General features: G+C 38.4%; 3 protein-coding genes and 1 long non-coding RNA gene across 9 annotated transcripts in view; all 4 read right to left on the reverse strand.

Moving 5' to 3' along the window:
- The window catches only part of cacng1b (calcium channel, voltage-dependent, gamma subunit 1b), a 27183-nt gene extending 17494 nt beyond the window's left edge, over positions 1 to 9689 (reverse strand). Inside the window, exons 1-2 of one of the 2 annotated variants that reach the window (XM_065263167.2) lie at positions 9297 to 9689; positions 715 to 789 (exon numbers count right to left, since the gene is read on the reverse strand). In XM_065263167.2, coding sequence (XP_065119239.1) covers positions 715 to 789; positions 9297 to 9537 — 316 coding nt within the window. In that variant the 5' untranslated portion in view covers positions 9538 to 9689. The remainder of the gene's footprint in view (positions 1 to 714; positions 790 to 9296) is intronic. The other variant, XM_065263168.2, reaches the window with a different exon arrangement.
- A 9754-nt stretch (positions 9690 to 19443) lies between these two features.
- LOC135744978 (uncharacterized) lies at positions 19444 to 21778 on the reverse strand. 4 transcript variants are annotated; one of them, XR_010530908.2, is made up of 6 exons: positions 21496 to 21777; positions 21108 to 21192; positions 20969 to 21015; positions 20768 to 20818; positions 20358 to 20425; positions 19444 to 20237 (listed from the first exon to the last, which is right to left on the reverse strand). It is a non-coding gene; the product is annotated as an uncharacterized lncRNA (long non-coding RNA). The 4 variants fall into 4 exon arrangements; XR_010530910.2 differs by having other exon boundaries at positions 20358 to 20818; positions 21108 to 21173; positions 21496 to 21778; XR_010530907.2 differs by having other exon boundaries at positions 20358 to 20818; positions 21496 to 21778.
- Positions 21779 to 31261: 9483 nt separating this feature from the next.
- cacng4b (calcium channel, voltage-dependent, gamma subunit 4b) lies at positions 31262 to 49517 on the reverse strand. The gene is made up of 4 exons (XM_065263314.2): positions 49015 to 49517; positions 37099 to 37182; positions 36873 to 37013; positions 31262 to 36756 (listed from the first exon to the last, which is right to left on the reverse strand). The coding sequence occupies exons 1-4, from the start codon at positions 49235 to 49237 to the stop codon at positions 36236 to 36238; spliced, it is 969 nt and encodes a 322-aa protein (XP_065119386.1). The 5' UTR covers positions 49238 to 49517; the 3' UTR covers positions 31262 to 36235.
- Positions 49518 to 66543: 17026 nt separating this feature from the next.
- Positions 66544 to 69371, reverse strand: aimp2 (aminoacyl tRNA synthetase complex interacting multifunctional protein 2). 2 transcript variants are annotated; one of them, XM_065291045.2, is made up of 4 exons: positions 69215 to 69371; positions 68507 to 68713; positions 67974 to 68208; positions 66544 to 67428 (listed from the first exon to the last, which is right to left on the reverse strand). In XM_065291045.2, exons 1-4 carry the CDS (start codon positions 69227 to 69229, stop codon positions 67040 to 67042), a joined length of 846 nt encoding a protein of 281 aa, XP_065147117.2. In that variant the 5' UTR covers positions 69230 to 69371; the 3' UTR covers positions 66544 to 67039. The 2 variants fall into 2 exon arrangements, with proteins under 2 accessions (XP_065147117.2, XP_065147109.2); XM_065291037.2 differs by having other exon boundaries at positions 69107 to 69371.
- Positions 69372 to 72089: the final 2718 nt, after the last annotated feature.

Here is a 72089-nt window from a genome sequence, read left to right on the forward strand (position 1 = left end):
TGTGTTGCTAAGAGGTTGCAAAGATGTTCCGTGAGGATGCTAAGGCATTCTGAGGGTTTTAAGTGTTGCTATGAGGTTACGAGGGTCTTTTGTAGGGTTGCAAAGGCATTTTGAGTGTTTTAAATGTGTTGCTGTGTGGTTGCCAGGGTGTTTTGTGAGGTTGCTAATGTATTCTGAGTGTTTTAAGTGTTGCTATGAGGTTGCCATTGTGTTCTGTTAGATTGCTAAGGTGTTCTGAGTGTTTAAATGTGTTGCCATGAGGTTGCAAGAATCTACGGTGAGGTTGCTAAGGCATTCTGAGTGTTTTAAGTGATTCTGTGGGGTTGCTAGGAAATTGCCAGGATGTTCTAGTTGTTTATGTATCGGCTCAGGTCTCTATGGTCTCTATGATTAATATTGCTTGTAAGTCTAAGATTGTTGTACATGTTTATTACCCATATGACAAAAATTGTAGGCCTTGTAAAGAAATTATATAATCTTTGCTTAATAAGCCACACATGGATGATTAATACAAGGGTAAAGTGTTTTTCATATGTATGGCTGCCTACAAGTTTTAAAGTCTAAATAATTTTTCACATGTGTAACTACAGGAGCATCTTACTCTTCCATACAGATCTAGAATCAGATTTTCAACCCACTTTCTTTCATCTCTGCTTGGTCTAAAGTGCGAACCTTTGCACCCCCTGCCCATGATTTCAAGGGAGTAAACCTTACCTTTCTGAGTCTTTACTTCAAAAACTTCGGCCTCCTCCCCTGATGTGAAGTGTTTGAAGTAGGAGCAGTTCTTGACTGCAAAAAGAGATGAGAACAGTGATTGTAGCTGAGAGTTGCAGGTGCTGCCGTAGTCTGTCCTAACCACGCAGCCGAACTATCAATGAGCATGCTTGACATTTCCTCCAGAGACCATAGCCGGCCACTCGAAAACAAGCCATGCATTTGTCTGTGTCCATGCGATGGATCATGAATTCTAAATTACGCGCCGAGGGCGTGAGCGTGCAATTGCATTTCGCATTTATTAACAACAAGATCTTATGATATGTAACTGTGCAAAGTCTGTATTCGTGTTTTTTGGACTGTGAGACAAATTAACCTGTAAAAGTAACAACACCATTTCTCTTCTGCTAACTTTGACAAAATTATGCTTGGTGTACTGCATGACAACATCCACCCTCTGCTCGCGGTAATAAAAGCTTTTCGTCCAAGTGATTGTCGGGTTACAGATGTACAACATCACAAAACTTCCGCCCATCTGAGACCTTTGTCCTGTATCTCCCAGAGTGACTGTAAAACTTATGTAAGGGTTCAGATTGTAGACACCTCTTCTTTTGATGAAACTCATAAAGCAACCACCTCGTCCTCTGTACCAGAAGAAACATAGGAACTGTTTGGCTCGCTGGACCCAGAATCTCATTGGGTTGGGGGTTGGGGCAGACCTATGTATGGGTTACCTAGCAACAGTCCAGCTTTATTTGTAAAAGGCACACTGACAGCGGCTAGAGATTGGGATGCATACGAGCTCTGCTGCTTCAGATCGTGATTTACTCAGCTTATTTGAATATTTGGCCCTTAACGCAAGCAGTTTTGGATACGTTTATCTGATGATCTGCCTTGTAATACACATGTTGGGGCGTAGTCAGTTGTTTGGACAAAAATAACTCGATGTTAACATCCTCAACTCAATGAAAGACTTGATTTAATTGTGATTCAATGGCCTTTTTGGTAGTAGAGTGTGCTATGACGGAGGCGTCACGCCTTCTTGTTATTGTTTCGTGTCCACTTCATATGTTTTTGCTTTCTGACAGGGCAAATACAAGGACGGACTGATCATGAATCAGTCAAATCTGTCATGTTCCCCTCCGGCACTTATCGGATGTAAGAGACGTCGTGGGTTTTGCTCTGCATGTAGGCAGACCTGTTTATCATCACGACACAAGCTTATTTCAGAGAGGAGGTCAATTGCTTGGTTGCAGTATCATCGTAACTGTCATTGTTTCGCACACCTCGAATTAAACCCCTTAATTTCGCAGCCAACATCAGCAGAGTCGCATTTGGGGAGAAGTGTCCAAACTCTGTGTAGTAGCTGTGTTGTTTTTGTACTGTAAATACAGAGCGGTGGCTTAAGACTGATCCACATGCACAGTGACTGTCCAGTTCTGGGTCAATGTGAGAGGAGGACAAGTGTGCTCATATCTGGGTCACATGCGGGAAGCGTCTTCCTCCGGGGCCTACAGTTTGGCTGACAATGTGAGATAAAACCACTACAATACAAGGCTATTTAAGAAATATTGCACCCAAAAATGAATAGTCTGTCACAATTTCCTTACTCTTTCCTGATGTTGTTTCACTTTCTTTGAAAATGTCCACAATGGTTTTCTACAATGAACCAAAGCAAATGGTCACCAGGGATTGGCAAGCTTTAAAAAGGATGAAAAATGAATGTTGTTCATATGATTTATGTGACAAAATATAAAGTATTTTTAGCTTTATGTATAGGACAGACTTTGATTTATGATTTGTCAGACAATAAAAGACCAGCTACAACCTGGTTGGCTGATTTTAGCCAGTCTCCCATCTTTTTAGATTGGTTTTGAACACTTTTTAGCTGGAAGACCACCTGATCCACCAGCTTGACCAGGCTGGAAGCTTGGCCATCTTGAATAAACTGGTTGGCTGGTCTAAGCTGGTTTAACCTCTTAAGACCTATTGTGTCCACATACGTGGACATCACATTTTTGGTTGTTTGCACCATAATGCTTAATTTTGTGTAACTGTGACCTGTTGTACACAAACATGAACAATTACACTACTTCATGTTCAAAGAAAAATATTTGGTTATTATATTTATTGGTTCTTCCTAACCCCAAATAGCTGGAAGAAATCTAAAATGCAAGCCAAACCAAAGCTCGGGTCTTAGGAGGTTAAGATGGTTAAGGTCCTCCAAGCCTATAAGCTCCTCAATTAGGCTGGTTTTAGCTGGTCTTTTCATTAGGGATTGCATTCAATCTATACATTTTTAATCAGTATCCCCTGGTTTCCCAGACAAGGCTTAAGACTAGTCTTAGACTAAAACACTGTCTCAACAGAAAATAATTCGCACCGACATCTGAAAATATGCCAGTGCCATTGATTTGTCTCAAGATACACACCACTAACGTCTTTTTCTAAGGCATGTTTATAAAAGATTCCTAAACATTTTAATTTAACCAAGGCCTAGTCCTGACTTTAGCTAAGCTTGTGTTATCTGGGATTGAATCCATGCCTTAACACTACTAATGCCAAAAAAAACGGTCCCTAGCTGAACACCTATGCACCTAAAGAGTTCATACTGGTACCTTAAAAGTACATATTGGTACCAAATGTATGCATATCTGTACCTAAATGGTACATATTAGGGCCTTTTTAAAGGGTACTTACCCAACATATGGGACTATTTTATCTGACAGTGTACCAGTTCAGCTACAGCAGTGTTTCCCTATCCTGGTCCTCGAGTACCCTCTACCAGAATGCTTTAGATGTCTTCTTATTTAATACACCTGACTTAACTCATCAGCTTGTTAGGAAGACATGTTAACCATTCTAGTAGGAGGTGGATGAGTTGAGTCAGGTGTTTTAAATAAGCAGACATCTAAAACTTTCTTGGAGGACCAGGATTGGGAAGCACTGAGCTACAGGAACACGAATCGGTGTAGGTTGGACTTTGTGGTCTATCGTAAGTCTAGATTTCTACCATAGATTTCTTGTTCCCATTTTGAATCTGTGCATGTGTGAATGAGATCTACAGCAAAAGGAGAAGGTTATTCCCATTCCAATAAGATGATAGTAAATGATTCTTTTCACAATTACATCCTACAGTACTGTATCAGAAACACTCTGTGCTTCCATTTTCAAGTACTCCCGGGCCAAAATGGCGATTTTAACATAATAAACTCCACTGGGATGATCTAGAGTCATTTTAACAGACTTAAGTGTTGAATGAGTGTGAAATGCTAGATTCCCTTGAAGACCTTAAAGAGTCTCGCCAACACTCAAAGCTTATCCTCTCTGAGAAGCAAGTCTGGGAATGAAGCCAAGCATCATCACGCTGAAACAGGACTGCTCAAGTACTAATGTTCTGGCTCATGGCTTTATTTCTGCAGTTCAAGGAGTTTTCCAAATCTAGCCACTCCCCAGGCCATGGGCTTTGCTAGACTACTGTGAACTGGGCCGCGCTTGGTGTCATGGGATGTCCCATTGAACGGTTGTGCGTGTTAAGCGCCATAAACATTTGTTAAACTCAGAGCTTATGTTTTGCGATAATAAGCCTACAGGAAAAATGAATGGGCTTTATGCCAAGGAAACATTGTCCTGCTATCTTTTGGGTTGGCCAACAAAAATACATCATCCCTGCAGCACTCTATTTTGCCTTGTTTTAGCCGTCTGGAGCTGTGTTTGGACGGCTATTAGCAGAGATGGGGACTCGAGTTTGAGACTCGGACTCGAGTGCGACTTAAGTCGCACACACAGTGACTTCAGACTCGACTTGAGACTCGACCCTCAAAGACTTCAGACTCGACTCGTGAACAATGTTTATTTTTAGAAAACGTCTGATGAGCTCGCTGTCACACCCCTCCCTCCGTTACCTACAACCTGCCCACGACGTAACACGTGACGTATCTGCTCCGCGCGCGGCCGCGAACATACATGTCGACTGCACCGGCTGCTGCTGTGCCATTCATCTGAAGCTTTGGGTAGTGCTGTGACGGATCCGCGGTTCGGCTCGCATGCGATTCGCGGATTAATATGCAATTTAAATAGGGTAAGTTTATCATTAACGTGTTTCTAAGGCTTGCAATTGTTTAAATTGTTAAACAATTTAACCGCAAAAAGGCGCTCAAGTGAGCAGATTTCTGTATGCACATGCGTTTAAATGTGTCCGGTCCAGCTCCAGTCAGGTCCAGAGTTGCGCTACTTTGTGTCATACTGTAGTGTAGTCCATTAACATACATTTGCTGAATAGAGCAATGAAAAACAACGTAACGTTTTTATGTGAAGCGACTGCTGCATCTTCTTCCTGAAGCGCTGTTTGGAATTCGCCCACCGCCTGTACTTGAGCACGCGTTTAAGTGCCCTCAGTAGTGCACATACAGAGAGAAGTGTTTCAAAAGTTAAGCCAACATAAAATCTTTCTTTTCTTGACAGGGCACATTCACACAAAAATATCTCACAGTATTCTTTTTCTAATAAAAACACTTTTGTTTAACAGTCTGGGCTTATTTGTTCTTAAAGAGACAGTAACCTCAATTAACCTACTTAAGTTTGTGTCATTTATGTTAATCAAACAACCCAAGACAAACAGAAAATCCCTTCTATTGCTCAAAAATAATAATAATAATATTTAATTTGTACAATAAAGACAGTGTTATTATCCATTTAATTTAATTTCTGTACCTAATGCTAATTTTAGACCTTACTTAATGTGCAACTTGGTTCTTTTTTATAAATGTTTATAATTTCTTTATTTGTTATTAGAGTTTTACTTGTTACAACGAGACTTGAGACTTGACTTGGACTCGAGCCCAGAGACTTCAGACTTGACTTGGATTCAAGCTCAAAGATTTCAGACTTGACTCTGACTCGAGCTCAGAGACTTGTGAGCATCTCTGGCTATTAGACGTCTTTAAAAAACAATAGTTTTAAATACAAAGTCATGTGTTGCCAAACATGGGAGACGATGAGTACTAATTCATTAATTTTAATGAATAGACAGAGGAACATGGAATTCAGGTATGGCAAACATAAAACACGAACCGACAATGAATACAGAAAATGAATGTGTATATAAAGAGTGCAGGTTATAGTCCCTAGGGAAAATTAACCATGTTTTGGTGGTAAAAGTGTAGTAACCATGTTTTTTGGTGTATTGACTACTATTACCAAAATTAAGTAACAAAACTACAGTAAGTATGTTTTTTTGTTTGTTTTAATTGTAGTTAAACCATGGATCATTTTCGTAAGGGGTGATCAGGTGCAGGAAGTAATCAAGATGGTCGACAGAGTGCAAGGTTTACTCCGGTAAATGAGGGCGGATGAATACCCTAAATACTTGACTCTTCACCTTATACTTTTATTCTGTTTTTAAAGGGACACTCCACTTTTTTTTAAATATGCTCTTTTTCCAGCTCCCCTGGAGTTAAACATTTGATTTTTACTGTTTTGTAATCCATTCAGCCGATCTCCGGGTCTGGCGGTACAACTTTTAGCATAGTTTAGCATAATCCATTGAATCTGATTAGACCATTAGCATCACGCTAAAAAAAATAACCAAAGAGTTTCTATATATTTCCTATTTAAAACTGAACTCTTCTGTAGTTACATTGTGTACTAAGACTGACAAATATTAAAAGTTTCAATTTTCTAGGCCGATATGGCTAGGACTACACTCTCATTCTGGCATAACAATGGACTTTGCTACCGTAACATGGCTGCAGCAGCTGCAATGATTTACGCACTGCCCGAAAATAGTCCCCTGCTATTAAAAGTTACCAAGGGGACTATTTTCGAGCACTGCGTAATATCACTGCTCCTATCCCTGCTGAAAAAACAGCATCAAACCAGCATGGACCAGCATGGGAATTATGCTGGTTTATGCTGGTTTGATGCTGGTTTAGCTGGTGGTCACCAGCATACCAGCACCAAAACACAACATACACTCAAAAAAATAAAAAGTTGGATTTACTTAAAAAAACTTCGTCAAGTGGGTTCCACATAGCTTTGTTAAGTAATGTCAACAAATAAAATGTTAGTTGTATTTACTAAAAAAGTTTGTGTAAAATTGACAATTTAAATGTTACATGGACTAAAGAAATCCTAGTAAAGTCACTATTATGAAACATTTAATTGATGAAAAAAAATAATGATTTAATAACTCCATAACAACGAATCAATCAATCAGAGTGCAGCGGCTCAATACAACCTTTATTTAATTACAGTTTATCAAACATATCACAAACTTATTTGAAATGCAATGTAACATTTCAAACCGTTTGTTGGTTTGTTTTGTTCTAAAATATATCAGAACAAGTTAATTAACTAATACTTGGCCACTTATTACTCAGGTACCTATCTAATCGTGCTACACTTTTGCAAGAGGGTACAACAATTCTGCCAGAACAACAATTTACCCATAATACACTGCAGCATCATCAGCCAATGAGATGCAAGTCTGTATTGGTTTTATTAATCTGTTACTTTTACGCAACAATGTTTTATTGGCTGAACAAATAATTTTGAAGTAAAGCTGACAAGACACAGTCTTTTGTTGAAATTACTAAGTTAAATTAATCATATGCCGTTACTTGTGTTTGTTAAGTAAAGTGAACAAGAAATTATTTAGTAAAACTGACTCCAACCAAGTTCATTTTTTTGAGTGTATGCTGGTCTTGCTGGTATGCTGTTTTTTTCAGCAGGGATGTATATGGGGTGGGGGGGCACTTCAAATGTAGTCACCATAGGGAACTACATTGTGTTAAAGGAACACGCCCACATTTTGGGAATCTAGCTTATTTTAGCTTTAGCCATTCATTTCCAGTCTTTGTGCTAAGCTAAGCTAGCGTGGGCTGCGTCAGACAGTTACAGCACGCACGGAGATGAGAAAGGTATGTATGGAATTATCTAACTCTGGGGGATACGGTGTTCCTTTAATCCGGGCCTGCCCACATGGACAGGAAATGGTTGTTGGATCTCAGTAATGTTGTTATATGACATTTAGCCAAAAATGAAATTGAAGTTAACTCTGAGAGAAAAGTGTAATGTAAAAATGCTGAAGGATTTTGATTTCTTGCAATGAAGTGTCTCACACAATACTTTACAGAAGTCCTCAGTGTTCCAACATGAAACTAAAACACCTTTCCGGAAAATTCTCACTCGTGCAAACTGTGCTTGACATGTTGTGTAATATAGGTTAGTCCATGAACATATCTAGGCCTGGCAGCTATATATGTTGGCAGCAAGTCTAGATATTAAAAATGAAAGAAGCAGTTTAACCAAAAAATGAAAAATGTGTTGTCATTGATTTACTCAACCTTATAGGTCATCTAAACCAATATGAATTTATTCTTCTGTGTAGCATATAATATAGGAGAAAAATTGTGATTTTCTCTTTTATTCATACAATCCATTACGAAAATTCACTATGTTTATTTTGGCAAATTGATTGCCATAGGTTTTTGTCGCAAAACCGGTCATTTTGTAGCCAAGGCTTAACTAGTAACCAACTTTTTTGTGAGGGATAAACGTAAATGGGACAGAGACTGTCAGTTAATACCATTGGAAATATCTTATTTAGTCATATTGGTTTGAAACTAAATTTTAATATCTGAGTCTTCGTACAATTTGTTTTATAAACGTTTGTTATTTAAATACAAAGTGAATGTGGCATCTTAAAACATCAGCAACATCTGAGTGTGTTTCACATAAAATGTTAAAATAATGCAAGCCTCCTATTAGATTTCACATTCAGAGTTATTGTTTAAATTTGGAAAGGGAGGTGAAGTGAGTCAGGTGAATGATCTCTTCTTTTAACCCTACGGTACTGCTCTTACAGAACCTTACATCACACAGGTGACAGCCTGAATCCAATTGTGCATTGACTCCATTTGTCTCAGATTTGTTTCTAAGCCTTCGATGCATCCATCCATCAGTCCCATTAAGTCATCTGATCCCTATAATCTCCCAGTGGTCGTTGAATGTGGACAAATATCTTTCCAGAACAAATGTAATGGTTTACTTATCAATCAATGAATTCAAGAAGTCTTCATCAAGCCGGACTAATGTACTGTTTCCTTATCTATTCTTGACCTCATGAGCAGGGCTACGGACATGAAATCAGGCTGACCCGTCCCGAGAGTAACATAAAGAACAGTCCAGTTATTTGCTATCTAGTTCATCCGCCTTTCATTAAAACGCAGCCTAATAAATCATTTTAACTTATCTATTAAACAGCAATTCAACACCTGTTATATTCTTTGTCAGTCTGGCCATTGACTTCCATTAGCAATACATAGTTTAATAAAATTATAATAGCCCCTAAACAACATTCAAAGAGCAGATTCTCACCCAAACCATGAGATTAATCTTCAGATGAGGACCAGCATGACTTCTCATTGATTCAAGTACTGCAGTAAAGAGTATGACTTCTACACCTTTCCAATTTCCATTGACTTAACTTAAGACAAATGGAGAGCTCTTCCAAAAACGTAATGTCCCTGAGGCTACCATCAGAGTGGTCACAAAAAACAACCCGAATTGATCTTCCTTACCTCCTGGCAGACTGATAGGACCACAGCCCTTGCCCTCAGGGTCTTCCTCCACAATAAAGATGCTCTTTTTACAAAGCCTCCAGAGCCCAAAGTGGGCCGCTTCACAGGTTGTGTTCAGACGCTCCACCCTGGGACTCAGCACCGCCCAGTGGTCCGTCACCACGGCCGCCAACATGGACGAGATGCCCACCAGAATAACCAGGAAGGTGATCTTCACCTTGGTCTTCTTGTCCTCCAGCATGGTGGCCGTTGAAGATAAGCGAGTTTACGCCCTCGAACTTACAGTTTTTGCTTGGTTTACTTCTCAGACACTAAGGGAAATGTAAATGTCATGGAGAAACACACTATCTCCTCTCTCCAGCTCGCTGTCCACAAACCTCTGCTTCTGCTTGGGAAAAGAGGCCAGATAATAGTGCCCTAGATTTCTCTCTCTCTCTCCCTCCCTGAAAGACATTATTCACTATGATGGGCCGTGCCTTTAGAAGAATATACTGTTTTCGTGATGTAAAAAGAGTAAAGTGTATTATACTCCAAAGACTACTTTGACCCATACAATGTATTGTTGGTTGTTGCTGAAAATATACCTGTGGTTCTTTTAACTGGTTTTACATCAAACAGGCACCATAAGGGCATTTTCCAAAACATTTGATGATTCAAATGATTGTAAATGGTGAAAGAAACATTTTCTTAGATTTAATAAATAAACTTTTATTAATCTTTTTTATAATTTATTTGGGGTGTTGTGTTATTTCAGATCAATTTTCTTAAGAAATTGGAGGAAAGTTGTAAGTTAAACAAGAGTAAATTTAATTTCAAACTTAAGCAAGTTCAATTAACTTAATTTTAAGTTGATTTATCTTTAAAAAAAAATGTAATATTATTGATCTGTCCAACATCTCCATTTAGTTAACCAAGCTACTTTTAGTGTTATAAATGGTACAGGGGTCTCCAACCTTTTTGTGAGCAGGGGCTACCACAATGGATAAAACAATCTGGAGGGCTCCTTTTTGATATATAGTCTACAGTGGCGGCTCGTGACTGCTCATCCGAGGGGCGAAAATTCAAAATATATGTTCGGAGTGTCGTGTGTTGCTTGTGTTTTCAAAATATGTGTTTGTTGCGTCATGTGAACCATGTGCATCACGTGTTTTGTCAAAATAAGTGCCTGCTGCACACGTGTCAAAACCATTTATGATAAAAGAGACGCTCAAGTTCACGTTCAGGATTATGGGTAGCCTATTCCCAACATGTACAGTAATGATAATTTTATGTTAATTTCACTTGAATGTTTTAGTTTATAACATTTAAATGCTGAAAAGTTGAATGAACTAAGATATTGTTAGTATATGCGCAAAACACAAAATATGAAGTGATTTTTACTTTATTGTTTAAGTAAAGACAATATCTGCACTGTTAAAATTGTCTGTAGAAATTTCTGCAGCTGTTTGCCAGTAACTTACTGGAGATGTAAATGTTTGTTATTTACTGGCAACAGTTTGTTCAAAGTTAAATAAACATTAAACATTAACAAGTCTTTGTTTTTACAGATTAAAACAATAAAATAACAGCCTCATGCAAAGTGTTCTGGGAACCAAAATCTGAAGGAAAAAAATGTAAAAGGTTGATGAAGATTTCTGGTTCCCAGAATGCTTTTCATGAGGCTGTTATTTTAAAGTTTTATTCTGTAAAGACAAAGGGTGCTTCTCAATTCTTATTTGTGCATCCTCGTTTCGTGAGGACAGAGGAGACGAAGTATTAAATGAAATGATATCCTGTCTACTTACTCTCCTTATAATGTTTATTATCTGTTATCAAATAATCAATGCATTAAAAACCCCAAATATTTAATCAAATAAAGATAAATGCATACTTGAGTTATAGTTCATATCCTTACTACATTAAAATAAAGTCATTCTTAAAAGTGCTGTAAAATTAATATATGTCTATACCACTGATCACTTATATAGATCGGTGGTTTCTACATAAATATTAAATATAAATCTACATTTACAATAATTGAATGATTAATAGCTAGTTTTATATGTGTTTAATGAAGTGATGATGTGAAAGGGGAGGAGATTTATACGTGCTTTAGATTTAGTTGATAAAACACTTCCGCATAGGAAACACTTGTGTATCCTCGCTCATGACTCCTCAGAGAGCCTCCTAGCTCCTCGTTCCTCGCGGTGCAATGAAAGCACTGAGATGTCCTACATGATGGCAAAGCTCGATCAGCTTCCGGTTCGTAGGATGTAGGAGCGAGGAGACGAGGAAGCATATAACTTTGAACAAACCAGTAAATAACATCAATTTACAGTAAATTACTGGCAAACATCTGCACCACTACAGCAACCTTTTTTTTTTACAGTGTGGGTTAACAGTGTTGGATTCTGTATATTGGCCAACCCAGATAAATACTTATGTCAGCAAATGTCTTGACAAAATATAAAACAAAATACACTTGAGTATGATTTTAGTTCTCTTGTGATTTGATTTTGATGACTTTGATTCATTTATCCTGTGCCTTGCTTTTATTCGAAGCAGTTTAATTATTTCCTGTTGCTGGTGCCGACTTGATGCAAGATGCTCATGGGAAATTTTCTTTTATTAGCTGATGATCTGTACTTTCCTCCAGTCAGTGACTACACCTTGATGTCAAAATATCATCGTTTCAGTTTTAGATGTGAATGATCTCTTCTCTGTTAGCTGTCATTTACAAATCCTATTACAGATTATTCATTCTCTCAAGTTTCTAAATAACATTAACATATAAATGATGTTGTGTTCATTTATTATAAACTCTAACTAGGGCCAGATTGAATTTCCATAATACATGAACCACTTGCCTATGCAGCCCCTTATAAAACAAGTACAGTGGTGGTGGTAAGACAGTAAACCATGGTATTTTAATAATATAATAGTGATTTTTTTAATGGTATTTAAATTATGCGTTATGTTACTTTAAAGAATATCATGGAAGTGCACATCAAAATAACATTTTACATTTCACACTAATAGCTATCCGATTTAAAAAGGCCAAGTGTAAATGTCACAGGTAGGGGTGGACCCAGGTGTAAATAAGGCCACGCCCCTTTCTCCACCTCGAGGAGATTCCCAAAGCCACCCCAATGACCAGACACACAAGGTGAGCATAAAATTAAAATATACTTTATTAAATTACTTAAAAATATTAAATAGGGAAGGGGAAAGGGGAACTTAAAATAACGGCCCCTCTAGGCTCTCTTCACAGCTCGGCTTCTCAGGGTTCACGCTGGCTCTTTCTCTCTCTCTCTCCACATGATGACTGCTGGGACACAAAGGCACAATGAATCGGTTTTCCAATGGTTCTCTCACCTCTGCGCTGACTACAGCTTTGGGTAGGTATGGCTCTCTGCACAGTTCAGTATCTCAGTGCTCACGCTGGCTCTCTCTCTCTCCACAGAGGATTCTGCGCTGACTACAGCTTAGGGTAGGTATGGCTCTCTCTTCACAGTCCGATATCTCAGCGTTCACGCTGGCTCTTTCTCTCTCTCTCCACAGATGACTGCTGGGACATAAAGGCACAATGAATCGGTCTCCAATGGTTCTCTCACCTCTGCGCTGACTACAGCTTTGGGTAGGTATGGCTCTCTTCACAGTTCGGTATCTCAGTGCTCACGCTGGCTCTTTCTCTCTCTCTCCACAGATGGCTCTGCGCTGACTACAGCTTTGGGTAGGTATGGCTCTCTGCACAGTTCAGTATCTCAGTGCTCACGCTGGCTCTCTCTCTCTCTCTCTCTCTCCAGATGACTGCTGGCTACCGCTTCGAGGTAGGTATGGCTCTCTGCACAGCTCTCACAACACACTCCTCTTCCCTGTTGATTTGGCAGTTTTAACAGGTCATATATTACTTTAACAGGGTGGCGGACTTACGGTAACTGGCTGCGCGATGCGTCAGCTAGACAGTGCTTTCCTATGTACTGCCGGGGGCCAAAACCCTCTCGGCGAGCTCGTTGGTCCACAGAGGGGCGAGGGCGTCACGCCGGCACCCCGGGTCGAGCGCTGCCCTTTCCTCGAGACCCGTTGGTCAATCGAAAGCTGGACCGGGGCGCCCTTTCGTCGAGACCTCGGGCCGGCGGATCTCCTTCGCCTCTAACTCTGTGATGATAAAAGGACACAGGTAAGGTAGCAATATTATAGATAATACTCACACACCGTCAATAGCACAGTTCTTCACCGCCACTCCTAAACTCAAGTCCGCCGAGCGTTTGGCTGGGAAAATACTTCGAGACGCCACTCTGAGATTTTCAAACTGAAACACACTCACAGCATATTCATGTACAGGTTTTTACTCTAGAACCGTTCTTCCTCTTCGTCGTCTCAAGAACGAGTGACTGGAGGCGGGAGTACGTCAGACAAGACACAGCAATCTCACTGCAATACACAGCATTACACAGCACCACTTCAAGTGAAAATTTCTACATCCAAGACTCACCCACCACGCTAGTGCACACAATAGACGCCCGTCTTCCTTCACCTCACTCTGGACGAAGAATATGGAGATGTTAACTTGGCCTAGTGTTTGTTTTTGTCACTGGAGCTGTTTCAGCACAAAGACCCTTTGGCTCACCCACCGCGCTGGTTCAGGGGTAGGGCCACCCACTCTCTTTCGAAAACACTCAAAGAGATACACAGGTCAAATATATGTACAACACATCCATAAAAAGACTCCGTTACTCACAGCTGCTGTACTTTCTTCGTCCCACGCTCTCCAAGATTTATCTCACACTGCTAGGACTCTAGATGCATAGACAAAGTGGTTTTCAGCCACCACCACCACTTTTCCACAATCGTATACTCACAATGATGCGTCTTTCCTTCCTTCGTTTCTTTCATCCAAGGTCCGTATTCGCTTAATTCTTCTACCTATAAGGTCTTCGGTATCTTCATCAATGTAAGGCTATAATCCAAACGAGAGAGAGAGAGCAGTTACAACAATCCAAAACAGCGTACCCGGCGAGCCCAACTCGGCGCTACGATACACACCACCAACAGGAATAATAAGCACACTAACTGTGGTTTAAACTGCCCTCAAATACTCTCCTGAGTGTTGCCATCGTCCAATCACCCGGCGCTCCTCTTAATGACACTCAGCTGTATGTAATTCGGCTGATTACAGCGTTCGCGGCGCTACCGGATGTCCGGTGTTTCCTCTTACCGGTCCGGGCGGAAACATCCGGGCGGAACCAAACTTTCCCAATTTTTGGTTCCGCCTAAAAGATCGTCACCTTGTGACATCCTCCCCCGCCAATCCGTTCTCGTCCCGAGAACGCGTTGTTTGGGGACTGATAATGCGTTAGGGGAACTTTACTTTTTTAAAAAAAACGTGGTAGGTCATTGGGGGACCTTGGTCTCAACCCGAGGTGGACTGCCGACTACGCCAAATCTGTCACAGGTAGGGGTGGACCCAGGTGTAAATAAGGCCACGCCCCTTTCTCCACCTCGAGGAGATTCCCAAAGCCACCCCAATGACCAGACACACAAGGTGAGCATAAAATTAAAATATACTTTATTAAATTACTTAAAAATATTAAATAGGGAAGGGGAAAGGGGAACTTAAAATAACGGCCCCTCTAGGCTCTCTTCACAGCTCGGCTTCTCAGGGTTCACGCTGGCTCTTTCTCTCTCTCTCTCCACATGATGACTGCTGGGACACAAAGGCACAATGAATCGGTTTTCCAATGGTTCTCTCACCTCTGCGCTGACTACAGCTTTGGGTAGGTATGGCTCTCTGCACAGTTCAGTATCTCAGTGCTCACGCTGGCTCTCTCTCTCTCCACAGAGGATTCTGCGCTGACTACAGCTTAGGGTAGGTATGGCTCTCTCTTCACAGTCCGATATCTCAGCGTTCACGCTGGCTCTTTCTCTCTCTCTCCACAGATGACTGCTGGGACATAAAGGCACAATGAATCGGTCTCCAATGGTTCTCTCACCTCTGCGCTGACTACAGCTTTGGGTAGGTATGGCTCTCTTCACAGTTCGGTATCTCAGTGCTCACGCTGGCTCTTTCTCTCTCTCTCCACAGATGGCTCTGCGCTGACTACAGCTTTGGGTAGGTATGGCTCTCTGCACAGTTCAGTATCTCAGTGCTCACGCTGGCTCTCTCTCTCTCTCTCTCTCTCCAGATGACTGCTGGCTACCGCTTCGAGGTAGGTATGGCTCTCTGCACAGCTCTCACAACACACTCCTCTTCCCTGTTGATTTGGCAGTTTTAACAGGTCATATATTACTTTAACAGGGTGGCGGACTTACGGTAACTGGCTGCGCGATGCGTCAGCTAGACAGTGCTTTCCTATGTACTGCCGGGGGCCAAAACCCTCTCGGCGAGCTCGTTGGTCCACAGAGGGGCGAGGGCGTCACGCCGGCACCCCGGGTCGAGCGCTGCCCTTTCCTCGAGACCCGTTGGTCAATCGAAAGCTGGACCGGGGCGCCCTTTCGTCGAGACCTCGGGCCGGCGGATCTCCTTCGCCTCTAACTCTGTGATGATAAAAGGACACAGGTAAGGTAGCAATATTATAGATAATACTCACACACCGTCAATAGCACAGTTCTTCACCGCCACTCCTAAACTCAAGTCCGCCGAGCGTTTGGCTGGGAAAATACTTCGAGACGCCACTCTGAGATTTTCAAACTGAAACACACTCACAGCATATTCATGTACAGGTTTTTACTCTAGAACCGTTCTTCCTCTTCGTCGTCTCAAGAACGAGTGACTGGAGGCGGGAGTACGTCAGACAAGACACAGCAATCTCACTGCAATACACAGCATTACACAGCACCACTTCAAGTGAAAATTTCTACATCCAAGACTCACCCACCACGCTAGTGCACACAATAGACGCCCGTCTTCCTTCACCTCACTCTGGACGAAGAATATGGAGATGTTAACTTGGCCTAGTGTTTGTTTTTGTCACTGGAGCTGTTTCAGCACAAAGACCCTTTGGCTCACCCACCGCGCTGGTTCAGGGGTAGGGCCACCCACTCTCTTTCGAAAACACTCAAAGAGATACACAGGTCAAATATATGTACAACACATCCATAAAAAGACTCCGTTACTCACAGCTGCTGTACTTTCTTCGTCCCACGCTCTCCAAGATTTATCTCACACTGCTAGGACTCTAGATGCATAGACAAAGTGGTTTTCAGCCACCACCACCACTTTTCCACAATCGTATACTCACAATGATGCGTCTTTCCTTCCTTCGTTTCTTTCATCCAAGGTCCGTATTCGCTTAATTCTTCTACCTATAAGGTCTTCGGTATCTTCATCAATGTAAGTCTATAATCCAAACGAGAGAGAGAGCAAATACAACAATCCAAAACAGCGTACCCGGCGAGCCCAACTCGGCGCTACGATACACACCACCAACAGGAATAATAAGCACACTAACTGTGGTTTAAACTGCCCTCAAATACTCTCCTGAGTGTTGCCATCGTCCAATCACCCGGCGCTCCTCTTAATGACACTCAGCTGTATGTAATTCGGCTGATTACAGCGTTCGCGGCGCTACCGGATGTCCGGTGTTTCCTCTTACCGGTCCGGGCGGAAACATCCGGGCGGAACCAAACTTTCCCAATTTTTGGTTCCGCCTAAAAGATCGTCACCTTGTGACATCAATGCCCCCGAAATGTTTTCGAGATGGATTCAAATCCGATGGCTCAAAACATTTCGGGTGGACATTTCAGATGAAACTGCTCGATGCCTCCTCTGCCGGCGCCTGCGTCTTAACAAATGGACAAGGCAATCACAGTTGATGCAACCCTAACCCTAACTGTTGCACTATTCTTTGAACCAACAGGAGGCGACTCAAGCAATCGAGTCCAAAACCAACTCAAAGTAAAGGATAGAAGTCGTCGTTCCCTGGAACAACCCTGGTGCTTGTAACATCAGAGCTTAATAGATATATAAATATGAGAACATAAATACGTCTTTATTTAAAGGGCCCATGTCACAGGACTTTTTTAAGATGTCAAATACATCTTTGGTGTCCCCAGAGCACATATGTGAAGTTTAAGCTCAAAATACCATATAAATAATTTATTATAGCATGTTAAAATTGCCACTTTGTAGGTGTGTGCAAAAATGTGCCGTTTTGGGTGTGTCCTCTAAAATGCACATGTGCAGATCAAGTGCAAACACTGATCACAATGATGGTGGTTTGTTGAAATTGAAACTCAATTGTTCTGTGAATTATTTTCTCTCTGCACTAAATGGCAGTGCTGTGGTTGGATTAAGGGGTTGGATTATTATAATAAGAGCTCCTTATGACATCATAAGGAGAGCCAAATTTCAACGACCTATTTTTTCATGTGCTTGTAGAGAATGGTTTACCAAAACTAAGTTACTGGGTTGATCTTTTTTCAAATGTTCTAGGTTGATAGCATCACTAGGGACCCAATCATAGCACTTAAACATGGAAAAAGTCAGATTTTCATGTCATGGCCCCTTTAATATGTCTTTATTAAACATTATAATTTCATTAACGTTTTTACTAAACAAACAATACAGAAATCTCACAGTTTGTATTTTATTCCTCTAGTGGTACTTTCAATACAAATATACAACGCTATCTTGAGAATTCGTACATATTTTACGAGTTGGCTCATTCATATTAATTCATACGACCATATTTATACATTTTATATGCTTTTTCTTGACCCGTGTTGATGTTGGGGTTAGGAGCGTCGTTAGGTTTCATTATAGTTTTTTTCATGAGAATCATACGTTTTTGCACAATTAACTTCGTATGAATTCATACGAATTAGGCAACTCGTAAAATATGTTCGAAATCTTGTGAGATCAGGCTGAAATATAAGACAATAATTCTGAATCATATGTTTGGGGGCAGTTGTAGCCTAGTGGTTAGAGTGCTGGGCTTATAACCCAAGTGTTGCTGGTTTGAGGCTCATGACTGGTGGGTTGTGACTGTGGTGCCCTTGAGCTAGGCACCTTAACCCTAATTGCTCCCTGGGTGCTGCAGGGATAGTTACCCACTGCTCTGGGTGTTTGTGTGTTCATGACTTGCAGTGCGTGTATTCACTGGATGGGTTAAATGCAGAGGTCACATTTCAAGTATGGGTTACCATACATTGGCAAATACTCACTTCACTTCATTTTAAAAAGAATTCATGTTTTAAATGGCAATACTTACAAAAATTGTCGGGCACACCTACACATGAAATTAGGTCTCGCGCACCCAACCTGTCCACTTCGCAATTGACATAATGTTTTCCGTGTGCACCAATGCGCTTATGTGGACGCGTTGAGCATAAACCAGACTGATCTCACGGAAAGTCATGTCTTTTTCGTGACACTCGCAGGAATTTCTATTAATAGTTTTTTGTGTGAATAGTATTAAAAGCAGAAGAAAAACATGTTGAAACCAATACATAAAAGTACATTCTAACCCAACCCCCAAATCTAACCTCAACCAACAACGGTAAGAAAACAATTCATAAAATGAAACGAAAAAGAAAGTTTTGCCTGACACGAGAAACTATTTATAGAAATTCGTGCGAGTGTCACGAAAATACATTCATGCTCAAGGGATGTAAAAAAGCTGAATTTCATGCCATGGACACGAATAAATTGATTAAATTTTGTGTGACTATAACATGACTTTTCATGATATCATGTTGGTATAAACAATACTTTACTTCTCCCAATTTATATTCATGCGTAGGTTCTGCGCTGTAGGCTATGCGTTGGCTGTGCGTAGCCTGACGTGCACCTTTGCACAAATATAACGGCACATCCATTCTACACAGACCGCAAGTGATCTGATTGGTCTGCTACCTCTTTGCATTTTCTCGTACTGATTTCTGCTTACAACGATATAAACAAAGATAGGTCAAGTTGAGGTTGTGATAAACGCAAGCTGCAGCATTAGTAGCTGTCCATCCCAGATAGCAATTTTGTCCCGGCCCAGCTCCGGCCCACACAACCAGTTTTTCCTCGGCCCACATACAACAAAGAATGACGGCCCTACAGTGGCCCAGTTCTGAATTACGGACAAAGGCCACACTTGGCCCATGTCTCTGACAGATAATAGCCCATAATTGGCCCAAACCTGGGCCAGAACAGATTATAACATCGGTACCAGTTCTCAGCCATAGGTCAACCATATTAAAACCAGCATTTAACCAGAACTTCCAAAACTGAGCCATAACTCAGCCTAATCTTGCCCAAATTATATTAATAAATAAATCACACGAAAAATTACTTTCAAATTGTTTGCCTTTTTATTAATCAATAGCACACAAGTCAATAACACTACAACATTGTATGTGTTAAAACTCTTCTAGTATAAACTGCCAGCAATAAACAAAAATACTAGTTTGTTCAAATACATTATTGGCATGAATCTACCAACAACTTAAATTACAAAGCAATTTCATCCTTAGTAAACAAACAAATGTTTAGAACAAACTGATAATAAAAAAAAACCTTTGTGACAGTTACATTTGTGTGTTAAACGTAGCTTGCCCAAATTGCCAGCTATACACAAATACAGAAGTTCATTGAAATTAATATATAAGCATGAATAGAAATTTAAATGAATTACCATGGGTAAATACAAGTTTAAACCAAACTGAACTTAAAAGTTAGTTAATTAGAAACTTCATGTGTATGTGAAACCAACTCTACAGCCAGCCAGCCAGCAAAGATACAAGGTCCAGTTAAAGTATTAGCATGAATCTAACTTAGGTAATTTAAAATAAAACGAAAAATTAAAACAATACAATTCATAAAAATGAAACAAACAATCAAACACTAATAATAATCTATGTGTATGAGAAAGTGTTCCTATTCAGGATTGTCCTCAACAAGAAGTACTGCTTTCCAGCCTATCTTTTCTTCTCAGCTCCTCTTTCCATAGATGTAAACATTACAGCAGCCCACTAAAAGAAAACAGATGCAAATCAATAATTGTTATGAAGCAAAAGCCATATAATAAAGTAATTAAAAGCATAATGATATACTTTAAAACAAACAGTTAGATAAACAATTAGAAGATGAACCTTTTAGGATGAACTGCTTCTGTTTTCTTCCTCAAGTTGCTTTGGATGAAAATGTCTGCGTTGAATGTCTAAATAAAATGAAACATAGCTTAGACCTTAAAGAGGTACTTTTCATTTAGATACAAAGCAAATGAGCAAATGAGATATGTTCTAAGCATGTATTTAAAATATATTATATTAGGACTATCCCCATTATTAGTTACCAAGAAAATTAAGTCAAATCAATATAAATGAAAGAGAGAAGAATCATATACTGCACGTCTAAGGTCTTCAGAATTGCTGTCATACTTTATCCACCTATGAGAAATTCAGCTTTGCAGATATAATTCTAAAGATTTGTCAAGTATTGATTTTGGAAGCAATTAAATTAACATTAAATTAAATGGTGGCCCTGATGTACTGTCACTAACCTGAATGTCACCTCCTCCTGTCCTGTCAGCATCCTTGTCCCACCTCTTTACCTGAAGCAGACACAGCAGATGATAAACAGAAAATAATTTCACAGTATTCCATATATTCAAAATATTTGTATTTTTACCAATTTCCTTTGTATTCAACAATGCAATTCGGGTAACTAAAGTAATGTTAGGCTATGGTCAGTTCTTACTCACCTAATGAATGAAACCACTGTCCAGCCCTCTGTATTTATCAGCTTTCACTGAAATCACAATGTGACTATTTAGCCATATAGAGCAATCTTTTGATATATAAACACAAAGATGCAAACATGAGCCTCAATATTTAATTTACCTTAATGTGTCTATTGGAATATACACCCCATCATCCTTCTCTTGTCCCACTCCATAGTCTTCATGTCTTGATGAACACAGACACACTTTCATCAAAAAAGGAAACTAAACGTTACAGAAATACGTTTTTTAAATATGTTTTTTATATAAATGTTCTAACATCAGGAAGACCAGATAACCAAATTCGATTACTTCATTATAATATGATCACAGTTATTCTTAACCTGATAGAAAACAGCTAATTTAATATCAATATAACGTTAATTGTCACACATTACGTTATACACGAATCACGTAAACGTTTGCATCCCTTTATACGTTTGTAAGACATTTAAACAAAAACATTTTTATGATTGAAAAAGTTTAAATATTTAAGTTCAGGTACTTACTATCTTTCATCCTGCTGCCTTTGAAATCTGTGTGTCCGTTATGATTGATTGACGCGGTGTAACTGCTACTCCGACGGTAACCCCGCCTATTGGTTAATTTGATTGGCCGCCGCTCGGCTTCCGTTAACAGGAAAGCTCGTCTTCTGTTATGTGATTGGCCAGTGGCACTCGCCTTTTTTGATTTGATTGGCCATCTCAATCATTTTTGACAAGGTGTTCAACGTAATGCTGAGTTGCAGGAACTAGAAAAAGATGACGTTAAAATACCGCGAGAGTGATTTGAAATCAGAATGCTGTCCATGATCTTTCTAATCGCTCTCGCAGTACTTTGATGTCATCCGCGTGTAGGTTCTTGTTGCACTTCATAAATAAACTGCGCATCCTTAACGTAACGCGAAGGTTAACAATACATTTTGTTTATTTCTGCAGTATCTAACATTTGATTGTACACAATGATAGTTTTACTTAGTCATTGAAGTCAGAAATCTTCAGCACAGTAACGTTTATTTCTGCAGTATCTAACATCTGATTGTACACAATGATAGTTTAGTCATTGAAGTCAGAAATCTTCAGCAGGAATAAACTCCTGCTACAATGAAAATCGCGCAAAAGCAAGTTTAAATAGAAACGATCCATGGTGCTTCTCAAAGCAACGTTATAGAAACTTTTAAATTCAGAAAGAAAAACTTTTGGAAGTTCAGGGTCATTTGAACAAAATAATCTTGACCCATGATCTGAAGGCAAGTTTATGTGATTGAAATGTAGACAAACATTATTGTCCAAATATATTAGTTTCTTTTAATACAAAACTAACATTTTACTTAATAAAGGTTAAATTAACATTAAGATTAAGATAGCCTGAAAATACTTCAATTTAATTATTTATTATAAATCAGTATTTTAAATGTGGCTTACAATCACTAGACTGATCTGGGCCAGAATCACTACACTGATCTGGGCCACATACCTCCCAATCACAACTGGCCCAAATATTATCTGCCATCATGGATCCAGTGCCATCATTGCCACACCTGGCCCATACTTGGCTGACATGTTGCATGCCGTTGCCGGCGGCACGCCAGCAGTGCCATCATGAGGCCACATTCGGGCCGAGTCCGTCTGCTATCTGGGATGTACCTCCATCAGAGCTGGTCTTCTCAAATAACATTCACATGAGCTGCTGTTTCTTCTTCCTTTGTGGGTTTACTGGCCAAGCTCCCCCTTCTTTGGCTGTTGTACCGCTGCTTTGCGTTACATGCATGGCTGTGTCCGAAAACTCAAGGCAGTGACTCGTTGCCTCGCTGCCTCATGAGGCAATGACTTCGGAGGCATGAATGCAGCTCAGAGAAAGACTTTCGGACACACTTCAAAGGCAGCGTGTTTGAAATATAAACAGAGAGCGCCTTTGTGATAACTAATCACATATTTGAAAACTACAATACTAATTTCTCGCTAGAAATGCAATTAAAAGGTGTAAAAAGTGAAAATCTACATTTATTTAAATTAAATTAAATTACTAAATTTGTGCTCCAGTTGCTTCCTTGGCCGCCATTTTATTTTTTCGAACTCGACCAGGCTCGACCAATCACATTCTCATTGTACGCCCACACATAGGTATCTCAGGAGACAGGAAGTAAACCAAACACTGAATTCGGACATGCCTTGATGCCTTCCTGCCTTGGAAAGCTGCCTCAGAAGGCAGCAATTTAGAGTTTTCAGACGCAGCCCATATAGTGCCGACTAGCGGTCTGAATACATAAATACATGACGACGCAGACGACGATGCAGATGCATAAATTAAAAACAGTCTTAAGGCTAAGCCGTAGCACCTATGCAGAACTATTACAAGACACACTCATAGCTTTTTCGAACGACGACAAGGGTAAAGTAAAAATACTTTCAACTAGTCTAGAACCAATAAAATAGTCCAATGACAAACTCAATTATATTAAAGAAAGAAATAAACTTTGATAGAAGAGCTTTTCCCCATCATGGACCTGTAAATCATTGCGCCATCTTATTCTCCAGCTGCTCTTTACTGCGCACTCTAGCTCATGCCGACATATTCTAGGTACACCTGAGACTTATATTACATCTTGTAAAATTAGGGATAATATTGGCCCTTTACTGTCCCTTACACTTAAATCACCTGTATGTCTAAATCTAACGTAACGTGAACCATCAAGTCTGAGCTTTTTATAAAACACCCTGGCCCACTTTTCAGGACTCTGTCCCATTTTCTTTTTTGAGTCCTTTGTAGGATTCTGTTTTTACACATGACACGTGTCCAAAGATGACACACACCAAAAATACAACTTCAGAGCCGAAATAAAGCTGCTCTGCTTAAGTGAGAGGAAGAATATCTGAGGCCTAATGTATGTTGTGTAAATAATGGTGGATATTATTGAGGTGGAGAGCTCACTTGTATTTTTTATCCACAGGTTCTTAGTAGCCAGGATACAAGAGGGATTGAGATGATGGATTTAAAAAAGCCTCATACGCATCACTCTTTTAGGAATTTATAAATGAGAAGCAACGCTTATGTTTCTTTCATGACAACAGGGAGCATTTACATGTAATGAGGACACTATTTATACCCCAACTTTTGTTCTGTATTATTGTTCTCGTGGGAGAAAGACAACATTTGGCTTTTTATTGTGATGGTTTTTATTTTTGTACAGGTCACAACAAACATTCACGTGGCCAACAAAGCCAAACCATGACAACTTAATGAGATGTTTTATAATAATAATATCCAAAATAACTCAAACCTCCATCTTATCAATGCTGATCACAGGCTTGCATCATTCGAAAAACAAGTTGTTTTTAATATTACACTGACTTTCACTGATGATGTTTACAGCATTCATGGATAATTAATATTTTCTGTATCAGTCTTAAATGTTAAACAGTAAATATGGGTGTATGTGTGTGTGTTTATAGTTATCAACAAATAATAAAGGCATTTCCAGGGCCCTTTTGAAGACTGGAAATATTGACAAACAATATTTTTTAGTCAAACAAAAACATAAAATGTGTTGTTTTTTTTGTGATAACTCTTTGAACCATCTTTTATAACCAGATTCAAATATTAATGAAGCGATTTCAAAATGAACTGCACATCTCATTGCAACTGTTTTTTGGTCCCTGTCTGTGTATCCCTGGTTTTTATTGTGCCTTGTTCTCCCCGTTGTTCCAGTATTGCTCCCTTGTCAGTCACCATGGACACTGATTGAAACCACACCCACAACTTGTTAGTTACCATAGAGATTCATTAGTTCTCTGCTACACTTTTTGGGCCCTATCTTGCACCCAGCGCAATTGACTTTGTCAGTGACGCATGTATCATTCGTATTTTGCGCCGGCGCACAGCAGGGTTTTTCCCTCCACAGATGCACGTCAGCAAACTAGGGAATGAACTTGCGCTCCCTGGGCGGTTCAGCGCAAAAAGGAGGCGTGTTGCGGCGCAAACCATCTCTTATGCTATTTTGCAGTTTCAAAAAACAATTGCGCTACTAACCAAAAAAAACTAGTCTAAAGTCAGTGGCGCGTTGCGCGTGGTTCATTATGCTATTTTAAGGGCGCATGCTTGACCATAATGTATAACGTGCACAACGCGCATACACTTTGCTTATCTAATCTACACAGATGCAACAGTTATTTTTGCAAATCATAAATTGTTACACTTAAAAATATTAATACACGAGATAAGGGGAATCATAGTGGTGAGCATTTTGGTGATAGTTTTTATTTATTCTCATGCGAATAACGATTAAAATATTTTTATAACGTTGTTGTGTGGCTGTATTACGTTTATTTTATGTAAATAATAGTTAAAATGTTTTCATAAGAAACCTTAATGTATATGAACTTGATTTGTAAGAGTACTTTGGGGTTGGACCTTGCTTGCGTTTCTTGGGTCCGATTTCAAAGCCCCCAAACCCTTTCAGTGGTGAGGGTGGACGCAGCGATGTCCTCTGCTGGCGTCAGGTCCTGAGGCAGATCCACCTCCCGTTACACGGCGTGCCCGATTTATGCTGGCAAGCGTGGGATTCCCCCGTACAAGGACGTCGGTCTCCTCGGCTGTGAACCGCTCCTGGCGTGCGACTGGTAAATCCGTCATAATAATAGCAACCCGCCATGGAAATTGCGCCCTTGCGTTTAAAGGGAATGTTGGCTAGCGTTCTGATTGGTTTATTTGACGTTACGCCCAAACCACACCTATGAATAATGAACCTACTTCAGACCAACCTCTTATTGATTTGCGCCCGGCGCAAGAGTTATTTCTCACGCCGGGAAAATAGCAACAGCGCCCAAGATCCGCCCACAAACTCATCTGCGCGTTGCGCTTCGCACTTGCGTTTCAGATCGTTAAAATAGAGCCCTTTGTGTATAAATAACCCTTGTGTTTCAGTTGTACTCTGTGGCAATTATGCAACAAATTGGATTTCAGCTGCCATAAATCCAAAGAACAAGAAGAAGAAGAAGGAGGAGGAGGAGGAGGAGAAGGAGGAAGGGGAGGAAGGTAGGAGAATGAGTAGAAGAGGAAGAGGAGGTGGAGGAGGAGTAAGAGGAGAAGAAGAAAGGGTAAGTGAAGAAGAAAAAGGAGAAGGAGGAGGAAGAAAAGGAGAATGAGGAGGATGAAATGGAGAAGAAGGAGAAGGATGAAAAGGATAAAATGGAGAAAGAGGAGTTGAAAGAGTTGGAGAAGATGGAGTGGGAGGATGAGTAAGAGGAGAAGGAAGAGAATAAAAAGGAGGAGGAGAAGGATGAAGGGAGGAGGAGTAGAAGGAGGAAGAGATGGTGAAGAAGGAGTTAGGAGAAAGAGGAGGAAGAAAGGAGAAGGGAAGGAGAAGGAGGAGGAAACAAAGGAGAGGTGAAGAAGATGAAGAAGGAGGAGGAAAAGGAGAATGATGAAATTGAGTAGAAGGATAAAGAGGAGAAGGATGAAATGGAGAAGGAGTTGGAGAATGTGGAGAAGGAGAAGTAAGAAAAAGAGAGGTGAAAGATAAGAAGAAGAAGGAGAATGATGAAGGGAGAAGAAGGACTAGAAGGAGGAAGAGATGGTGGAGAAGGAGAATGTGGAATTAGAACAAGGAGAATAAGGAAAAGGATGAAGTCGAGGAGAAGGAGGAGATGAAGGAGTTGGATAAGGTGGAGTAGGAGTAAGAAGAGAAGGAGGAGAAAGAGGAGGAGTAAGAAGAGAAGGGGGAGAATGAAATGGAAGAGAAGAAAAAAGGGAAGAAGGATGAAATGGAGGAGAGGGAGGAGTTGAAATGGAGGAGTAGAAGGAGGAGTAAGTTGGAGAAGGTGGAGTAGGAGGAGGAGTTAGAGGAGAAGGGGCAGGAAAAAAGGAGAAGAATGAAGAAAATTAGAGGTGAAAGATAAGAAGGAGGAGGAGAACAAGAAGAAGAAGAAAAATGAGAAGTAAGAGGAGGAGGAGGAGAAGGAGAGAAAAAGAAGGTGAAGGAAGAGAAAAATGAGAAGAGGGAGGAGAAGACCTGTTCCTGGTTTTTTCCTGTTCCTGGTCTTTCCAAGTGTATTTGCATTTTATAATAAACTCGTATCTGGATCCTCTGCCTGCCTGTCTCTTCATGCATCGTTACATTTACTGTTCAAGCATTAGATATTAACAAACTGTGACTGATTCACAAAGAATTAAATGTTTTTCTCTGCCTTCATCTTTACCAAACGACAATGGAAATGTGAAGATGATAAGTGTATGTATGCAGCCACCTATCTGTATCTATCTCCAAGGATGCAGATTCGACGGTCCCAGCCCAATTTCTGCTCTATTCCAATTAACCATAATTTTATCCAATCATCAGAGGATAAAATTCATGAGAGCTATGAGTATTAAGATAAAACCCCTCCCTCAAGGACAGCAAGACAAATCTTTTATCCATGATTTCTAGGAATATATGATTAGGTGTACTGATGCTACTCAGATCGTGTTAATGATCTCATTGGTTCTGTTGTAAATGAAACTAGAAATAAAAAATCACAACCTATTTAATTTACAAAATTTAAATAAAATAAAGAGTCGTCCCTTCTTTGTTTGTTCTGTATTGCTTCTTGTTAGCACATTTTCATTCATAGACTTCCTTCAAAGTATGTTGTCTCCCAAAAACTCCTTTTTTGTCACATCCATAACATGTGTTTATTTCCTCTCATTTAAAACACATATACACATATAGACTAATATTTCTGTCATGTATCAACTCGGTCATTAAAGGTTTATAAAAACATAAACAGATTGGTTAATATATTAGTAAAAAAAACATTATCTGATTATATATACATTTTTGACATAAAATCAACCCTTTTTAAATGTTGTTGTACAGTTTATTGGATGAGACCTGGTGTTTGTGGATCAGAAGTTGATGAGAAACATCTCATCCAGTCTCTCAGAATCAGCATCAACCCAGACAGCAGCATCATCACCTTTGCCTGCAGTATTATACAGCACAGCTGGAAGCAGGGCTGTGCTCTTACAAACTGATCTCCAATCAGTGATACAGCTGAACCCCGTCCTGTGTAACACTGCACTGAGCATGTCGCACATATGTGACAGCCATAATGTCAAATCAATCTCAACTTGTCACTAGCATTTCATTCTCCTCCACCCAAGTCAAAATAAACGGCCAACAATTGAATTCTTTTAAATGTGTTAGCGCCCAAATAGAAAGACAACGGTGATTGGTTTCAGATTATATGCAGAGCTGAAGAAGGAGGTGTATGCGTTTCCTAATGACAGGCAATATTATTCAAACTAAATTAGATTACCCAGGCCCTCAGGGCCATCTCCATAAAGGTCACTGAAAATAGGACTGACGCATACCAAATCGGTTTGTACCATTCTGCATTAGATTCAATCTGTGCCACTGACGAGATGGGCGGTAATGCGGCAGAACGAAGCTGATCAGGCCATTTAAATTGACTAATTTCTTAATACAGAATAAACGGGTTGGTAATAAGGACCATTAGAGAGGGTTGAACCAAACGGTCATGGCAAGGTCATAGATACTCTTAAAAACAAAGATGACACATTATAATGACACAGAACAACCTGTTTTGGTTGTTTCACAAAAGGTTCTTTGTTGTGAAAAAGGTTCTTCAGATTATGAAATGATTCATTATAGAACCCTTGACAGAAAAATGGTTCTTGTATGGTGTCGCTGTGAAGACACATTTGCAGCACCTTTATTTATTTTTTTAAAGTGTAGGCTTGCTAAAGATCAAAAGTGGAAAACAAGGATTACATGTTGTAGAGTAAGCATTTACCTTAGCATCTTGTGCTTCTTGTACATCGTGCGCTCGTCTCTTTTAATGAGGTCATTAGGAGGCGTTCCTAATTCTGGTTGTCCAAGTAACAGTTATAAAGAAATTAGTAAATGTCCATTTGCTTACCCTATTGGCAAATATTTTTGCTTATTTTATGCATCCAATCACTTTAATTTAATATTTATGGTCTAAAAACTAGACTTATTTTCTTGGGTCGTTTTGCTCATCAAGAAAAAGCATCTTAATTTAAGATTTGTTTATATTTTTACTGAAAACAAGACAAAAATACTAAGAATTATTTTTCTTGAAAATCATTTTTTGCAGTGCATTGGTAGACATTTCCAAAAGGAACAGGGTTAACCAGTTTAAAAGAAAAAGGATGAGGAGGGTGATAATAGCAATATAATAATATTAATAATAAAAACAATAATAATAAGAATGATAAATTCAATTAATAAGAAATGACAACTAGTAATAATAGTATTAGCAATAGTAGTAATGATAAACATATTAACAAATATACTAATTTCATCCAAAATAAGGGGGAGGTTAAAGGATCAGGAAGAGGACAAATAATAGTAGTAGTTGCAATAATAATAATAATAATAATAATAATAATAATAATGGTATATTAACTGTAATATTGATGCATCTATTAATGATAAGGTACAAAGCTGTCTCTGATCCCCCTCATGGCCATGGCATAGCATAGACCCCCGTCATGTTGCAACGGGCAATCAAGGTGAGGTGCTGCGGGGCCCAGGGGCCCAAAATCCATCCCCATTCCCGGCCGTCCCACACATGCCACGTTTACCCTGTCTTTTTGTGTTTTATATGGCTGCTTTCATTGTTATACTCATGATATGTTTATGCCAACTAGTGTATAATGCATTTAAAAAGCATGGCATGCAGCATGGAACCAGCCCAGGCCGCCATGCCCACACCACACTTACCCTATGTGTGTGCTTTTTTGCTTTAAACTTGCATTACAACAGCGAGACATGTGCTGAGCCAGCCGGAGACAAGAAATCTCAGGTGAAAGTACAAGCTAGAGGGCAAAGCCCAAGACCCCCGGCCCCACATCACACCCACCCACAACTAATGCATGCCACAGCCAACCAGGGTCCAGAAGCATCAGTCTGTTTTTCATGTCCACGGGTTGATGTGATGTAGGCCTTGGCATTTTTGCAGATTAATCCTTCCAAAAAAAGTTTTACCCCTGGAACACAATTTTTACCCCCTCCGAAACCCAATTGGACTAGTTTTAGGCTAGTTTAGATAGCATTTGCTTTGAAAACCTGCCAACCCTGTGCCAGATGTTGCCAAGCTTCCGTTGAATGAGCGTAGTGATATGTGATCCAAAAATGTTTATCATTAGTATATATATTTTTTTACGTTAGGTAACGTTTGCTTGCGCAACACTGCCGTAATCATGCTTAGGTGGGTGTTTTCCAGAGCCTTGCTATCCAGTTGCTAAGTCGTTTTGAGTGGTTGCTAGGGTATTTTGGGAGTTTTGTAATTTGTTGCTTACTGGCCCAGGTCAAAAGAGTCCACCTTCAAGTTTCTGTGATGTTGTGGATTCAAGATATGACTCAAGTTCCTCCTACGATATGAAACCTGTTAAATCTCTCACCTATTTTATAATCCCAGCAGTTGAAAATTGATGTTTGACTCCTTAGAGCAGTGGTTCTCAAACTGGGGGTGAGCCGCCCTTGGGGGGCGTGAGATGTGCCAGTTTATGGACATTTTTATCACAAATTCGCTTCAGTTCAATCTTCAAACAATACGACTACTAATAAACAGCACTACATCTGTTTAATTTAATATGATTTGTTTATATCAAATTCTAAGTTTGATTTATGATTGTTTTATGGTTCCTTCACCTAAACACATGTAACCTGAATGGATACTTGGGCGAATAATCTTGTGTAAATAAAATATTAAGATCCATAGGCGTCGATTTATTTTCTGCCAGTGGGTGCTTAGCACAACAGAATGCTTGGGTTGCTTAGCAACGGCAGACGCTATGGGAGCCCCCAAGCACTTTGAAAAGAAAGTGGAAAGAAGGGTGGTCGCATTTTCTGCATGTTTTTTATTTTTATTTTAAATGTGACGCACCCCTTATTCAGCTTATTCATCAAATCATTGTAGATATAACAACTTGCGAGATCCACCAATCAGAGAGGTGTTTTTCATTCAAATTAATTGAACATATCTGGTGCTTTTCCATGGGTGATCGGCCATTTTGATGGATGCTATTCCATTCATGGGGATCGGCGCCAATGATCTGTTTATTTTTATTAGATATATGATTATGAAAAAAAAACACTTTCTCTGTTATTCTCCTTTATGTGCTATATAATATTTACTTGCTTCTTGCTTAAAATATATTTTTATTCCTGGAAAGCAAGACAAAATAGTAAGTGTAGTTCAGTTCAAAACCGTCACATAACAAAGCACACAGAATGTGAGACAACAAACCCCGGTTTACTTTATTGATGTGAGCAACTGTTACCATCTTCTGTGATACGTACATAGAAATACCCAGATCAACGTTAGCGAATGAAAAGAAAACCGGAAGAGCAAAAACATCTTCCATGAACAGAGAGAACATTACAGATATTTCGAGTGAATAATGTTCGGCGGTGAGGCATTAGATTCATCCTGCTAATAATACTGTTAAAAGCACATAAAGTGAACTGGTTAGAGAAAAAAACATGCAAACATTTACATCTACCCACCGCACACCGTTCTACAAAGAGCCATGGCTGGAGAGCTCAGGTTATAATGGCTTTACTAAGAAAAGGTAGCTGTAAAGGCTTCGATTTAGTCACACACCTACTGTACCAGATATATACATCAATTTGTGCACTCGCATTATGTGAGAAACCATTCACGCTTAAAATGGAGTCCAGAGATGGAAACCCAATAGGAACCTGCGACACGAGACGGAGGGTAAACTACAAGTAACAAAGGGGCGGGGAGAGAGATGATGTCAACTCCAGGCGTAAGGCTCTGGTGAGGCTAAGACACTTTAAATGGTCTTTTTAAGGGCTGGATTCGATTGGCTATTCTGCCACTTTGTTATATCAGTGGACTCGCACAATCCCTGCTAACCATGCACCATTGAGATGCAGCACAGCCCTCACTTAAATTTATAAGAATGAGTGGCTATTTCCAACCCACATTCGGCAAATACCAAGCATTAAGTAGACCCTAAACCGCTCGGTGGACATCACTCTTTGACCAATACACAATGGGAAGTAACAACACTGGCTGGTTAACTACTGACAGTTGTTGACTATCTATCACTATAGTCATTGTGATGTAGTACTGCTGAATTGCACTGCTTACAAGACCACCAACTGTTAGTAGTCATGTTTTTTTGGGTAATGGCCTTCAGCAAAATACACTGGTGTGCTGGTGTCTCTGACAGGCTTCATATCTAGTATACGGTCAACACAAGATCAAAACGGTCTTCCCTAATGCACTTTTCTGGTCTTATTGTGAATAACCACAATGCAAAAATGACTATCGAACCCAGTCTCACAGAGTTGCGTATAAATAGCAGTGTAAAAATCGTGCAATACATACGCCAAATTCCACTTTGGCATGCATATGATACGCCAGTCCTTCCTATTTACTTAAACGGCGCATCTTTTTTTGTAGTTTTATTTACAAAAATTATTTTATTTTCTCAAATTTGTTCTGTTTTTTAAACCATTTTCGCTTGGGTTTAAGGTTAAAACAACTTTTTGTTATATAAAAATGACATCCTTACCCAAACCCCAATTCTAACCCCAACTCCAAGCGACCATGGCTTAAATATAGACAAAAACATGGAGAAACCTATATATTAAATAACCTCCTTAAGCAAATCTAAACCCTAATCTAACCCTAAACCCAAGCGAAAATGGTAGAAAAATATCAAAAACATTGAGAAAACCAATAAATAAAACTACAAAAAAGATGTGCCGTTTAAGTGAATGGGAAGGACTGGCGTATCATATGCACGCCAAAGTGGAATTTGGCGTAGGTATTGCATGACTTTTACACTTGCGATACATGGGACAGGGTAGGACTTTCTTGGTATTTTTGTCTTGTTTTCAGTAGAAATATCTAAAAATCTTAAATTAAGATGCTTATTCTTGAAGAGAAAACTGAACTGAAGAGAAAATTAGAAAATATGTCTAGTTTTTAGACCAAAATATACAATTTAAGTGAATTTGTGCTTAAAACAAGCAAAAATATCTGCCAATGGGGAGAGAAAAAAATTGTGAAATAAGATTTATTTTTTCTTAAACACTTCATTTAAGCTAAATTTTTTCACCCCATTGACAGATATGTGTGCTTGTTTTAAGCACAAATTCACTTAAATTGTATATTTTTGTCTAAAAACTAGACTTATTTTCTTAGGGCATTTTGCTCATAAAGAAAATGCATCTTGATTTAAGAATTTTTAGATATTTCTACTGAAACAAGACAAAATACTAAGTAAGAAAGTTATTTTTTGCAGTGCAATTAACTTAGAAAAGAAATCGTAATATTTTAATAAAATTCTAATTTTAATAAAAAACTTTCTTCACTTCGAAATTTTTTTCCATTTGTTTAGGTGACATCATCAAAAGCCATTTAAGTGGCAGCAGTAAGAGGAGTCCTCCACAATTGTCTGTAAACTTCCATAAGGGTTTGACTCCATTATGGTAGGAGAGCTCACTTCCAGTAAGATAAAAGTCCTGTTCTGTTTTATTCTCATTGTATACCAATCATCAATACTAATTCGTGTTAAAGGAATATTCCACATTCATAAAAAAATCCAGATAATTTACTCACCACCATATTTTGCAAGACGTTTATGTCTTACTTTGTTCAGTCCAAAAGAAATGTAGTTTTTTGAGGTAAACATTACTGGACCTCAACAGTTACAATGCAAAAAATTATTTTCAAGAAAAAAATTCTTAGTATTTTTGTCTTGTTTTCAGTAAAAATTCTTAAATTAAGATGCATTTCTTGATGAGTAAAATAACCCAAGAAAATAAGTCGAAGCAACAAGCAAAAAAATCTGTCAATGGGGTAAGCAAAAAATCTTGAACATTTTTCTTAAACACTAAATTCAAGAAAAATTCAAGAAAAATTAGCTTACTTCATTGGCAGATTTTTTTGCTTTGTTTTATGCACAAAATCACTTAAATTTGAAGAAAATGTTTTCTTAAAAATTATTTTTTGCAGAGTATAATTTCAATGCAGCTACAAAAAGCTCTAAACGATCCCAACCAAGGCATTAGGGACTTTTCTAGTGAAACAATCATAACTTCCCCCCAAAAAAAGGACTTTTAATATACTTACATATAACTTCCATAACTTCTCATCTTGCACTAGCCTTATGATGCGCATGATGTATGCGAAACTAGCCCTCCAGTGTTTACAAGTGTTTACAAGATTCCGACGTTGTTGTACAGTGTGTGGAATGATACTAATTAATGTCTTTGTGTCAGTTATTGTTTAAAATGGTCCACAAGTGTGTGTTTTACATATGTTACGAGTGACCTTTCGACGTGATTACATAAAACGCAAGGTCGCGCTGGCGCTTCACACGGCTAGTGCAATATGAGAAATGTTGTGGTTTAAAAGTGCTTATTTTGCAAAAATGACAATTGTTTTGCTAGATAAGACCCTTATGCCTCGTTTGGGGTCATTTAGAGCCCTTGAAGCTGCAATAAAACTGCAATTTTAAACTGCTTTAAAACTGTAAACTGTTAGGGTCCAATAACTATATAAATACAGGAATGTTTTCCTCAAAAACGTAATTTATTTTCGATTGAAGAAAGACATTGGGGTGAGTAAATTATCGGGAGTAAGTGGAGGAATAGTAAATTAGCTAAAAGTATAGTTTGTTTTTACACATACACGAGGGTCGGCGTACAGTGCGCGTGAGGCAAAGTTCGTCATTAGAATAGTACACTGCCAGATTTTTTTAAACGGGTGTACTTTTTATGCGTCAGTCAAACATGGGCATCCAGGAGAATGTAGTATGTAGCTTAGGAGATGCCCTGCATTTTGTCGCAATGTGCATGGTTGAACGTCTGTGTACACATACGGGTCAAATAAACTATGCTTTGCAAGGCTGTGTGTTTGACTGTGTGCGTAGGTTCGCGTACGCGTAAAAAACAAACTATAATCCAGGCTTAAGACTTCCTTGGCCAACTAGCTTCACCAGAAATGCTAACAGGCTAACCAGCTAGACCATCCCAATACCAGCACCATCGACAATAAACCAGCCTATACCAGAAAAGAAATTCATAAACTGTTTCAGTAGGGTATTAACTGATAATGGTAACTCTCCTAAATTGAAATTAACCTGATATATCATTTAATTAAAGGTGCTGTAAGTGATTTTTCATGAAATAACAGAAAATGTCCCTTTACCTGATAATTATCACTATAATAGGAGTCACACCGACACAGTGGGCAAAAGTGGGCCACAATTTAACAGTTTAGCCAACCGGAAAACTTATCACCAAGCAATAGTCGTCATTTCAGGCTAGGCTATAACCCACTTCTATCCAAAATAAACTTTAATTTGGTTTCATGTTGTTTTTGCCAAAATAACTTGTGAGATGTGTGATATTCCATCAAGTAAAGTCAACAGTTTATTTCATTTTATTTATTTTTGGGCTATGGTTAAACGTCTACTAGAGTTTCACTGAGAGAAATCTAGGCTGTGTTTTGATGGCTATTAAACGTCTTTTAGGTACAAAATTGCTTGCTGGGTTTAAGGCGTTTTCTACCATTTGACATGTGTACCTGTACATGGTGGCCAATATTTGAGGGAACAAGAAACAGAGAAGTTCAAGAATGACATCACTTACAGCACCTTTAACTAATAATCCAGTTTTACAACAACAACATAAAAAACTCCATTGAAGTGAGTTGTGGCTCTTGAGTAAGTCTGATAGGCACACTGAGGGTTAGACAACTGTGACTACAAAACATTTAAACCGAACATCCATTGAGGGCAAGGCTTCAGCTATCAGCCAACATTAGCACCATCTCAAATTCTGAGTCAGTTTTTATATTGGTATACATCAAGAGTATGGCACTGTACTGACAAATAACAAGATAATCGAGTGGCTTATACGAAGTTTGTGCTCATTTAAGCACAACCACTGTAATGTCCATAGACCATCTACTTCATTTCTAGTCCTAACGAGTCTCTCTGAGAATTCCCGTTTATATGTAAGGAGCGAGACTGGAAATACAAATTAGCGTAGAATTCCGGAACCAAATCCGTCCTTCCGAGCACAGTGCTTCTCCTTCGCCAACAAGATATGTCATCGCTTGACTGGTCGCACCAATGACAATCCCTTTCACCGCTATCTGTCACAGGCCACTGAGCCTGGCTGGCTATCCATTCAATATGGCCTTCACGTTATCTTCTCCGTTCCAATTTGTACCCTCATACGGGCGTCGTCCTCCTGTTGATGCCATCATTAAGGTCTTTGGGAAAACAGTTGTGCACTTGAAGGAATCCAGAATCGTGGTCAGGGCTGTACGAGCTGTCCGTCCCTGACTTCAGCGGGTCTCTCGTCAATGTGTACATGTTGATTTCTCCTAAAGGCACTGAGCTTATCATTTTCATCCCCACGGGCGACGCCTCGCGGGACGCTTCGGTTGAGCGAGAGCTGGACCGTGAGCGCCGCCTGCGGTAGCGGAAACTGGGCATGCGGGAGTATGGCGAAGAGGACGAGGTAGACTTGATGAACTCCTGGCGTGCTTTAAAACGTACTTCCTTGTTCTTCTCGATGTAGATGTTGACGGCCAAAACAGCGACGGCCTCGGCGACGATGAACGAAAGTGCGCCGAAATAAAAAGACCAGCCATAGTTATACTGGTTCTTCTTGTCCTCATCTCGCTTGTCGCTGGGGTCTCCGGCGTTGCTGGAGATGTAGACGATAATGCCGATAATGTTGCTCAGACCTGAGGGACACAAAACAATTTACAATGTTTATTTTACAATTATATTTAGTCAAGTAAACAAATTGTGTTTTTCTCACAGTTTATTGAAAGGCTATTGTTTGTTTCTTATCACATACCTGCTGCCACAAACAGTATCCCTGCGCTTAGTAATATGCTGTTTCTCTTGCTATAGATACGGCCGACCCCAACACACAGCCCACCCAGCATCAGCAGTGTAGTACTGAGAATGGGGAAAACACTGGAGGCGCGCACAATACCTATGAACGCAAACAAACACTCAGTGTCAAACAGTTAAAGTTGGGAGGCAGACAAAGATAGTGTAATATTACTGAAGATACTCACGTAAAAGATACTCCGAGCTGTCCGTGTCATAATCATTATCATCAGGGAAATGATTGATTCTGTAACACGTTCCCTTGTTCAAACCTAAATAAACAAACACCAAAACCAGTCAACATTAGCATCAGTTACATGACGCATAAACACACTTGCTGTGAAATACGAAACTAAAAATGAACATCATCTGTAGCATCCTGCACATAGATAGCATTTTGTTAAACCAGCTATGTTTATACTCGCCACGTCCGCACGGGTGCGTTGTTGCGTGTGGCAAAATTTTCGTTAACGCGGAGTGGGCGGTCGTGAGGGTTGGGTGCGCGAGACCCCATTTCGCGTTGAGGTGTGCACGGCATTTTTTGTAACTGTGCGCGCGGCTCCGCATCCGAAAATGACCGAACTCAAAGTGATTCTGTCTGAGCAAGCAAGCCTGTGACGTATCTCTTTGATCAATCCAAGCAAAACAATGTATATATTTATCGGACACTCTGTAAGTAAAGTATGGAAACTTTGCAGTTTAAAACATGAATTATGAATGTTTTGATTCTGAGTGTTATGAATGTTTTGATTCTGAATGTTTGGCTTATATTTGTATTGAATGAACCACTGGACGAGGAATAAAATACAAACCTTAAGATGTCTGTACTGTTTGTTTAGTAAAAAACAAACTACCGGAAGGTAGTTTATAACGTTAATAACATTTTAAATATGGATATTTCTACAACAACACCGCACGGATTACCCACAGAAGACCTTTGTTTATCATCCTGGAGCCGTTTGGATTTAATTTGTGAAGGATGGACGCACTTTTTTGGACTTGAAGGTCGTGGACTATTGCTGGACCCCGTAACATTACATTTAATGAACAGAAAGATCTAAAATATTTTCTAAAATATCCGAAAATGTGTTTGTCTGAAAAACGATGGACATATGCAACTCGGACAGCTTGGGGGTGAGTAAATCATGGGTTTAATATCGTTTTTGGCCGAACTATCCCTTTAAGCCAGTAGGGGGAGCCAAATAGGTGCAAAACCACTTGTTTAAACTCCCCCACCCTAATAGAGCTATCTGAGAGAGGTTTTTAGGAAGCTTCTAAGGCATTACAGACCCCCCCCCAAAAAAAAAATTGTCTACATGTCACATCACAGAACAAGGATAAAAACCCCGTTTAATCATTCTATGTCACCTTTAATAAAGACATATTTAAGAGATTGTTGTTTTATTCATGTTCTCATATTTATATATCAAGCTCTGATGTTACAAGCACCAGGGTTGTTCCAGCGGATGACTTCTTCTATTCTCTTCTTTGTGTTTGTTTTTGACTTGATTGCTCGCGTCGCCCCCTGGCGGTTCAAAAAAATAGTGCAACAGCGAGCTCGTCAACTATTAACGCCTCGTCCGTTGGGTGAGACGCGTGCGCGATTCGTGGAGGCTTGCGTTGTGGACCAAAGCGCGAGTATAAACAAAGCTTAATGAGACTGCTTTCTTTTAATGGGGATTAAAAAAGAAGTGAAGTGGATTTTTTTCATAGTAGGGTGGCACTCCTAACACACATTTATGTTCAAACATCTTGTAAAAGTGGATTTTGCATATAATGGACCCTTTAACAGTTTTCCTCACAAACATAATGCTATGCTTCAGAAGACACTTTTTAAACCACTGGAGTCCAATGTAAAAAGATAACATGACAGCATTTTCATATAATAAGATAAATTATCTGTTTGTGTTACATCCGCAATAGCAACAAGGTGAAAAAATTATAAGAATTAAAAATAAAATGGGTAAAGTATTCCTTTAATAGTAAATAGGGTAAATTTCATTTTCCCTTTAACCAAGATTATGCATGTTGTGCAAGTCACACAATACATTATATAGAGTCATTTTACATAACAATCATCCCTCCATCAATCTGCAGGTGGAGCGACACAGCTTTTGAGTGGCCTAGCATGTTATGAATTGGGTCTGGTGTTAAAAAAGGAGCTAATTAATTAGTATTAAATAGGTCTGAGCAAGTGGGGCATGTGTTTTCTAATCTATTCATTGCATGAAAAACTGAAAAAAAAAAGAAATACACGAAACATAATATGGATTTTACAAAAAGGGTTAGGTTAGGGTTGACAAGTTGACCCTATGAACAGTAGGGCGTGACTTTTTTGAAATAAATAGGTGTCCCCAGATTAAAGGGGACATATCAAAATCTGAAAATCTGACTTTTTTCATGTTTAAGTGCTATAATTGGGTCTCCAGTGCTTCTATCAACCCAGACAATTTGAAAAAGATCAACCCAGTAACTTAGTTTTGGTAAACCATTCTCTGTAAGCATGTGAAAAAATAAGTCTTTGAAATGTGGCTCCCTTTTTGATGTCAGAAGGGGATAATACCGCCCCTTAATCTGCACGATCCAACCACGGCACTGACATTTAGTGCAGACATCAGCTCATTTGCATTTTAAGGACACATCCAAAAACTGCAAATTTTTGCTCACACCTACAATGTGGCGATTTTAACATGTTATAATAAATTACCTGTATGGTATTTTGAGCTAAATCTTCACATTCATACTCTGGGGACACTAAATATTTATTTGACATCAAAACTCATGTAAAATGTATCTTTTAAAGGCGGGGTGCATGATTTTTGAAAAACACTTTGGAAAAGGGATACGGTCCGAGTACCAAAAACACACTTGTAGCCAATCAACAGTAAGGGGCGTGTCTATTAACCAACATCATTGCCTGGGTTGCGTATATGTGTGTGGCTTTTAGAGATCATGCACCCTTCTTTAACCGGTGGTATTATTATAATAAGATCCCCTATTGACATCACAAGGGGAGCCGAATTTAAATTAGCTATTTTTTCACATGCTTGCAGAGAATGGTTTAGCAAAACTAAGTTACTGGGATAATCTTTTTCACATTTTCTAGATTGATAAAAGCACTGGGGAATAGTGTTGCTTTCGTCAACGAAAAGTATGACGAAATATAGTCGTCAACGAACCTTTTTCACGTGACGAAAACGAGACGAGACGTAACGAAAATGCTGGTCATGTGACGATGACTATAATAAAATGTATAATGCAATATTGTTGACGAATAAAAACGAGACTAAAAGTGGTTTACAAAATAAAAACTAAGCTAAAATGTCTCTTCATTTTCGTTGACCAAAACGAGACGAGACGAAGTGTTATAACGTTATTTCGTCTTTTACCCATCTCAGCATCTCCGCGCCCCCACCACCTGACTGCAGGTGATCACGTGTGTTGTTGGCGCTGCGTAGATCAATCAAAACATGAAAGTACCGCGAGAGTGAGTAGAAAGCATGCGGAGCAGTCTGCTCTCGTGATGCTTTGATATCATACGCCTCCATTTGCACGTTAATGGGCATTTCAAACAGTGTACGCGGCAACCGCGAGACATGCGGAAAGCGGAGAAACGGGGGCGGTTACAGAGGTGAAGCGGAGTTTTGTCCACAAGCCTTGCTCGTGCACCTAAGATCCTCTCCCTTTTACGGACACGACTCTTCATGGCAGTCGCTGTTGAAGATAAACACATTTCCACTAAATGCTGCACAAAACGCTTCCACTACATGAGAAAAGCTGTAGCCGCGCGGCGATTCCGACCGGGAAGATGCAGCATTCTGGCTCCAAATGTAAAAGAAAAGTCCAAAATAAATCCCGTGCATCACTTTCAGGTCAGTTCAACAAGCCTGTTAAAATCTATAGCTTTGATTGCTGACACCACCAGTATAACAATGTACAAATTTATATAATGTAACAGTTGTTTAAATGACATTGTGCTGCGTTGCGTTTTGAAACATTGTAAATATATCTATGCTAAAGACATTCGTTGTTTTGTATATGCTTAATAACTACACTTATTTATTATTTAAATTAACAAAACATACTTCGCTGAATACTTGAGTATTAAATCAATCAAACACCTGTACTGTTGAGAACATAACCATACATACCAACTTTGCTTTTCTTAATAGACATCTGCTGTTTTCTTAAAGCTGACTTTTAATTTACTTACAGGAAAAACATTAAGTAATTCTCCAAAATTGCTTGGATTTATACTGACATTTAAGATCAGCTTTGTCACATTAGATTAAGCCAAAGTCCATTAGGTACACTGGTGGTAACGTACAGATGCAGAAATATAAACTATAATAATATATAATTACATATGTATGATTGTAGTTTGTGCTGCTGTCAAAATACAATTATAAATGTTAACAATAGCATATTTCTATTCTCACACATACTATAGTTGTGTGTGACCCATTTGACCTTGTGTGTGTGTGTGTGTGTGTGTGTGTGTGTGTGTGTGTGTGTGTGTGTGTGTGTGTGTGTGTGTTGCTTAGACTACTTTTGTTTTGATTATGTAGACTTTTATGTAGACTCTTACGAACAGTCAAGTCACTCACTCAGAGGATAGTAAAATAAATATCTATTCAAATCAGAGCATCTTTCATGTCTGGAATGGATGTATTCTTGGGTCTATAAGGTAACAATAATATAACTTTTGTTTGAAATGGGTTTGGCTAAAAGAAAATATTGTTTTGTCTATAATACTATTAGGTCATTATACTATATGGGTTAAATAGAATTGGATTACTAAAAAGAGACTAAATACAATTTCACTGACTAAAACTAGACTAAAATGTCATCAGTTTTCGTCGACTAAAACTAGACTAAAATAGTAATGGATAAGTCTGACTAAAATAAGACTAAAATGGCAAGAATTTTAGTCGACTAAAACTTGACTAGACTAAAAAGAGTATGACGTGACTAAAACTAATAAAAACTAAAATGACAGCTTGACACAAAGACTAGACTAAAACTAAAATGAAAACAGGCTGCCAAAAACAACACTACTGGGGAACCAATTATAGCACTTGGAAAAATTCTGATTTACAACATATGTTAATGGGCATTAATTATATAAAAATATGTGTTAAAGTATTAGAATGCAATAACTTACTCTTATTTTTTAACCCTTCACCTCACATTTATATTTCGTTTAGAGAAGTAACATGGGACGGAAATTTAGTATGCATTTGACATGCATTCTTATGAATGACAAAGTTTTTGAGAACAAGATCTTCGTACACCTTAACAAATCGGATAAGTCTTACAGCTCACAACGAGGTGAACCACCAGCATTATATCCTAAACACCAGGCCTAAACATTCGACTTTCTGACTTATGCAAGCACCTAGCGAACACTCAGAACACCCTAGCAACCACATACAGTAGCAGTGAATGAATAATTACTTTGAACATCCTCAGCAAGTGCATAGCAACTACAGTACGTGGAAACTCCATGGTAACCCATTCAGAAGAGCCTGGTATCGTTGCACATCATTTTGCATGATCAAGCATTTTCCCTATGTGAGAATACATCAGGGCTGACCTTTGTTATTTCACTTTACTGATAAATCCAGTTTGCAACCTTGGAAACACAGTACAAGTGTATATACCCAAAACTGGTTATTTTATAACTTTCCTGAATGCGTACAATGAGTGCGATGTGTCATGGGAGATTATGTAAAGATCCTCTCAGACTGTTGATCAGTGGGTGGCGGTTCCTGACCCGGCGAATGAAGTGTACCCGCCCTCATGAAGACAAAATAAAAGACCTTGCTTGACTGACACGGAGAGACACATGGAGGAGTGAGAGGAGAAAGCGAGCGCTCGGTCCCTCCGGCCTCCCGGGAGGTAACAATGCTTGACGCTGAGCATGTCTTCACCATGGCAACCTCAGGTCTGATCCAACAATCTGATTTCCATAATGTCTCCAAGGATGCCTTTGACATCTTCATTGTGGTTTAATACAGCAGACAGTGACGCTCTCTCCTCCCCTGTGCCAAAATCCCCCTCCTGCTATCCAAGCCACCATCCCCACAGGGCAGATTTAGCGCGGCGAGGAAACAGCTGTCCCATTCCTTCTCGCGTTGCCTTGAGCATTTTGCCATTATTGTGAATCGGGGCAGGGAAGCCAATCGAAGGCCTCGTAGAGGAATTAAACCAATCGCTGCTTTGTGTCTTAGGGCAGTGTGCTTTTGTTTGTCCTGTTATCACAAATCTACTCCTCAATATGGGGAAGGAACCACACTTGTGCAGTAGCAGGAACAACTTAAAAACATTAGTTTTTTTTTTCGCAATTTAAGTTAAAAAAACAAAAGTTATGGTACAGTTGATTTAAGGTTTAATTGTTGGTCAGAAATATGTTGATGAATTGTGATTTCTGTCTTTCCCCATTTAAGTAGATAGGACTTGTTTTGCATGACTGAAATAACTGCCAGGAGGCGATGCAAACATGGCCACCTAGTGGCATGACTTCCTTAAGACGACTTTGCGACAAGTGTTTCTCAAAGAAGGGGAAGACCCCCCCTTGGGGGGCGTGAAATGGCCCGGTTTTATGACATATTTTTAAAGTACATGAATTCATCAAAAATTCTGTGCAATTAAAGGCGGGGCACACAATGTTTAAAAGCCAATGTTGATATTTGAAATCACCTTAACAAACACGCCCCTACCCCAGTAGAATCTGGACCTTCTTTTGATAGACCCGCCCCACACATACGCAACCCCGTCAAGGATGTCGGTTAGTAGACACGCCCCTTACTGCTGATTGGCTACAAGTGTGTTTTGGTAGTTGGCGCGATTCTCTTTTCCAAAGCGTTTTTCAAACATTGTGCACTCCACCTTTAAACCTCAGATTAATTAGACTACTTACCAACAGCACTACATTGTTTCATTTAAAGGTGGTGTGTGTAAGTTTTAGCGACATCTAATGGAGAGATTGCGATTTGCAACCAACGGCTCACCCCTGAATTTCAAAACGCATATGGTAGCCGCCACAGGACAAACATGCAATCATCTGAGACAACGTAAGGATGAAATGTGTTCTGTAGAGAAGTTTGTCCGCTTAGGGCTACTGTAGAAACCAAGCGTGCCGCACAAGCCCTGAAAAGTGAAGCCAAAACGTCTCGATCGCCCCCCAGTGACTGGTCCTAGTATACATGAATATCAGCTGACGTCACTCACTTGTCTTCCGCCATTTTGAGTACCTGAAGTGGTCGCAAAAAAACTAGAAGCTATGCCTTCAATATGCTGTGAGCATCAAAATCGCTATTTTTACAACACTAAAAGAAGGCTCAACTCAACATGATATTTTGCTCGAAGTATCACCTGTGTCTCTACACGTGAACTCGAGCATTGAGAACATTGTTTGTGAACACAGAGTTAACTAAAAAGAAGGTTTTGAACAACTGACTTTGGATGATTTGGTGTCCGCTCCCTGCCTTCTTCCCAGTCAAGATGTATCGATCTCCAATTGCGACTTAAGGAGTGAGGAGAGTAAAGATTGATATCTCCTAAAGCATAGTTCCATAAAAATGCACGGATAATTCGTTGTTTTGTCGCAAGTGAAAAACAATATTGACCTTCTAGTTGAAAAAGGAGCCTCATATGAGATTCATTCATTTACATTCGGAAATCGATTATTTACGTCTGGCATAGATGAAGAGCGGACAAAATAACAGCCAAAGTCAGATGTACAAAACTTTTATTTTTAGTAAACTCTGTGTACACAAACAATGTTCTCAATGCTCGCGTTCATGTGTAGAGATCCAGGTGATACTTCGAGCAAAGTTTTTGTCGTGCCTTCTTATGTTGTAAAATAGTGGTAGTTCGGTAGCAGCAGACAGCGGCTGGAAGAACGCATCAGGGATCGAGTAGGCATCACACCCTAACCAAGATATATTTTTTTAAAGTAGCGTTTCTTTTCATGACAGTCGAGGTGCGACATGTTGTGTTTCGTAGGCCTTTTCTGTATCCGTAAGAATCATAGACAGTAAAATATAAGAAATCCGTAAATTGTAGCAAGCTAGCCAATGCTTGTCAGTGGTTTGGTGGTACTCGGAAGGTCCTCAAGATGGCGGCATGACGTAAAAGGTCACATGACTGATTTCCATCAATAGGTCATAAAGCCCGCCCTCCCCCATGTTATTCAATGGGACTTGAGACCAACTAAACAATTTAATTACACTTCTGTTATCTTTTTTCCGAAGCTGGTTTCTGTCATTTACTGTAGTTTTTATCACGCTGATGTAAATTCAAGTGTTTGTTTGTAAAATAAGTTTGTTTTTAGTTAGTTATTTAATGCTATAAAAACGGTGCTGTCACGTCATGATTGACAGCTGTGATATGCGCATTCTGCGAGAGTGAGGGCGGGGCCTTGATTTTGCGGCTTTACTTCCTGCTCACTACTGCACAGGACTGGTCCCGAAATCGCTACTGCGCAGACTCAAGACCCAAGATTTCAGCGGCGTATCGGGACACTGGCGGCTTCACTTCTCACCAATGGAAGAGAGCGAACGGCCGTTGTTCATCTTCTTTTACAGTCTATGGTAGAAACCAGAGTCGTATAATAATAGAGTTACGACACTCACATAGACGTCCGTTGTAAGAATGGAATGCGGAAGTAACAGCGTTTCATGTAGTGACCGGTAGTGACGCATAGTTCTAAACGCAGCACTGAAGCCCATTCATTTCAATGGCACCTGCTGGTAAATCGATGAAATTACCGTTTCTCTTTACATTTTCGGACATTTCATTAATATAGTCAACAGTGATATTTTATGAACTCTGCTGTAGGTAATGATTATCATTAATAATAACTAGTAAAATTTTTATATTTTAATGAGTTGTGTATAATGTGTGAATAATATAGATTTAATGGTTTAATATTTTATTACTGGTGGCCATCTACTTTATACTTATCTTTTTTGCGAGATCAAAGCGTTTCGTAACTCTGTTATTATACGACTCTGGTAGAAACATGACGGCAACTTCCATGTAAGGAGATGTATGTAGATAAAAACGACTCATTCTAAGGTAATAAAAACAATACAGTTCAATAATAAAATAATAAAACTAAAATAACAGCCTCATGCAAAGCATTCTGGGAAACACAAAATCTGAAGGAAAAAAAACAGAAAAAGGTTAATGAGGATTTCTGGTTTCCAGAATGCTTTGCATTATTTTAGTTTTTTTTTTAGTTTTTTTTAATTAGATCTCCGGGTCTGGCAGTATCACTTTTAGCATAGCTTAGCATAATCCATTGAATCTGATTAGACCATTAGCATTACGCTCAAAAATAACCAAAGAGTTTCGATATTTTTCCTATTTAGAACTTGACTCTGCTGTAGTTACATTGTGACACGCGGAAAATTTAAAGTTGTGATTTTCTAGGCCGATATGTCTAGGAACTATACTCTCATTCTGGCGTAATAATCAAGGACTTTGCTGCCATAACATGGCTGCAGGAGGCGCAATGATATTAAGCAGCAGCCAAAAATAGTCCCCTTAACATCTTTCAATATCATTACACAAAAGAGCTCAAAGATTCTTCTAGTTTTTAGTGGTGGCAAAAAAGAGCTTTCCAGCATTGTAGAGTGTATGCATGTGACGTCACCATCAGCAGAAGTGGCTGCGGTTACGCCCACTGAGTGGCAAAAGTCAGAGCAACTGCATTAGTATGTAAGGTGAAATCCGCGCAAACACAGGGAAACGTGTCTAAAATGGGTAAAAGTTGTTGTGTGATAGCCTGTGCTGAATTTTGAGCTATTTTTTACAGACTGGCTGAAAGGATAAAGCTTAACCCCAATTGCTCCCCGGGTGCTGCAGTGACAGCTGCCCAGTGCTCTGGGCGTGCATGCGTTTACTAGTCACTGAATAGGTTAAGTACAGCAGTCTATTACAGGAAAAACTGAAATCCAGGCAGCAAAACATGGATTTGCAGTATCCATTTTAGTTCCGGTTATAAGTTTTGGGATAAAAATAATCCAATACTTCAATGAATATTCATATTCTGTGTAATTGCAAAGTTTTGTCAATCAGCCTTCATTAAAAAACATACATTATAATGAGCCTTGTGTTGAGATGGTTTGATGGCATGGTTTGATGGGAAGACAACATGCCAATGTCCAAAGATGACCGGTTGATTGGCAAGTTGTTAGGGTCGTTGTCAAGTTTAACTTAAATAAATTTAAGCTGATAAACTGGAGATTTCGCAGCTGCCGGTATTAAAGGGGACATTTCACCAGACTTTTTAAAGATGTAAATAAACCTTTGGTATTCCCAGAGTACGTACGTGGAGATTTAGCTCCAAATACCCTATAGATCATTTATTATAGCATGGTAAAACTGCAGCTCTGTAGGTGTGAGCAAAAATGTGCAGTTTTTGGGTGTGTTTAAATGCAAATGAGCTGATGAAATGCAATCACTGATCACCATGATGGTGGTTTGTTGAAATTAAAACTCAGATGAGCTGTCAATCATTTTCTCTCTCTCTCCCTCTCTCTTTGCAGTGTCGTGTTTGGATAATGCAGATTAATGGGCGGTATTATTATAATAAGATCCCCTTCTGACATCACAAGGGGGGGGGGGGGATTTTTCACATGCTTGCAGAAAAAAAGTTTACCAAAACTAAGTTACTGCCTTGTTCTTTTTCACATTTTCTAGGTTGATACTATAGCACTTAAACATGAAAAAAGTGATTTGTGCCCTTTATACCCAGCCATTTTGTTGAATGTTTTGCCACTCATTCTTCCCTAAGAAGGGACTGTTCACGTGATAAAGTGACGTCAATGCATACTTTATTTACAGTACATCATAGATGAAACCCTGCTACGTTTTGTAATTTTTAATATAATGTCTTTCTTTGTAGATTTAAAATGTTTTCCTCATTCTCTGGGTTAGACTTCTCAGAGATTAATTTGTGGTGTTAACTAATTTCTTTGATTTTGAAAGACAACTGTTGATAGCCCTTGCTTTGAGTTTGAAGACCAGTTAAGATGACATTAAATTACAGTGGATAAGTTATCCATCACCTATAATATGCTTGTTTAGTCTATGCATGCGTGTATGACGTAATCAGCATCGCTGTCTCAGTCAGAGCTCTCCAAAATTACATATGTCGTAGAAAATGATATATTTTCAAAACATACGTCTGTCTTTCTAGTTTCTGTCTGTTCATTTCGTTTTCTTTGCTCTGGACAATGACAAGAAGCAACAGATTCATCTATTTTTAAACATTGGCCATGTTACCATAGCGATTTCAGACATATTGTTTCCAAGCAACAGCATCAAATGCAAGAAAGACATGAATGAAGCAAGAGATTTTTAAAGGAAAATCTCTGTCCTGATTACACCTTTCTGACCATTCAAGAAACTTACCGATATCAAAAGAGAAAAATGGGAAACATTTTCTGTTGTTTCTGAGAGAAGTTTGAGAGTTGCTAAACCCAAATGAACGAGTTTCCATGAGTTGGTGGTTACAAAAATGTGCTTAAACTTTGCTTTTTGCTAGCACATACTCATTGGTGTTCTCGGTTAGGTTTCATTTAGTTATCAACTTTGTCTCAGATGTTTCTCCTAACATTCCTTGAGAGAAATAAACATTGTGAGAGCCTTAACATTATCGTGGACAGATGTTTAACCTCAAATTTCTTTTCATATTGAAATTTACTTCAAATGTTGACAAATCTGAGCACAGTTTGAGACATCTCTAAAACTCAGCACATGTGAGATCTTCTCAATTTGCTCTCCAATGATCTCATGGCTGCCTTGCAAAAAACAAGGAGTGAACCCAACTGTGTTTTTTTCACAGCAAGGCCAATTTATTAAATGGGTTGAATTAAAAGTGATGATGGTTAACCTCTTTTGAGTACTAGTTACACACACTTTACTAAATCTCTGACAAAGATAGATGAAGCATCTCACTCCAGACTTCAGACTTCACCAAGGATGCAGATGAGAAACAAAAGAGCGCACCTTATTCTCCATTGTCCACACAACGAGCGAGAACAATGAACTTTATTTTCTTCTTTTCTTGAAGATGAAGCACACTTTACCTTCAATACAGCAGATCCTCCACAGCCCGGAGTGCGTAAGATCTCCGCGCACTTTCTTGGGTTGCGTCTGCGTCTCATCCGAGGTGATGTTGGTTGCGTTACAGATATAAGCCCGCGAATAAAGCCAATAATCGGTCCCGATCGCGATGCTCATCAAACTAAACGCCACAAAAGCACCGACGGTGGCCAGCAGCATCTGAATCCCACGGTCACACCAAGCCATGGCCACTCATATTATTGATAAGAATAATAATCCACGCATCCCTTAGGCACGAGAGTCACGCGTCATGTTTTGGGTTGCGCTCGCGCGCTCCTTTGTTCTGTGTCACATGCAGCGACTCATCAGGAAACTTGAGCGCATCTCCTCCACATGTTGCTGTTTATATAGCGAGCAGCTCTCAGTTCACTCATTCACCACAGTGTCGCTTTCTTTATGCGTTAGTTTGAGTTTCAGCCATCACCACCAGCTTGGTTTCTGATCACCACCAAATGCCTGTTTGCCAAACTCAAACGGCTTTGATTTAGGATTGCTGAAAACCCCACCTTCAGTCACACTGACTAACCAATGAGAAACACACGTGGCTTAAGAATAAAATGATGCTGTCGGCTTTGTGATGGCATTGATGGGAAATAATATATGGGGTGTTTTTTTACTCAAAGAAACCAGGAGTGATGGAGTAAAATACAAAAAGAAAAGAAATGTGGTAGACAATTAATTTTATAGCACTTTATGTTTTACGATCCATTGCTTTAAAGCCGCTTTAAAAGAAAGACCACAGACAAATTGAGAATTTATAAAAATGTATAGCATTGCAAATTCCGTTGCCATTATAAATAGATTATAATCTAAATGAAATGGTATTTAGTTTGTCATTGACTGTCAAAATAGCAGCAACATTAAACCATCAAGAGAAATTATATCAACATCACTAAGTGCTCCCCAGCACCACCTGCCTACAAAATTAAAACATTGAGGTCTTGTAGCTGGACCATAACAAGAGAAGCTATATTAGCAGAATTTACTCAGTCTCTCAGTAACAAGCCAACAAAGCGACAGCAGCGAGGAAAAATCCTTGTGAGAAGCAGGCTCTGGTGACCTCTCGGGAGGGTCATGTTTAGCCGGGAGGGTCAGTTCTCCTCTGACACACTATCCATTGTAAAAATATGCAGTATGACGTTAAAATAACTTGGTTTTGCAAGTCAGTTCAACATACTATTTTAAGTTTTGCTTGTGAAAAGTTGACCTAACTTATAAAATCAAGTTGAAATTGTTCAACTTATTTTTTAAGTTAAAGTAACATAAAAATATACGTTTTTATATTTTTCACAGCAAACTGCCCCCACTTTTGGTTAAAGTGGAGGTGATTATTAATTGTATGTAAGGACTAATTAACGACAGGCAGAAATATAATGCAGACCAGAGATGCTTATGCAGCCATGTAAAAAAATATTTAAGAATAATTTAAAGGACCGGAGTCAATTATTCTGCTTACCACACCATAAAATACTATTGTGTGTTCTTACACATCGCATCTAAAGCCTCCATGTTGGCAGTAATAGGAACAAAGTGAACAAGTTGGCCTATAATATTTCTACATTATAGTTAGCTTCAGTATTTTTGATCTAGTTTTATATCATCAGGAATTAAGCAAAAAATTAAGCGTGCAAAGCGTGTTAATTTACTGTATTCATTTTCTTCTCTTTTTAGTTTTTTTAGTTTTTAGTTTTTTATTCACTACTACCACACATATATTTATGCTTAGGCGTAGTGATATGGAACTATAATGCAGTCGACAGACCTGGAACTGCTGTATACAGTATGTGTTCGTTGACTGAAAAATAATCCACACCTGTAGAACATTTCTCAACCAATGAGAATGAAGCATTTAACAGCCCATGGTATAAATTGGTTTAAAACTGTTGGGTCTGATTTTGCGGCAGATGTACGCCACTGAATATTACGCCTTTTTGTTGAATAAAAATGGGATGTAGCAAATGTGTTCACAAATATTTTAAGAGTTTGGTTCCAAAACGCGATAACCGCCAAAATCAGTATTGTATCAGGTCAGTATTAAAAAGTAAATTGTTAATTTTACGCTAAATCCGATATCCACCATGTTTTTCTGTCATCTTTTCTCCTTTTTTCACAAAACGCAATAAATGTCTCTGCAGAATGCAATAAATCCGCTCAATAAATCACAATGCACCATTCCACGTATTATAAACAATAATGGCGGCGCTGGAATCCTAGTTTTCCTCATCTACTTTGTACGTCGTGAGCAACAAACAAACAAAAACAAAATAATACTTTTGATAGCATTGATAAACCTGTGGTGGTTTTCCGTGGCAGGGAAGAAACATAAGCCATCAAAATCAAATAATTTACATGAGAGGCACTCGGGCAAAGAAAAATGCCAGCTGTTGCTTCTCACACCACATCATCAAGCTTCTGTCATGGTAACACAATGACCCCAGAGGAACTTATGAAAAACTTTCCATTATTTTACTCAAAGTCAACGAAAATCAAGCAGGACCAAAAACTTTTAAGCTGATCGCTGTTAAAAAAGTTCAGCGACGACGTCCCAAGAATGACAGCAGCAATGACAGTGTTCTTAATATGTTTTGATTAATGCCATTAATATTTTTTTTTTAATCAGTGTATACCACTAGTCAACTGAATTAATATAATATGGCAAAGAAAAATGCACATTTATTTATTGATTCAATAGATTTATACCATTTGAAAAAAAACTTCACATGGGAGTTGCTTCAATGCATTAAGGGGTGTGGTCCTGATCAAGACAATCTCCTGAACTCCAAACTGAATGTCAGAATGGAAAAATGTGATTTAAGCAATTTTGAGGGTTGCATGGTTGTTGGTGCCAGATAGGCCGGTCTGAGTATTTCACAATCTGCTCAGTTCCCAGGATTTTCACGCACAACCATTTCTAGAGTTTACAAAGGATGGTGTGAAAAGGGAAAAATATCCAGTATGCTGCAGTCCTGTGGGCGAAAATGCCTTGTTGATGCTAGAGGTCAGAGGAGAATGGGCTGACTGATTCAAGCTGATAGAAGAGCAACTTTGACTGAAATAACCACTCGTTACAACCGAGGTATGCAGCAAAGCATTTGTGAAGCAACAACACGCACAACCTTGAAGCGGATGGGCTACAACAGCAGAAGACCCCACCGAGTACCAATCATCCCCAGCCAGCAGTGCTTGGTGGGGCCAATGTAGGCCCCATATGGGCTTGCAATATGGGCCCCAAGTTGGTCTTGCACCCGGGTTCCATGCTGGCCCCATCTGACTTAGCCCACATGAACCTTCTGTAGAAACTAAAGCCAATGTGGACTAAACCAAAGCCAAGTATGGGTGTGGTTGGGTTGAAGAAGTGATGAAGTTAATTAGATAATGAAGAGATGAATGAAGTGATGATTGACCATTAATGATAAACACCTGCTGTTAATAAACAGAATCACTAAAGAAAGATGACAAGAAGAGAATAAAGACAAAAGACCAGCAGAACCACAACAACTACTAAAAAAATAAATAAACATTTCTTGGTGGAGCCAGTATAGACAGCAAAATACCCAGTGTTAAATTAACATTAACACTGCTCAGTGTTTATATAGATCCACACTACAGAGTGTTAAAAAGTAACACGGAAGCATTTTACATCTATCATCTTACTTGTAGAGTTATTTATTAACTTAGGTCTAGATGTTGGCTGTTTCATTTGAAGTCACCATTATTGTGACCAGTGTTTGTTTTAGTTGGACTCTTGACTCTGTGTATATTATATTTGTTATGGTAAAGAAGAGACCATGTTGCAATTCTGTTATGGTGGTTGATACTTAATGTTAAACATTATCATCTAGAAAATGTATTCATTCATTAAGTGTTTGCTCATTTAGCAGCTGCATTGTTCTCTTTCAGTAATGTGATACTACAGTATGATATCTGGCACTCTCAAAGCGTTTTGTCATTCTGAAGATTTTGAAACAATGTGTACTTTAAGATTAACCATGGTGTAATTAAAACACACAAACATCAAGTCTCAGAGTATGAATCTCAACAATGGTGACAAAGAAAAATGCCAAAATGTTCATGATTTTTTTTTTCATGCCACAGTGCATTCTGGTAGTTCTGGATAAGATTTGTTGATACCCAGAATGCATTGCAGCAAAACTTTTCATTTTATGGTCACCATTATTGAGATCCATACTCTGATCCTTTATGTTTGGGTGTCTAAAGCAGACAATGGTTAATTTTTAACTGTACAGTGTTTCAACTTTAAAATGACAAACTGATATGAGAGTGCCAGATGTCATACTTCAGTATCACATTATTGACAGAAAAAAAAAAATGTTGGTATGCAAACTAAAATAGCATATCCATTTTTTCACATGACAATATTTGACACTATATCCTAACCACCACCATAGAATCACACTTAACACTTTTGTCTATTTCGCTGCCATAACAAACAGGTTTAATCAAACAAAGTTACAACAACCAGAAAATAATAAATAAGTCAAAAACAGAGTAAAGAGTCCAACTAAAACAACCACTGATCACAATAATGGTGACTTTAAATGAAACACCCAACATCTAAACCTAAGTTAATAAATAACTCTACAAGTAAGATGATAGATGTAAAATGCTTCGGTGTTACTTTTTAACACTCTGTAGTGTGGATCTATATAAACACTGAGCAGTGTTAATGTTAATTTAACACTGGGTATTTTGCTGTCTATACTGGCTCCACCAAGAAATGTTTATTTATTTATTTTTTGTAGTTGTTGTGGTTCTGCTGGTATTTTGTCTTTATTCTCTTCTTGTTCATCTTTCTTTAGTGATTCTGTTTATTAACGGCAAGTGTTTATCATTAATGGTCAATCATCACTTCATTCATCTCTTCATTATCTAATTAACTTCATCACTTCTTCAACCCAACCACACCCATACTTGGCTTTGGTTTAGTCCACATTGGCTTTAGTTTCTACAGAAGGTTCATGTGGGCTAAGTCAGATGGGGCCAGCATGGAACCCGGGTGCAAGACCAACTTGGGGCCCATATTGCAAGCCCATATGGGGCCTACATTGGCCCCACCAAGCACTGCTGGCTGGGTCTCCACTACAAATAGGATAAAGAGGCTTCAATTTGCACAAGCCAAAAATTGGACAGAATGTGGTGGAACGGAAGCTTCGTGCCCTGGATCTGCATCCCACAAATTTTCCCAACAGTTTTTTTTACTTTTATTTTTATGCAATTAATTATATATATATATATATATATATATATATATATATATATATATATATATATATATATATATATATATATATATATATATATATATATATATATATATATATATATATACAGTATCTATCTATCTATCTATCTATCTATATGCAAAAACAAACTTTTATTTTGTATGCAATTAATAAATATATAAATGTTTGGCTGGAGTTGTATTTTTCACAGATATAATTACATTACCTGGAGTAACTGCACTTACAAAAGACCTTTGAAAGCTTGCAAGCACTGTAAGTGAAAGTGCATACTGCATACTAATAAGACCACTTAAACCCAGAAATTGCTAATATTTAATATATTCTGCCACAGATCTCCACATGCTTTTATCTTGTTGATACATTCATCTTCATTATTCATGCAAAGCATTCCCTGTACAATTACCATACTTGTAATGTAATGTCCACACATCATTATACAGGCACTTATGTCTGTTTTATATAATATCAGTAATGTTTATCTTCTGAACACTCTTTATTATTATGGGTGTCATGGTACAGTAATGGTATCTGATTGGAGGTTTATAAATACTAGCCCTATAATAATGAAAGCCTACTACATTGGTACACCAAGATACCATCATTTCCACCAAACCTCATTTAACCAGCATGTCTCCTTTGAATCATCTGCGCCCAAAGTTCTCTGTAGGACGAATCCAATAGTCTCTTATTGCGAGGCGATTGTTTACTGAGTTTATGTCAAGTACCTGATAAATCTCTCCTCCTTCAATCTAGTCCAGCCGGACCCTCGGAGCGAAACGATTAGTCCGTCTCTCCTGGGAGACCTTGAAATTACCACACCAGTTGTTTGTTAGCTTAAACACGTCTTACACAAAAATTGCACTATTGAACAAGGAAGCCATGAAATCCATTAGCGATATGAATGTTTCTCAGGGACCGTAATAAAGACATAAAGGGTCTGGTGTGTTGTTATTGAGACTGTGGTTTCTCTTTGATATTTATAGTCTAATAAGTTGGAGGAGGGGTGTGGAAGAAAATCAGCCGGACCCCCAGATGAGCTGATCAGGTCGATGGAGAATGTGTGACTGAAATCATGCAGGAGCACTCATGCTGTAGATGCACTGATTGCTCTCATATAGACGTAAACACAGGACTTCATCAATAAGAAGCAAATGAAACGGATCCATTCACAGCTACCCGTGACCCTACCTTCTGTTCTAGAAAGACAAATACAGAGAAAACCGCTTTACATCCAGTTTCTCATTACACATCTCCGTCTCGCTACTTTTTACACATATTTAGCGTTTTAAATGCCAAAAATACTACTTTACAGTAAGTTTCAATTTTATGCAACTAATTACTATCTTAAATTTGCAATATTCAAAAAACACATATGCTAAAAAATATTTATTTAAATATGAACTGAAAAGTGTACCTAAAACTGTGAAGATTGCTGTGCATTACTCTGTTAAATATTTCTGTAGAAATGGCAGTATTACTTGCAGCTGTTTGCCAGTAACTTACTGTAGATTTAAATGTATGTTTTTACTGGCAACAGTTTGTTCAAAGTTAAATAAACATTAAATATTAACAACTCTTTGTCTTTACAGAATAAAACTATAAAAGACGAAGATTTGTTAATGTTTTATGTTAATTTATTTTTGAACAAATAACATCAAATTAAATATACAGTAAGTTACCGGCAAACAGCTGCATGACTACAGCAACATTTTTCACAGTGTTTGTCAACACTATCCCAAGTCGTACATATTTTATGAGGTGGCTAATTTGTATGACCACATTTGTACATTTCTGTAATGATTTGCTTTTGCACCTGTGACGCTGGGTCTAAGGTGGCATTTCGTTATTGTTATTTATGATTATCGTATAACTCACTTCATGCAAATTCATACGAATTAGCAAATCGTAAATTATGTACAAATTCTCATGAGATCAAGCTGGTTATGCAGTCAGTTAAAGGAATAGTCTACCCTTTTGCCATATTAAACTATGTTATTACCTCAACCTAGAGGAATTAATACATATCTATCTTTTTTCAATGCGTGCACTGTACAGCGTGTTGTGAATGTGTTAGCATTTAGCCTAGCCCCATTCATTCCTATGGTACCAAAAAAAAGTTTTATTTTATGGCACCATACTTACTGGTATAACTCCTCATGTAACAGTCTTTAAATAGGGAAAACACGGAAGTGTTTGGTGGCTTGCCTGTTTGGTACCATAGGAATGAATGGGGCTAGGCTAAATTTTTTTTTAAATAATCAAGCTCACAGATAAGTCATTTGATTCCAAAACAGTTTTTAATTTCAATTTCATGGCAACTTTACATTTACAACAGTTTGTTCAAAGTTAAATGAACATTAAGCATTAACAAGTCTTTATCTATACAGAATAAAACTATAAAATAACAGCCTTTGAGATGTACACTCACAAGGATTATTAGGAACATCATACTAATACTGTGTTTAACCCCCTTTTGCCTTCAGAACTGCCTTAATTCTACGTGGAATTGATTCAACAAGGTGCTGAAAGCATTCTTTAGAAATGTTGGCCCATATTGATAGGATAGCATCTTGCAGTTGATGGAGATTTGCATTCGCCTCAAGGTTGTGCGTGTTGTGGCTTCACAAATGCTTTGCTGCATACCTCTGTTGTAACGAGTGGTTATTTCAGTCAAAGTTGCTCTTTTATCAGCTTGAATCAGTCGGCCCATTCTCCTCTGACCTCTAGCATCAACAAGGCATTTTTGTCAAAACAGGACTGCCGCATACTGGATGTTTTTCCCTTTTCACATCATTCTTTGTAAACCCTAGAAATGGTTGTGCGTGAAAATCCCAGTAACTGAGCAGATTGTGAAATACAACATCCATGCCATGCCCAAAATGGCTTAAATCACATTCAGTTTGGAGTTCATGAGATTGTCTTGACCAGGGCCACCCCCCTAAATGCATTGAAGCAACTGCCATGTGATTGGTTGATTAGATAATTGCATTAATGAGAAATTAAACAGGTGTTCCTAATAATCTTTTAGGTGAGTGTATGATCTGGGTTTTCCAAAAAATTTCCATATTTGACTATATACCACAAACAAAAACAACCCATAATTTTTAAGTGTGTATGCAGCAAAGTTTACATCTATAGAGTACTAAACCCTTCCCAAAAGTATATGAGACACAGTGATGGTGCTTATAGGTTAGCAAGCACCGCTATTGAAATTCAAAAATAAATGTACGACTATACAAACTCTTTTGATATATCCTTGTCCTCATTTAATCTTTTGTACAATGTAAGAGGCAAATCCCACGTGTACATGCAGGTGGATACTGATGTATGCTGTGCAAATGAAAGCACTTGAGATTTTGTTGCCAGAAGAGGTAGGTGTGATAAAAGCCTGAAAACGTGATGTTAACACCAATTTAAACCTGAGGTTGAGCGCCACGATCTGAGAGAAGAGATTGTCTCATTGTCTGACAAGCTGGACGAACACAACAAAGGTCAGCACTATAGTGCCCTTTACAGTAATCTCCACCCACTGGTGAAAACCTTGATCTTTGTATGAGAAAAGATCTCGGATTCAGAATTATACGGTTTTTATGTCGCCTTTGCAATCCTACCCATATTGATATTAAAACATATTTTCTATGGATGAAATGAGAAAATTCTCCTAAATTTAAATGTACATCCGTGCATTGACTGGTAAAGTAATGACTGCCATTGCCTCTGGTCCTTTACTTGACATCCTTATATTGTTTTCTCTATATTTGTAGCAATAGCCAACAATACATTGTATAGGTCAAAAGTATTTAAAAAATCAAGATATTAAAGGAATAGTCTACCCTTTTGCCATATTAAACTCATGGATTAAAGTGAAAAAAATTCTTCTGACTGAAATTTTTTTCAGGCCAAGTCATATTCCTTGTAAATAGGCGATACCAATAGCATTCTAAGGGGAGATGTTTTTTGCCATTAATGCCATATTAAAGTCTACTGTGGCATTTATAGGGTTGCCAACTGCTATGAAATACAGCAGCAGTGCGAGTATGTTTTTTGTGAATAAACAGTGTTAACACAGTGTTAACATATGATAGGTTTATTAATAGTTTGTTCATTTACAGCTTTACTTTTAACACAGTCCTTTAATTGAACCATTACCTTTAATATCTGTTTAATATATGGCATATCAGATTAAGGTGAAACAGCTAAATAACTCACTATATAAAAAGAAATATGAATATCACCACCTTTAATGAATCTTAATTATTTATTAATTGTAAATCTTATTAATTTTGGCATTTACTTATACATTTTTTTAAATCAAGGTTGAAACTGTTAACATTAGTGAATGCACCATGAACTAACATCAATTACTTTTATGACATAAACATGAATTAATAAATGCTTATATACTCTATATTTCCCATAGTTTGTTCATGTTATATAATGCATTTAAAAATGTGAACAAATACAACTTTTTCATATCATATTATTCAGTACACAAAAACGAATAATCCAGGGTCTGTTCTGCTCACACAACAGTTTACAGTCACAGCTCTAATACAGTAACGTTATGTATGAATATAAACCCTGAATGAGCAACTCGAATAAAACTCGTGTACAATTCGCACAGGATGCCTGTAATCATAGTGACAGTTGTACATTGAATGATTGTCCCCTTTATCAACAAATTATTATTTTACAATAGAGGCAGAGCTAAGGTGCCATTTTATGCGCAATGTTATGCACTTAAAACAACGCATTGTGCGCAACGTGCGTATATTACACAAGAACAACATTCAAGCTCACGGATAAACAGTCAGTGATGAAATAAGGATAATAAACAATAATGTATAGATCTTAGTAAATTGATTTAGTCAAGAGCAGTGAGAGATTAATTGTTTGATTAACATTAGTGACAGATAAGCAAAAAAGGTAACTTTTTCCTCCTGTTTACTTTCTCCTAAGCTCTAAATGGTCGTGTTTGAGGATACTTGCAAAGACGGGATTTTTGACGCATAACCTTATGTGTATTTAAGGACAATAAGCGGCAAAAATACTCACAAGCTCAAAGAGAAGCGAATGCGCGACTTGCTTATTCCCCTCATACAGAAACAGCGCATTTAACACTGTTGTTATTGTTTCGATTTAAAATCACTTGTTTTTAAATGCGAATACATGTACAAACGTCAACATTTCTTGACCACGCGCACATGCAACTGCAAGAACTGACAGGTGGATGACATCAAAGTACTGCGAGAGCATTCGGAAGCAGTCTCGTCTAATGAGTTCTCGGTTCGCTCTCACGGGATTTTGATGTCATCTGACTGCCTCTTGATTCTTGTGGCGCCAAGTGAAGTTTACCCATGAGTTTAACAACTCGTTGTATCAGCCACTGGTTAAATCAGCGTAGCAGTCAAAAACGATCACGTACGAGACAAATCAATTACCCCCAAAATACAGGACCCTAGGCTTACTGTGCAAAGACACGTAAATTACCTGGCTGCTTGATTTTCTTAGCCCACGAACTGAAAGGCTTGCCAATCTTCCTCATTTCGCTAAGTCAAGTTAATCTCCATTGGTCTTATACACCTTTATCGATGTCCAAAACATCGGATCCTTCCTGCATTACAAGTATGTCCATGCTAGCAGAAACAAAGTTTTACCTCAGCTTAACGTGAGATACAGCCAGAAAACCCGGAGTGGATCTGGTGCGTATGATTACAGAACGCTTACAGTGGAGAGAGGAACGTGATTTCGCTCCACTCCAGGCTTTGATCACATTCCACTTAACAAGGTGGATACACTGCGTCTTTATGAAAAGTTAATTTAATAATTTTGCAACTGACGGAAATCCGTCGTAGACTCGCTGCAATCGACGGAAATCCGTCGCTACGACGGAGAACTTTAATCCATATAAACTATGTTATTACCTCAACCTATGCAAATTAATACATACCTATCTTTTTTCAATGCGTGCACTGTACAGCGTGTTGTGAATGTGTTAGCATTTAGCCTAGCCCCATTCATTCCTATGGTACCAAACGGGGAAGCCACCAAACACTTCCGTGTTTTCCCTATTTAAAGACTGTTACATGAGGAGTTATACCAGTAAGTAAGGTGCCACAAAATAAAACTTTTTTTTGGTACCATAGGAATGAATGGGGCTAGGCTAAATGCTAACACATTCACAACACGCTGTACAGCGCACGCATTGAAAAAAGATAGGTATGTATTAATTCGTCTAGGTTGAGGTAATAACATAGTTTAATATGGGAAAAGAGTAGACTATTCCTTTAAGTAAAGATCATGATCCATGATATAAGGGGTACAGGGTCACATATTTCATTAGAGCAACAAAAGATCCAGCATCATCTTTTTTGGCCAATGCAGATTTGTGATTCATTACTGAATATCACTTTCATCCAATCATCTACACTTAATGATTGCTTCTCTTTAGCCCACCGTGACCTTGTTTTCTTCAGCAAGGTGTTAGTGCTGGGTTTCATTTGGCTTTTCTAAGTAAAGCCCATTTCAGTCAGCCGGTTTCTTACAGATCTGTCACAAACATTGACGCATGTTTCTGCCCATTTGCTTTGTTGTGCATTTTCCATTATCAAGGCAGATTGCTTTGAGTTTTCTATCCTGACGCGTTGATGCTTTTCTTGGTCTGCCTGTATGTATATAACCTTCCTATTTCGTTAATACTTGCACCAAATTTTAGACACAGCTGACTTGGCTACACTTGGGGGCCATGTTTTTTTTCAATTAGTCAAGTCCAGTAGCTGTCTATTTCTCTCTCTACACTGTAAAAAAAATCCGTAGAAATTGCAGCTGGGTTGCCGGTAATTTACCGTAGATTTAAATTTATGTTATTTACTGGCAACATTTTGTTCAAAGTTAAATGAACATTTAACATTTACAAGTCTTTGTCTTTACAGAGTAAAACTAAAAAAACAGCATCAAGCAAAACACTCTGGGAAACAAAATCTGAAGCAAAAAACAGAAAAAGGTTGATGATGATTTCTGGTTCCCAGAATGCTTTGCATGAGGCTGTTATTGTATAGTTTTATTCTGTTAAGATAAAGACTTGTTAATATTTAAAATTTATTTAACTTTGAACAAACTCTTGCCAGTAAATAACATAAATGTAAATCTACGGTAAATTACCGGCAACCCAGCTGCAATAACTGTAATTTCTACGGATTTTTTTTACAGTGTAGAAACCACGTCCATGAATTTTTGTTCATGATAAGATTATAAAGAAGCGTTTGTTGGGCTGTTCTAGTATGCTGGTGAATGATCTCCACTTCTACGTGGATAGGGACGAGCACCCTGATATCTAGGTCCTCTTTCCGGAAGCAATCCCAGAACATTTAGGGGACGTGTTTGTGTTTACACAGAAGCCTGTCTGCCAATTTTACAGGAATTTTCTGGGACCAAAGTTTTGTGTGAATGAGGTTTCTGGCATCTTAAAGCACCTTTATAAGTGTAGATATATTCAAAAAAGGGAAATGCTCTTAGATATATTAAGACATGATGTTTTTATTCCCGCCTGCAGTATTAAATCTTTAAAGCTGTCATGTAATTAAATGTGTCTTGGGCACAGCTGTCAGAGAACTCAAGGGTGTTTACTTTAGTCAAAATAATTCAACCCCAAAATGATCATAAACTTATGCAGTGTGCGTGTAATGATTCAATAATCCCTAAAGGAATATGCTGTATAATTTACTCATTAACATTTGAATGCATATAAATACTCAACATCATTCATGCACAGTTAACATATTCAAAACTATCTATGAATTTGGCTCCATACATTACTGAAAAAAGACCACAAGCACAAAGTCTTTTCTTGACCCTGAGATACAGTAAGGTAGCGTGCACACACCAAAGAGTTTACGCTGGTGGCCGCATATGTTTTCAAAAACGGAAGCACCACGCTTTTCAAAAATGCTAAAGCGCTTAGCTAAGAAAACGTTGCCAAGCGCTCACAGTCGGCATTCATGGGGCGTTTAAAGCCGCGTTAAGATGCTTTGTTGTGCACGCCCCCTTAGAGTTTGCTTTTAACCAGTTCTGGTTTTAAGTGCAAGATCTAACATTAAGGTAGCGTGCACAATAAGGGGTTTATGCTAAAGTATGTTTTCAATTGTTACCAGTGGCTGGCGGGTTTTGTCAGTGCTGAGCGCCGAGAGCTGAAACATTTTCAACTTTGTGTGAAATGCCAGCTCGTCAATGTCACTTCTCACTCGGCCGTCAAATCACAGTGGAGAAGAGGCGGGACAAATATCACATCAACCAAAGAGTACATCGTTCAACAATGATAAACAAAGCAGAAGTATCATAGCAACCTAAGGGGGTTTGCACACCAAGGCTTATGTTTTCAATTGTTTCCAATGGAACTGCAGCGCTTTTCAAAAACGGCAACAGCTGGCAGGTTTTGTCGACGTTGAGTGCAGCCGCTTGCCGTTTTTCTGTGCTGTAAAGTTGGCGTCCACCTGCCGTTTTAAGCCGCATTTAAACACTTTGGTGTATACGCCCAAAGCATTTGTCATCTTTTTATCAGCTGAGCACTTTGGTTGCCATGATATTTCTGCTTTGTTTATAAGTCGTTAAAAGGAAAACCTACGCTGAAGTAAACGCCTTGGTGTGCACGCCCCCTAAAAGAGTTTTAGTTTCCTTTTATGTTCGGTTGGCTTTCTTTTAACCAGACCTGAGCTTTTCACCAGCAGCCACTGACTGTGATTTTGAAACTAATTTAGAGATATTAAAGGGACACTGCACCTTTTTTTTAAAAATATGCTAATTTTCCAGCTCCCCTAGAGTTAAACATTTGATTTTTTTTACCTTTTTGGAATCCATTCAGCTGATCTCCGGATCACTTTTAGCATAGCTTAGCATAATCCATTGAATCTGATTAGACCATTAGCATCGCGCAAAAAAATAACCAAAGATTTTCAATATTTTTCCTATATAAAACTTGACTCTTCTGTAGTTACATCGTGTACTAAGACTGAAAGAAATAGTTGTGATTTTCTAAGCTGATATGGATATGAACTATACTCTCAAACTGGCGTAATAATTAAGGACTTTGCTGCCGTATCATGGGTGCAGCAGGTGCAATGATATTACACAGCAGCCGAAAATAGTCCCCTTAGTAACTTTCAATAGCAGGGGACTATTTTTGGGCACTGCGTGATATCATTGCGCCTCCTTCAGCCATGTTACGACAGCAAAGTCCTTGATTATTACGCCAGTTTGACAGTATAGTTCCTAGCCATATCAGCTTAGAAAATCACAACTTTTAATTTTCTGTCGGTCTTAGTACACGATGTAACTACAGAAGAGTCAAGTTTTAAATAGGAAAAATATCAAAACTCTTTGGTTATTTTTGAGCACAATGCTAATGGTCTTTAAAGTTAGGCTTAAAGCCTTGGTTAAGGGTTTACACTGTTTTAGTAGATGTCTCTGTTTTACAAGAGTACACTGCACATCTGAGTGTTTAGGTGACCATAAAACGCTCCAGACAGGAAACCACCAGACCTCCTAATATTGTTCCCTGTAGCTTAATTGTAGTACTGCATCTGCAGTGCAAACGTCATGGGTTTGATACACTGTGAACACACATACTGATAAAATGTGTTGCTTGAATGCACTGCTTTGGATAAAGGGTTCTGTCAAATGTAATGTCGTTATAGTGGACTGACGCAGGCTTTAATTATTATTATTTTTTTTTTATTCAAATGTATTCATACACCAACATGAATTTGTGGTTACATCCCAAAGGAGCAAGGTAAACGTGTCATTTGTGATGTGTGCGGTGTGAAATTCCTCTTTTGTGAGTACAGAACAGTTCTGAGAGCTGTGAAATCACAATGATTTTTTCTTAATATTTAAAACTCAGTTTGTGTTTACAAGTCGCCATCTGCAGGAAACATTAAATATTACAGCAGGCGTTGATAATAGTGCCCTAGGTTTTACACTTTAGTCTGATGAAATGGGGAAAATACGTAAACACACAGACGACAAACTGTATGTATGATGGCAGTGAGTTCTCCATGTAAATGCATTACTCAGGTTTACTGAGATGTAAAAATATGCAAAAACCTAGTTTCTTAGAAAAATGTCCTTGTCAAAGTTCCAACTTCTAAGAACAGTTTTTCTTATTTTGCTTTTTGAGAACACCATCAATGCAAGTACAGATTAAACTCTGATTCTTTTGCCTTAAAATTATCTTATACAGTGAGTGCTCTATTACAAATAAATGTGCTTAAAAGTCAGCGTATAGTTTTTTTCAGAGAATTGTTTCTAAACACATTATAAATATATAGCAGAAACATCTGGATTTTTAATTTTATGTAAGTGTTTCCAAGTGGTGGCACCTAGATAATAAGTTGGATGTGACGCCTCAAATCAATTGATCGAACACTATAGTGTTTTTAAAATGAATTTACAGACATTACATATGTGGTTTTACTGTTGGTAAACTTTCAGTGAAGTTTTAAGACCCATGTGAGCTTTGTAATAATTTTTCTTTGCAACAGATAATATCTTTTAACAAACACTCTTACAAAGACCAAACACTACTAAGAAAAGTCAAAGACTCACTCAACTAAAGAAATCACTGATCGTCATTAAGGTGAAAAAACATTTTCAATAAAACGTCAGCATATAAATCTCTTAATAAAATAACTAAAAAAAAATTTTTTTTGACTCAGAACTCATAGACCAAATTTGTATAAAATGTTTTTGTATTGATTTCCCGACCTCTTTTGGACGTCTACTTGATGTCCAAGAGGGGTCGTAGTCAGACGTCCAGATACTGTACCAGATTTGCACTTTGTATAGACATACAGATAAGGTCCTGGACCAACCGACCTAATATAGACATGATCTGCACGTCGGGCAGACTTCATGTTTGGTGGGGGGTGGGGTAGTCCGATGTGTGATCCGATCATCGGGAGAAACGTTTGCATGTAAACACGTGAATCGTAGTATTTTCTCAATTGGATGGAAAATATCTTGTTCACATGTGCAATTGTGCAAAAGTTCCCGTCTTATACCTGTCAACACTGGGATTTGAAAATAAGGAAATTCCCAGAACCTTGTACATACATTCTGCAGCGTTCCTGTTTTTCATAACATAAAGCAATAAAATAGTGTTGGGACTTTTGAAAAGTGTGTTTCTTTGCCTTTATCTGACAACTATTAAGAACAACTTGCTCCAACTCAACTTTGTACATTTATGCAGAGATAAAGCGTGACATCAACACTGACTTTAGATTTGGGGGACTTTTAAATTGCCAAGGTGAGTATTTTAAGAAACGCCGGTTGTGGTGTTGTCGTGTAGACCAGTAGTTCTCAAACTTTTTCAGTGTGCGGCCCCCCTTGTGTACGGTGCATTCCTTTGCGCCCCCCAAAAGAAAACTTATTACAAAAACTGTTCTAAAACTTAACATTTTAATCAAACAAAACATTAAATTTTACGAAGTAGTGTTGTTGGTTAGTAGCCTTATTTTTATTTAGGTTTAATTACACAGAAATCATGATAAATTAATGTATTTTATAAAAAGCCATAAAACTGGGCCCCCCGGCACCATCTTGCGGCCCCCAGTTTGAGAACCACTAGTGTAGATGGTAAAACCGGGGTTTTTGCCTTGCGACGTCACTTTTGTTAGGCTTCTGATTGGCCAAGGTGGCTTTACAATTTAAGTTACATCACCGCCTGCTGGTGTGGCATGGTGTTGACAGCGCGTGATCACGTTTTTTTGCGTGTTCATGTAAGCAGAGATTTCTTTTAAACCGAGCATGTGTGGAGGGGAATTTTTTTAAATCGCATGAGGAAAAACTTGTGTCCGTGTGGACAAGGCCTTATTTTCCCCACGTCAGAGTGAAATGGCTTCTGAAATGAAACAAAAAGGCAGGGCTAGACTTGAACTCATTAATTGAGAACTGATTGGATAGTTTGAAGTTAGATCACGTTGCTATTTGCTAATCGCTTTGATCTTTCACCGGACCCCGTCCACCTGCCATACCATATAATGATGCTTCAAGATAAGTTATTTGTAAAAAAAAATGCCACAATATTCCAAAACAAATTAGTTTTTCATTTCGACTTCTTTAAAGAACCATTCAGCCAAAAATGGTTCTTCCATTGCATCATGAAGCATCTTTATTTTCAGGAGTGTGTATATATACAGGCTAATTGCATTTGAAAAAAAAGGAACAGTCTGTAAATACTTGACCCGCAGTGAAAATGTTTAATCGATTTTTTAAGAAAAAGACACTACAAAGTATCACCTCTCATAAATACACGTAGGTCCTTTGGTTCACATTTCAACCACGCTTCAACCAATTTAATAACAGCAACACACATTTTCTAGTACAATGTTGTATTAGGCACAAGGCGGGAGGGAGATGTTTTTACAGTATCATTACCCTAAAATCTGTTTCAAATGCCCTCTCTCTTTGTGTCAGTCAGACAGTTATGAGCCTGACCTGGGATCAGTTTCAGATCAACTCCAGTTACATCATCAATGACATCATCGTACGGACCAAAACACCTATTATGACCAAGTACAGATAAAATTGTTAAAAGTCTGCAGGTGTCGGTTTGCATGTGGTCTACAATGATGTCACACAATCCTATTTCCCTTTTCATTACATATTTTGTTTGTGGTATATCTATACTCTCTCTATAGGAGTACGACCTGTACTGATCTCACAGCTTCTGTCACTGTAGTAAAGCATACACGCAGTCGAAGTGACCCAGGTTCTGACAGGACTTGAGCCAGCCCTGTACGGTGGCTGGTGCAGATGTGCCGTTGTTGGCCCGCAGTACACAGCAGGCGCACACGATGTCGGCTAGCGAGAACTCCTGACCCAAAAGCCAGGGTGAACGACTCAACGCCCCATTTAGTGACTTCAGCACAGCCGCCCGTTCTTTACTGCCGCCCTCAGCCAGCTGAAAAACCGCCGTATCGATCCAGCTGTCCATCTGCGTGGCGAGGATGGGGTCCTGGGGTTCGGCACCCAATAGCCGGTAGAGGAAGCGTGCGACGTTGGCCTCCCCCTCGATGGGGCACATGTTCTGCGTGTTAAACTTCATCTGCAGTTTTGACACTAAACAGAGATAGCAAAATTATTCAGATTGTGTAATGCATATACTGTTGCATTTGGATTGACACCTCAAGCCCATATAAGAAATGAGAAATGTATTCATACTTCAGCCGCATATTTAACAGTTGATGAATAGCTCCAGATATTTATCATGCTAAAATATTTGTCTGGCGTCAGCAAACTTCTTATACGAGTCATCGACTAGTTCACACATAAAATTGGCAAGCGCTGATCACCCGCTGACTTGCCCCTGATAACCCAACCTGTTGGCGAGCTCGATGACTTGCAAATCAGACTTAAAATCCTGTACTGTGTACTTGGCACAAAAGTAAATAAGTAGCTGTTGAGTGTACATCGGTTGTACATTCATTATTGCAGTGCATTATGGGATTGAACAAGTGCATTGATTATGTATAATGTCCACTATGATACTGGACATCACTACAAAACAGCTGTCCACTCAAATAGTGCAATATTTAACATCATAGGGAGCAATTTTGGACACAGATACAAAAAAAAACAGATTTATGCGTACAACCCATTCTCACCATCTTTCCATATGAGAGTGAAGCCAAGCTGAAAGCGTTGGCGGGCTGAGCTGTCTGTGTGTCGTGGACCCAGGCAGGACAGTAGCAGAGGAGGAACGGAGTTCACGGAGGAGTGCACGTGTACGTTGGACAGCACCCGGTACCGCTGACACAAAAGACCATGAAGAACCAGCAGAGACAGGGGAGGATTGGCGGGGTTCGCGTTTATTACGATGTCCCTTAGCGCACCCAGATCCTAGAAGACAAAAATGTAAATTTAGAAAGTCAGACTTGATTAACTAGATTAACATGACTAGACTGGTTAAGTGGTGAAAGTGAAAGCATGGAGGATAAACCAGATACGTTTTAATTCTTATATAATCCAACTCGAGGAAAACTTTTAAAGGGATTGTATAGCATTATATTCAAAGTAAATGTATTTATCGTCTTGTTGCACCAAACCAATCTTATGAGAATGACAAAATGATGACATAAGTTATTTGTAGGTGATCTAGTCTTTAATAAATCATTTAATTGCATGATCAACAGCTCACCTTGCCCAGTAAGGAGTCCAGATCGGCTGTGCCTTTAAACACGGGCGCTGAAACTTCACGTGACAGCGTGGTAACATCCAGGTCTGCATCAGGTGTGGTTACGGTCTTCGCAAGCCCATCGACCGTTGCCTTCAGTTCATAAAGTCTTTTCAAGATATCATCCTGTCGAGCCTCCAGCGCCTTTATGGAGGGATCCACTTCTCCATTCTGGAGAAACAAAATAAAGGTGATGGTTTACATGCATGTGTATATCACTCCTGTAACATTATTTACCACATCATCATACTTCCTAGTATAATGCATCCCCTTCCTGAGAGTTAGGTTATGTGTTTCAGTTGACAACTAGGATATAATTTCAATGTGCCTCTGTGTGTGAAGCAACTTACTGTTTAATAGCAAACCCAAAATCTCATGATGCCCCAAGCTCCCAAAAAGCAATGCGTTGTCTATTCTGCAATATGCAGCTGTCAGTCATTTCAGACCTGCGCGTATCTCGTTATTGTTTCTGTACTGAATGTGTCATTGTGTATATTTTATGCATTTAGTCAGAGTTTAAAAAATTCGATTTGTTCTCTAACGTTAGATCAGTAATGTGATTACCTGGAGCGCATGCTCGCAGCTGCTCGTTCCCTGCGCGTGGATATTCGGTAACTTGTACATGCACGTTGGCAAATCAATCTTTTTGTCACCGGTGCTGACGGGTTTTACCTGGTACATGGGCATGATGACAGACGATAGATACACCCCGGTGCCAAAATAAAAGCACAGAATCCGAACACGTTTGTATTTGACAAGACTTATCGATCTCTCGACAATCCGTCACGCAGGAACTGCAACTGAGGAGGTAGAGGCCGCGATGCGTCACTTCCGGTGAGAGTGAAAGCGCGCAGTTACGTCAGAACAGTGGTTTGACCCTTTGTGTATATTTAAAATAAAAATGTAATATTAACGATACACGGCTATTTGTGGTCGTTTACAAGAAAAAGTTCTTATTAGTTATTTTTCACAGTAATGAAACAATTGCCCAAATAGGCCTAATGGTTTGGGAAGATTATAAATCCCTGGGTATTTTACTCTTAAAAATGTTCCATACGGTAAAAAATATATTTCTCTGACCAACAATACATTTAAATATATGCTAAATGCATTTTGTAGAAAGTAATTCTCCATTGAATATATTTTTGCATTTGGAAATATATACTAGTTTTAACCTTCATATAATTTTAAAATGTATTTCAAGAGCAAGCAAATACATTTCTAATTTTACATCACAAATGAAAAAAAAGTATTATTTGCCAAAAATATTTTAAATATATGCTAAATACAAGTTGTAGTTTATAAAATATATTTATATAAGTTAATATATATATTTAATAAAAAAAATTTTTAAACTGTTATGTTTCGTAAAATAAACAAGATTTTTCTTCCAATGCAACGTGAATATTTTCTTGGATTGAAATTTATAGAGGGCTAAATAAATGCTTTAAAATGTATTTATTTTTAAAATATATTTCAAAATATAAAAAAATTAAATATATTTCAGCAAATATATATTTTTGCCATTTTTTGTATATTTTGAATTATATTAAAAAATATATATTTTGCCATATGGGGTTGCCGGCTTTATTATGTAAAAGTTTCATTCACAAACAAATATAAAATTTGACATACTCCTGCTATCCGTGTTCCCAAAATATTTGCATTTTTGTAGGCTGACAAACACTGTTTTACCAAATGACTCGTCTCATAAATGAAGACTAATTTTATTTTGATAAAATACAGTTTATTTGTTTATTTAAAAGGAAATATTTCTGAACAATAAAGTTAATTTCGGACTAGATTTAGATTTTTTTTTCTCATTAGTGCTGTGTCCACCAGAGAGCAGTGTGATACTATTTATAATACTGAAGGGTCAAGTTCAGGTCAGTATGGCTTTAGCTGATTGATTTTGAATGCATATTATATATTCTTATTATATATTTGACTCCAATGTATACATAAAAAGTATTTTATTTTTTATTAGGAAATGTTACTATTTTATTACCATTTACTATTTAAGAAATGTGTAATCATACGAAAAAATATATATTTCTAAATATATTTCAAAATATAGAAAAAATGGCTGAAATATATTTTGGAATATGTTTACAGTTTTATTTTTTGTATATTTTGAAATGTAGTATATATTTAAAATATATTTTGGCAAATAATAAATTTTTGCCATATGGGATGTAAAATTGCCCTTGAAATACATTTTGAAATAGGCTATATGTTGGTTATATGCAGTTGAATATATGAAGGTTAAAACTAAATATATTTCCAAATTCAGAAATATATTTAATTGAGCATTACTTTTTACAAAATGTATTTAACATATATTTAAAATAAATTTTTTGCCAGAGCTTTTTTTGGCGTATGGGTATTGCCTACTGTTTTGATTTGTTATTCTTTTGTTTTCTTTGAACCAGATTAATTACCACAACTTTTTACAACATCTTCTACTTTAAGATCAATAAGTACATAGATTTGCTTGGGTGTGTCTGTTATGTGTTCATTCATGTAAATGACTGTGTCGTGCAACTTAGTGTGCACGTTTGTTTAAGTGTGTGTGTGTGTGTGTGTGTGTGTGTGTGTGTGTGTGTGTGTGTGTGTGTGTGTGTGTGTGTGTGTGTGTGTGTGTGTGTGTGTGTGTGTGTGTGTGTGTGTGTGTGTGTGTGTGTGTGTGTGTAGTTTCATCATTGATCAGCTCAGGGACAGTGACTGTGTTTTGTCAGCACACCTGTGATCTATTTTGCTATCCAAAGCCTTTCGTTTGCTCATTTAATGCTGAGCTCACTGATCTGCCTCACTGTGTGTGCGTGTGATGTGAGGCAGTGTTTATGTGTTGTTCAGTTGCTGAGGTTAACCTCAAAGAGGTCACAACATGGTAAACTTACAGGTCTACGTTTGAACAGATTTCAATTCAGTCCAAACTCTAAACTAGATGATTATGTAAAAAAATGCTTTCAAATGAATGCTAACATGCTGTGCATGGTTTTCAGGACATACGTGCCCATCAGTGGATTATTATGCTAGTTGTATGTTGTTAGGGTGGTTACCGTTTGTTGTCATAAGGAGTTGTTAGCTCTTGGGCTTAAATATGCTAAGGGGTTTTTATGATTCGAAAGAGCCCAGCCTCAAGCCTATTTGCTAATTTGGTCTCTTGACATTGGCTCAGATCTATTCTTCAATAATAAGTCTAAAGGATTTGTCCTGTTTTATCATCATAGGAAAATCATAAGTCTGATTACTTAGAGAGCAATAGCACACATCTATATAACAAGCAATTTATTTGTATTATTCTTCATAGGGTTATTTTTAAAAATTAAATATTAGCAACATTATTATCAATGTTTGCCTTAGCAAACACCACCACTACACAAATAAGTACATAGGGAAATCACAAAACCATTGTTAAAGCTACAAGATGTTTATGTGAGCAGATAAAATTAGCCCACGTACTGTACTTCATCTGTTTACAAAAAGCACAGTCTCATTGTCAGCAAGAGAGAGACATTTAATTACAACACACAATTGAGTTTGG

Source organism: Paramisgurnus dabryanus, chromosome 3 (genome assembly GCF_030506205.2).
Source record: "Paramisgurnus dabryanus chromosome 3, PD_genome_1.1, whole genome shotgun sequence".
NCBI classification, from domain to species: Eukaryota; Metazoa; Chordata; class Actinopteri; order Cypriniformes; family Cobitidae; genus Paramisgurnus; species Paramisgurnus dabryanus.

What these genes read in the sequence shown, in the direction of transcription:
- aimp2 (XM_065291037.2), bottom strand. Translation starts at nt 69,229, where the DNA reads ATGCCCATGTACCAGGTAAAACCCGTCAGCACCGGTGACAAAAAGATT. An exon ending in GCTGCGAGCATGCGCTCCAG is followed by an intron (nt 68,714 to 69,106) that starts GTAATCACATTA and finishes TTGTTTCTCCAG; the next exon opens with AATGGAGAAGTGGATCCCTC. An exon ending in CACTCTCATATGGAAAGATG is followed by an intron (nt 67,429 to 67,973) that starts GTGAGAATGGGT and finishes ATCTCTGTTTAG; the next exon opens with TGTCAAAACTGCAGATGAAG.
- cacng4b (XM_065263314.2), bottom strand. Translation starts at nt 49,237, where the DNA reads ATGGCTTGGTGTGACCGTGGGATTCAGATGCTGCTGGCCACCGTCGGT. An exon ending in GAGGATCTGCTGTATTGAAG is followed by an intron (nt 37,183 to 49,014) that starts GTAAAGTGTGCT and finishes TTGTTTATTTAG; the next exon opens with GTTTGAACAAGGGAACGTGT. An exon ending in CAGCTCGGAGTATCTTTTAC is followed by an intron (nt 37,014 to 37,098) that starts GTGAGTATCTTC and finishes TTGCGTTCATAG; the next exon opens with GTATTGTGCGCGCCTCCAGT.